A 60,948-nucleotide genomic window follows, 5' to 3' on the forward strand; every position below is an offset into this window, starting at 1 on the left:
ATGGTTGTGAATGCTCCAGCGTTGTCTTTTCCCCTACCGGATCTGTCCCCTATGCATGCAGAAGCTGAAATCCAATGTTGATCATTGCTTGTTGAACCTGGTGTGGTGAAACCCAAGTCTCAGTTCCTTCTTTCAGTGGCCTTCACAATCTACAACCAGTTATTTCCTGTTAACATAAAAACACAAAATAAATCTGTGTAGACAGAAGACAGCTGGAAATTATTCCACACAGGAATACGTTGGCTACAGCTCTTTCTTTATCACATCGATGAATAGAGACAGCCATAAGGTATCAGCATCTGAGGCAAATCTACAGTTAGAGAAAGGAATTGTTAACTTTGCAAAGAATCTTGTGCAGCAAAGATCTGGAAACAAACATGTACATTTTTCTGGAAACTGCTGCAAATAAGGACGAGGTCAGAACCATCCTTCATGTCTCAGTGCGAGGGATTAGGATGATCTCATGCACTTTAAAAACATGTTCTGGGGCAACTCACGCTCTGTTTCAAAATGTCAACACGAATTCAAGAAGTACTTTGCAAAGTCGGAATTGTTTAGGATAAAGGATCACTGAGGTATGACATAAAAAGAGGCACTGCCCTTCTGAGAAAGGATATACTGGTAGATGGTTCATCTGTTAGGTTGGGTACATTGTTTTTAAAAGGTACTGGATAATTATATGTAAGAAAGAGGAACTGGCTTCAGTACAACTTGTCCATAACTCAATATCAGCTCCTGTGTATGTAGGTAAAAGGGAACAAATGGTTGTCTGTCGCACTTGAGTCCATTGACCACGTCAGGTAGCAGGAAGGAACTGCCTGTCCCTAACGCTGCTGGCCAGAACCGAGCCAGTGTGAAATCGGGAGAGGTGAAGTCCTGTCGCCAGAGGCCAGATCATTTATATTAGATCCTGGGCGAACATTCCATAAACCTCCCTGCATCGCCAAGACTCTCAGGCAAACTCACCACTTTGACAAAGCTTCTGACCGTGCCTCCTAACAATCTCCTTAAGTCACCAAATAAATGCAGGCTGTTCAACAAATAAAAACAGAAAATGTTGGAAATACTCAGCAGGTCTGGCAGCTTCCGTGGATAGAGAAACAAAGGTAAGGGGCAAATGTAATGCCTTCCCCTGAGGTGAGTTTGAAGGCTGGGGTATTTAATTGGGCGAGAGGATGGCGGGTGTGGACCCCACCACAACCCTGCCCCTGCGCTGATTAAGTCGGGGGGAGGGAAGGTTTGTGAACAGCTTTCCTGCTCCACCACTAACTGATGTCCACAAGGTCCTCATCCTGTCACCACTAGTAGAGGACAGGGTGTGGGGGTGGGGGAGACTCGCCATGTGGGGGGCATGACAAGCAAACCCGTGCAGGGCTCCCTTGTTCAAAGGTACTCAGTGTCTGAGGGTTCAGGCATCAGGAGGGGGGAGAGGAGGGACTTGCTGAGAGTCACCCCCCTGCCCTGACTGTTGACTTCCCCCCCCACACCGTCTCCCACGAGCTCCACCCCACGACACCCCCTCCTGTCATCACTCACTTTTGGCCTAGGATCCGGTGATGATCCTAGGCCTCGGGTGGGTGTTGTGCCAGCAGTGTCCACCACCTCCCCAGTGGCGATGCTGCCGGCCTCTGGTTGACCAGTAGCTCTCAGTGGGCAGGACTTCTGCCCCCCAGGGTGGTTGATCCAGTGGGCAAGGCCCACTGCTAGTCTGCCAACTGCCTGACAAAAACAAGATGCAGCAGGTCTTCCCGAAAAGAGGCGACGCGGGGGTCTCCCCAGCTCTCCAGCCAGCGACTGAGACCCATGTCGCCTCCACAAGATTCCACCTTGGGACCTTAGCAAGGAAAAATTGGTCTTGGAAGGGGTACAGTACACATTCACCAGAACATTACCAGGGCCCCAAAGATTTGATTATGAGGAGAGAGCACATAAAGTAAGCTTGTATTCCCTGGAATATAGAAAGTTAAAGGGTGATTTGATTGAGGTTTTTGGATTTTGATTGAAAGGAATTGTTAGGTGGATAGAGAGAAGCTTTTTCTGTTGTCAGTAGAATCTAGGACAAGGGCACATAACCTTACAAGCAGATGCAGGCCACAGGAGTGAGGCTTGGAAACACATCATCATACAATGGGTATTGGAACTGTGGAAATCTCCCAGGAGAAGCAGTAGATACTAACTCAATTACTCATTTTAAATCTGAGATCAATCGATTTTTGCCAGACCGGGGTATAAAACGACATTGGTGCAGGTAGATGAGATACGATATAGATCAGCCATGATATCGCTGAATGATGGAACAGGCTGTGGGGGTTGAATAGCCTCATCCTGGTTTGAAGTTCCTATGATTGGTTGGAGACTTGAATTATGATGACAGGTTACAGAAACTTGCCTTGCATTCCCATAAATATAGAAGACTGAAAGGTGAAAGTGCAGAAGATTAAAAGGTGATCTGATTGAGGTAATTAAAATGTTAAAAGGATTCAACGGGGTAAATAGAGGGAATCTATTTCCTCTGTGGAGACACTTAAACAAATCTGGAGCTCTTTCCTTCAAACTGTGGATGCTGAGGGTCAACTGATATTTTCAAGACTGGGATGGATAGATTCTGTTGTATCACAGTATCGAGGAATTTATAGCTTAGCTGTAAATGGGGTTGAAATGCAATTCAACAATAATGTGACTGAATGGCAGAGCAGGCTAGTAGGGCTGAATGGCCTTCTCCTGTTCTTATGTTCCGATGTTCCTACGTTCATTATAAGTGAGTTCACGATTAAACTCTTGTGAAAATAGCATTGAATATCTTTGTGTTATGCTTACTCCCACAGATCCCTGTTATGACAGGTGCATTCATGGATTCAGCCATCGATGAATGCAACACAGATTTCTCACTCTTCAATTCGTCCACCAACGTGAATGATGCAGCCTCAGCTCCAAACCAGCCCGAGGAGCCAGCTCGGACCTCCAATGATGCCATCTGGTTATGGATTGCGATAATAGCAACCATCGGGAACATTGTGGTGGTTGGTGTTGTGTACGCCTTCACATTTTAGGATGGTGAGAGGCCAGACAACTTGAGGAGACTGCCCTTCCAACAGCCTGCCCACAAGATGGAGGAACATATATGGCAGCCAACTCAATCACTTATGAGCCTGCATGTTTTAATGGCACCCCAAAGCCCTGTGCCACATGTGTACTCAGTCTTGGGCACTGGACAACCAATGGCTCCAAACCTATTGGTTTCTTCAACTTTGCATCTGCATGGAGTGCCACTCTCTATCTGATGAGCTACGATCTGCTGTCTTTTAATGACAAGAACCTTGTATAAAGCAACAATATATTCATCTGATATTCAGCAGAGGGAATTCTCAATTTCTCCAAGTATTCAGCACATTCCAATAGGTCAGTGCAGTTGGTGGCAGTGTCAAACTTTGCTTTAACAATTAAATACAAACTGTGGCAGGGTTATTTTTGAAATATAACACTTTTTTAAAAACTTGACTTGGGGAAAAATAGTGGGATTGAAATTACTTCCTGTCAGGAAGTGCCGATTGGGTTTTTAATTGAGATCGTCTTGAGTTCTTGTCAGGTGATTCTTCCTAGCTGCCGATGGGAGACAAGACTCAACAGGGTCAGGTTGGATGTGCCAAAGAAAGGTGGGGATTTTAGGGTTCGGGTGCCTGGCTTTAGGGACTCACTGCCCTGAGTTGCGTTGAGTTACTTTGTAAATTACAGGGATATTTTGGTGTTGGATAATATTGGTGTTACATTCCTTTGCTGCATTCTTTCTGGGTGTTCTCCTATTGTATATTTGATGGCTATGGGTATGACTGAGCAGGTGATGGAGAGGGTGGGTTATTCTTGAGGAGGAGACGTGGACTGAGCTGGTAAAACACCAGAGGGTCAAGGTTCTACTGGGGTTCCCCCAGCCTCTAAAACTTTAGTGGAACATTTACAGAAAACTTCAGTGAAATGGCATTGCCAGCAGATATGAATAACCGATTAGGATAAGTATAAAGCTTCAAGTAAGATCAATTGTAGAATCTGTCTTTCACTGCTGTAAGTACAAATGCTTTAATGGTGATTTACTTAATTACTTGACTTACATTACAGCCCAGGGGACAGAATGGTTTAGAAATGCATCTTGAGCAGTAGCCTAATTCAGGCAATTAGGAATCAGCAGCCATTTTATACGCATCTGTTGAAATTAATGGAAAGCAATTAATGGTGTAAATATAATATTACAAAATATTTACTGTGCAGAAAAGGCCATTCAGTTCAAATACTCCACATTAGTCTCCTCCCACTCCCCTTCATCTAACCTTGTAAAGCATATCCCTTTATTCCTTTCTCCCGGTGTGTTTATCCAGCTTGACTTTAATGCAGCTATGCTTTTTGCTTTAACTACACCACGTGGTAGTGAGTCACACATTCTCACCACTCTTTGGGTAAAGAAGTTTCTCCTGAATTCCCTACTGGATTTATTAGTGACTATTTAATATTTAAGACATCTAGTTCTGGTCTCACCCTCAAGTGAGTACATCCACCCTATCAAAGCCTTTCCTAATCTTGAAGACTTCTTTGATGGAGAAAAGTACTCCAACTTGTTCAATTTTTCCTGTTAAGTGTAACCTCTCAGTTCTGGTATCATAGTAAATCTTTTTGCACCTCTCCAATGCCTCTATATCCTTTTATAATATGGAGACCAGAACCTTACACAGTTCTCCAAGCATGGTTAACCTATTTTCTGTACAAGTTTAACATCTACTTTTCAATCATATCCCTCTAGAAATGACTTTATTAACCTGTATTGCTACTTTTTAGTGAGTTCTGTATCTGTATTCTGAGATTCCTCTATTCCTCAGCCCCAATTAGACACTTACTTTCCAAGAATATGTGGTTTCCTTATTCTTCCTATCACAATGTATTGGGCCAAACCTTCCGAGGAGTTGGATCACCATCAGACTGCCACTCCGCTCCTTTTTACTTACCTCAGACTGGTGTTGCACATCTCTCGCCCGGACTTCCGACCTGGGCCAGGTTAGAAACGTGCAGTGTAGTGGCTCTTGAGTCCTTCCAGTGCACTAGCTGCCATAAAGCGGGGAGTTTAAAGGTCCTTGTGTTTAAATGCAACTTTGAGAAGCCAGGGAGAAGGTAAGTGTATAGGATGGGTCAAGGGGGGAGGGGATCAGGTGGGTCGGGGGGATAGGCTGGTCTCAATAGGTCGGGCGGGTCGGGGGGGGATCGGGTGGTCAGTCAGGGAGTGGGTGTGGTGGTAGTTGAGGGGTCTGGAGCGTAGTCAGGGAGTTGGGATGGTAGCCGGATGGGGGGTGGTCAGGGAAGTGGGGGGTGGTCAGGGGACGGAGGGTAGTCAGGGGTGGGAGGTAGTTGGAGGGGTTGGGGAGTAACAAGAGGGTGGGGAGTAGTCAGGGGGTTGGGATAGTAGTCGGGGATCCAGTGTGGTAGGGGTGAGAGAGGTGTAGACGGGTCAGGAGTGTCACTAGTATAGTTATCCAGGAGTTAAAAGTGGTCATAATCCTTCTAACATTTCCTGGGTAATTATTCTGCTAAGAGAGTTGGAACTCCCTTCCTAACAGCACAGTGGGTGTACCTACACCACATGGACTGCAGCGGTTTAAGAAGGCAGCTCATCACCACCCTCTCAAGGGCAACTAGGGACGGGCAATAAATGCTGGGCCAGCCAGCGAAGCCCACATCCCGTGAATGAATTTTTAAAAAACACCAAAGTCTCCAGTTTAAATTGGAATACTGAACGGTTTCCAGTGCAGGGTAATTGCCCATCGGAAGTTTAAACTTCCCGGGCAATTGCCATGCAGGTGTTGCATGGGGACTTCTGGGGCAGTCTCCCTAGTGCATCTTCTGAGGTACCTCCAGGGTATGACCCCCGGAGGTTGGAAGTTCTGGGCCTTTACCTCACACTTATCTATATTAGAACTCATTTGCCATTTAGACACTCATTCTACTACAAGTTCATTAATGTTTTCCTGTATTTTTTCACAGTTCATATTAACTATACTCCCCAATTTAGTGCCACAGTTGCATATTTTATATATCTCAGAGCAATGCAGAGATGACACCAGTTTTTAAGTGTGCAACAGGTTTATGAACAAGAGTTTTAAAATACCTCTGTAATCACAAAGTATCTGCACTCATGCTTACAGCTCAGCTTCTAGTAGCTTCTGTGGTGTTTGCTTACTTTGCTCTGAGTCCACATCCAGAGTTAACCAATCAAGCACAGTGAGCATAATCAGTTACCAGACTCGCAGAATCAAACATAGAACACTTGAACATTACAGTCACATACAAATTTTGAAATTGTAATCCTTGTTACCAGCTTTTGACAGTCTGAATAATTGCCTTTAATGTTAACTCTCTGCTTTCTGTTTTGTTACCAGCCTGCTATCCATTCTGCTATTTGTCCTCTGACTCCACATTTTCTAACATGGTTCTGAAGAAGTGTCATATTCAACTCAGAAGGTTAACTCTGTTCCTCTTTCCACAGATGCTGCCAGACCTGCTGAGTATTTCCAGCTTTTATTTCAGATTTCCAGCAAACACAGTAATTGGCTTTTAGCCACATTTTGTAATCTTAGTCAGACTCTGCCATCTCACCATCAGCCTGTTTGTGCCCATGTTATGAACACACCTTCCTTGGCCATCAAACCCTGGAGTGGGACTTGTACCCGGGGCTTCTGGCTCAGAGGCAGGAACACTACCCACTGAGCCACAAAACCTACTTTCCGTCACTACACCAGGCAAACCTCACCCCCACTAGGCCCTGAAATTTCACTGGGTAAAAATTAGGGTAATGTTACCTCTATAGGATCCTTTTCTGAGAATACTCTTCCCTGTTGGATCACCATCTTAAACAGTGTGGACAATGTCCCGCAAACTGCTATTTTAAAAGAAAGAAAGACTTACATTTATATAGCATCTTTCCCAACCTCAGGACATCCTTAAGTGTTTTACAGCCAATGAAGCTCCTGCAAACAGCAATGTGATAATCATCAGATCATCTGTTTGTAGTGATGTTAGCTGAGGGATAAATATTGGCCAGGACACCAGGGAGACCTCCCCTGCTCTTCTTTGAAATAGTGACATGGGATCTTTCACATCCATCTGAGGAGACTGAAGGATTCCCAGTTTAGCATTGAACCTGCAAAATGGCATCTCTGACAGTGTAGCACTCCCTCAGTACCACACTGGGAGCTTCAGCTGGTTTATGGGCTCAAGTGAGACTTGAATCTACAACCTGTTGAGTCAGAAGCCACGAGTGCTACCCGCTGAGCCAAGACTGATGCTATTCTTGAAGACTTCCTCTCTGGATTAGCATTTCTGTTGTTACTGAATGAAGAAATATTATATGCTGGGGTTTTCTATCAGTCCAACACTGCATCTGTCTTCCCTCCACCCTCTTCCCAATAACATCTCATGAGTGACCCTGAAAACCAATTGCCCTGGTGAGGGAGAGGCACACAGACAACAAAGCTCCTCTTTTGTGTGCAAACCCACCTTGACTTGAGGTGGTTTCCGCCTTTTCCCATCTCTGCCTAGTTACTTTTTAACTTTCCTCTCCAGGCTTAGTCCTCTTGGGGCCTATTTCCCTTTATGTACTCCCTCAGGTTGGGGCATTGGGAGCTCACACTTCGAATACCAACTACATCAAAATGTCCATTCATTGTGTGTGACTCCTCAACACTGAGTGCAGGTGGACTATTCAACCATACAAGACTTCACAAGCAACCAGGAACCCTCACTGCCTAAAGTCTATATGTGTGAAGGGTTTTTTTTCTAAATTGAAGATTCTGATAGAGTTCCACGCAATGGGAGCTTGTAATAGAGAGTTTGAAACCTCATAATTTCCTGTCAATTTGACCTCCAGAATCGCTTTTAATTCATGAATTTCTGCACTGCTATCTCAGAAACATATACCTGTAGTTCCCAATATTGGTCACCAGATGGCAATCCAAAGCAGGAACTCTGGTGTCTGCCTTTCCCTCTAATCGCCCGTCTCTATTGACTGACCAGGCCAGAGATCGTTCCTATTGCCTTTGCTAAGGGAGGGCCGCTGATTAACACAACACTACAAGAAACAACAACTTACATTTAGTTATCGCCTCTAAAATAGTAAAATATCCCAAAGCGCTTCAATGTTATCAGCCAAAACTTGACACATAAGGAGATATTAGAAGTGACCAAAGACTTGGTCAAAGAGGTAGTTTTTGAGAATCGTCTTTAAGGAGGAGAGCGCGGTGAAGATGTTAAGGGAAGGAGGCATGCTTTAGGACCAGGCAGCTGAAGGCACAGCCACCAATGGTGGAGCGATTAAAACCAGGGATTTGCAAGAGGTCAGAATTAGAGGGGTGCAGATATCTCGGAGGGTTGTGGGAGGTTACAGAGATAGGGAGGGGCGAGACCATTTGGAGGGATTTGAAAACAAGGATGAGAATTTTAAATGTCAGTCACTGAGTAGGTGAGTGAGCGCAGTAGGTGGAGGGGCTGAATGGGACTCGGTGTGAGTTATGACATGGGAAAAGACAAATCAGAGGGAAAAAGAGGGAAGGGCACAACAAATATGTGTGAAGGAATTGTGCATGCAGCTGCATTTGGTCACTGCAAGTCTCCGTGTCAGGACTTCCATTTTCAAATAAATTTGAGGGAATATTAAATCCTCATCTGGCTCAATTTTTGGAGATGAAGCACTTTGAAACATGTCCTGAGAAACAGATTATATGAGCCAGATGTTTTTAAATAGGAGTTGTTTTCCTTCTTGATGATTTTTATTTAGATGTCACATCCATGAGATGATTTTCAATTCATTAATGTCATGATCAATGCATCAGGCCAGCCAAACAGGTCTGAACCCTAGCCCGGGCTCCTTCAGTAAATCACACACACATCAGAGCTGATCGGCACTGGCAGTACCTGATGCTGCTGAGTACAGAGCCGAAAATCAGCCAGGAATTACCCAGAGGCAGTGCAGTTATTCAGTGATGGATCCCCCTCCTGCTCTACTGAAAGTTCTACGCAGAAGATTCCGGAAATAGTTGGCCACTGCTGGACTAATCCAATTTTCTGTTAATGAACAGTTGGCTGAATAGGTTACTGCAACCTCAGCTGTTAATTCATTTACTCTGTGTTGCTTCCCTCATTCTGTCTTACTCCTTCACTCTGCGTTACCTCCCTAACCCTGTGTAATATAAGAAATAGGAGCAGGAGTAGGCTATTCGGCTCCTCAAGCCTGCTCCACAATTCAATAATATCATGGCCGATATGACCTTGACCTCAACTCCACCTCCTGTTTTAACTCTTGACTCTTCTAGAGTTCAAGAATCCGTCTATCTCAGCCTTGAATATAGTCAATGACTCAGCCTCCACAGTGTAGATTAAGGCCTTCAAAAAAGAACTGGATAATTATTTGAAGAGATAAGGTTTGCAGGTCCACAGGGAAAAGGCGAGGGAGTGGGAGTAGGTGGGTTTCTCCTTGCAGAGAGCTGGCAAGTGCAAGATGGCCTGAATGGCCTTCTTTTGTGCTGTAATCATCCTATATTTCTATGATTCTAGAGAGTTCCAAAGATTCCCACCCTCTGAGAGAAGAGATTCCTCCTCACCTCCACCTTAAATGGGCAACCCTTTATTCTGAAACTGTGCCCCCTATTTCAGGATTCCCCCGCAAGGGGAAACGTTGTCTCACCATCCACCCTGTCAGGCCCTCTCAGAATCTTATATGCTTCAATAAGATCACCTCTCACTCTTATAAACTCCAATGATTAGAGGCCCAACCTACTCAACCTTTCCTCATAAGACAACCTATTCACCCCAGGAACCTTTTCTGAACTGCTTCCAATGTAAGTTTATCCCTCGTTAAGTAAAGAGACAAGACTGTAAACAGTACTCTAGATGTGGCCTCACTTATGCCCTGTAAAGCTGTAGCAATGCTTTCCAATTTTATAACTCTGTCCCCTTGCAATTAAGGCCAACATTCCATCTGCCTTCCTAATTATTTATTGTAGCTGAATTCTAACTTATTGTGTTTCATGTACTTCATTAATCTGTGTAACTCACCTCACTCCGTGTTATTGCTCTTACTGCTGTTTCTGCTGCTGGCATGTTATTGCTTTGAACAAGCACAGGAGATGTCATACAATGTCCTGGAGACAAAACGTATCCCTCAACAAATAGCACTACAAAATGTATGGTCTGTTCACTATCACATTGCTGTTTGAGGGAGCTTGCTGTGCACAAATTGACAGCTCAATTTCCTACATTACAACAGTGACTACACTTCAAAAAATACTTCATTGGCTGTAAAATATTCTGAGACATTATGAGGTTCATAGCGTCAAATGAGGCCATTTGGCCCATCAGACGAGAACATAGGGATTAGGAGCAGGACTAAGCCATTCGGCCCCTCGAACATGCTCTGCCATTCATGTCCACACAGGCTCCCCATGGAGCAATCCAGTTGGTCCCGCTCCACCACCCGAACCACAAGGCCCTATAAGTTTTTTTCATTTAAATACCTCCAATTTCCTTTTGAAATCAACGATTGTCTCTGTTTCCCCCACTCTTGTGGGCAGCGAGTTCCAGGTCATTATCAATCACTGTGAAAAAAAAAATCTTCCTCACATTCCACTCCTCCCCCCGCCTTGCCCAAAACTTTAAATGTGTCTCCCAGTCCTTGAACCATTAACTCATGGGAACAGTTTTTCTTTATTTACCTTATCCAAGCTTGTCATAATCTTGTACCCCTCTATCAAATCTCCCTCAATCTCCTTTGCTCCAAGGGGAACAAACGCAGCTTCTCCCACCTAAACTTGTAACTAAAATGCCCCCATCCCTGGAACCAATCTGGTAAATCTCCTCCGCACCATCTCAAGGACCCTCACATCCTTCCTAAAGTGTGGTGACCAGAACTGGACACAATACTCTAGTTGAGGCCTAACCAGAGCTTTATGAAGGTTTGGCAAAACTTCTCTGTTGTGAAGTTCCCTATATGGGCTACACTGTAGTGCTATAGTAAGTTCTTTCTGATATCTAGTTGGCTCTTTTGTTGCAGATAGCTTCTTGTTCATTACAGGCCCTCAATCTCTTTCTGTTTCCTGAGGTGGGTGTGTGGATTGAGCCTATATTCTCTGGCACTTGTTACACCAAACAGGAAACTGTGGATTTCTTCAATGTTTTTTGTATTTGCAGTATGTTGAATTGTAGTGGGAGGGGGTGGTAAGGAGGGAAGGGGAGAAACACATCAAAATTCACAGATAAATTAACAGGTGAAGGGGAGTTTGCAGAATGGGAAGTGGAGAAACAGCATTTTTCTGAGGGAAAAATATTGTTTTGAGAGTCTTAAGTCCTCTGTACTAATTGTATTAAGAATTTAGTGTCACCATCACCTTTGAATGACAAATGCTTGTACAGTCACTGTTATATACTGACGATATCCTCCTGGTTTTGGTGTATTTGTACTATGTGGCTATTTGATAAATCTCACTGTTGTAACTAAATATTTCCTTCCTGTACATGTTCAAATGCTGTCGTTTTTTTTTTACAATAAAGTTTTCAAAATTCAGTGAAAGTAAATATTTAAGTGGCCGTGCAATTGATTTGAAATCATGTGGCAAGTTTTGATAAGTTGCTCTCTTCTACAAAAGATGGTTGTTGAATTCGACTGAAAACCATGTTCTGTAAAAGATTCTAAAACTCCATCTCCGGTTCAGGACCGAATCTTAGAACCCTGACTCGTTGAGTATTGAATTCTAGAATTTCCCCTCCAGTTCAGGATCACGTTCCAGAATTTCCTCTCTAGTTCAGGTTTGAATTCTAGGATCCCCTCTTCGATTTGTGGTGGATTCTAGAATTCCCTCTTTGGTTCCGGGCTGAATGTTAGAATCCTTTCATAGGGTCAGATAGCATTCCACACAGTGAAAGATTTGAATTGGCGCTGAGTTTCATTTGCTAAGCCTGGAGATATATTTGTGCTAAGGGCCTCAAAATGAACCCTATAACCTTACCACTTCCCCCATTAACCCCTGACGATGCTGCCGCCACCATTTTGAAAGGGGTCAACCAGTCTGTTCCAGGTGATGGGCCCATTTTAAAGGTGTAAGTAGGTCTCCCAGGCTGCTGATAACCATTTTAGATTGTGAGTTTGTGCTGGAACTTTAAGGCCCAGGTCTCAAATTGTGTAATGCCATCTGGCTGGACCAGCAGCTGCAGGTTTGCCTGGGGGCAGTTGGGACGGAGGTAGGGGAGAGAGAGAGAGCACGATGGGGAGAGGGCAGTGTCAGCATGAGTCATTACTTCAGTTCCTCCGTAGCCTGCAATCATAAACACACACTAGTCCATCTGATCCTGTGAGGCCTGACTGCCCGGTGCTACTAGATGGAACATACAGGCCACACCCTCATACATCCTGGCATGAATGGTGAGATGATTTCCCCCATTTCCTCTCCCTGGCATAATTAGAAGGTGTACCCACCGCCCACCCCCAGCATACCAACATTGTATGTCTGTTGTCACTTTTCATAAAAAGAATGTCCATCCCTCAACTTTTGGGGTTACAGGCCTCTCTATCCCTGACCTGAACACCAATCCTCCCCCTGCTCTCCACAACTGGGCTCCATGTCTAGTTGTCAATGAGCAAGTCTGTTAAGACCAGATGTACTGTACTGACCCAGTGCCAGGGCTGAGGGGCATTCATCATTTTATCAGCTTCCAATGGTCCTCTCCTATTCAACCAATGCAGGAGCTCACATTCCCTGGATTATTAGTCCAGTAATGTAAATACCTCTACTGTCCTTATAGGAAGGTAGGGAAATGGCAGGAGATACTTGTTGAGGTGAAAAGCACATTGAAGGGGAAGCTGGAGAGAGAAAAGAATAGAAGGATATATTGATGGGGAGGGAGGAAGGTGGGTGGTAGGATATTCCCTTGGATCATAAACTCCAGTATAGACCAGATGGCCACATGTTTCTGTGCTATAGATTCTATGGGCTGGATTTTACACTGAGGGTGGGCTTCCCACTCCGCAGTGTCAATTTTGGGGGCGAGCCCTCCTCTGCTTGGCCAGTTCGCCCTACACTAAATTTTTGGGCCATGGCTCTTTAATTAGTCTGAGGCAGAACTTCTGTCCATCTCCAGGAGGTCGTCCTGCCTCATGGAACTGCCGGTAATGCATGTAGGGCAGATGGTCGCAGTTAGTAATGGATCCGGACGTTCAGGTAAGTCTGAAATCTGCTGGGGTAAGGGTGACAGACCCCAGCGAGGGGGTGGGTTGAGGCATGATGGACAGGGGATGGGGGAAGGGGGGACAAGGGGAGGAAACTAATGCGGGTGGGGGGCCTCTGATTGACGAAGAGGGGGGTCTGAGAAGAAGGCACCCTTTCACTGACCAGCAGTCCACAGGTTGAAAGCTGCCAGGCTACACATTGGGCACTTTCCTCTCCCCGTGCTTGCTATATCGGAGCAGTGGGCAGGATGAGGCTCCTAAGCGGGCAATTAATTACACCACCGATGGCACGCCACCCTAATATACAGGTCCACCCATTTATTTTCCCGCCCGCAGGTGACCTATAAAATTCAGCCCGATGTAATTCCATGAGATGAGGAGTTGCACAATCATGAGAGTATTGGTTAAGAATGAGTTAGAGTAGGTAATAAATAGAGGAAATAGTTTGTAGAGTGCAGAGGTGGTCTAAAGTTGCCCAAAACATTTCTCAACAGTTTACATGTGACGCCACTGAATAAATGACTTGATCCTATTGCTATTTTAAACAACTAAACTTTTTATTCACAGATTTATGTCCTTTGAAGTACGTGATTCAGGAAACAAGATTTTTCGTCAACATGAAAGGTTCAAATGCTCCATTCACTTTGACTGATGCCTTCCTCCTCCTCAGCTTATCCCTCAGTCCCAAGTCACCCCAAAAATGTGTCTAATTGTCCCTTCATAGAGAATCCACACATTAAATATGAACTCCTCTTGTTAACAGCCCCTTTTTACCTGTTGAGAGATTCTCATTCAGTTTCAAATTTTTAGTACTGACAGTGTTTTGTGTTATGGTCACATTATTTCATTGGCTATTTTTTCACTTCCAGAGCTGTCCGCTTTTTAAAATTCTTTCATGGGATGTGGGTGTCACTGGCTGGCCCAGCATTTATTGCCCATCCCTAATTAACCCTGAAAAGGTGGTGGTGAGCTGTATTCTTGAACCGCTGCAGTCCATGTGGTGTAGGTACACTCACAGTGCTGTTAGGGAAGGAGTTCCAGGATTTTGACCCAGCGACAGTGAAGGAACGGCGATATATTTCCAAGTCAGGATGGTGTGCGGCTTGGAGAGGAACTTGCAGGTAGTGGTGTTCCCGTACATCTGCTGCCTTTGTTCTTCTAGTTGGTAGAGATTGCAGGTTTGGGAGGTGCTGTCGAAGGGAGAATTTGAAAGGTTTGAAGCATTGCCTTGAATTTACAGCACAGAAACAGGCCATTCTGCCCAGCTAGTCTGTGCCAGGGTTTACACTGCACGTGAGCTTCCTCCCACCCTCCTTCACCTCTCAGCTAATCCATAAAACCTTCTATTCCTTTATCTCTCATGCTCATAGCTTCCCTTAAAATATATTTATGCTCCTCACCTCAAACTAGTCTCTGTGGTAGTGAGTTCCACATTCTCACCACTCCCTACGTAAAAAATAATGTTTCTCTCAAATTACCTACTGGGTTTATTAGCAGCGGGCAATGGTGGAATAGCAGTAATGTCATTGGACTAGTAATCCAGAGGCCCGGCCTAGTGGTCCAGGGATGTGGGTTCAAATCCCACCACGACAGCTGACGTGATTTGAATTCAGTTAATAAATCTGGAATATAAAGCTAGTCTCAGTAATGGTGACCATAAAACTATCATCAATTGTTGTAAAAACCCTGGTTCACTAATGTCATTTAGGGAAGGGAATCTGCCGTCCTTATTCTGTCTGGCCTACATTTGACTCCAGACCCACAACAAGGTGATTGACTCTGAAATGGCTGAGCAAGTCCCTCAATTCAAGCGTAATTAGGAATGGGTAACAAATGCTGGCCTAGCTAGCAATGCCCACATCCCATGAAAGAATCAAAAAAATATTTATGACCCCTAGGTGCCAACCCCTATTATGGCACAGCCGATGGTAAATGCTGAGCTGCTCAAATCCCAAGGAGAAACTTGAAAGAACTGCCACAATTGTTTTGCTATTTGTATAAATTTCGAGATGCCTTGAATTCAGTAGTGTTATGACACAGCAGTTTGGTAAAGCTGAGTTATTTTTTTTAAATCCCAGAGGGAAACTTTAAACAACTGTCGGAACCTATAATTTTAAGTGGTATGTTTGAGATGCAGCTCTAAATTCAGGAATCAGACCACCAGTTCTTGAGAGGTTTTATACTAAACTAAATGAAACATTTTATTAATTTACACAAGTTAAATATATACACATGGCTACAAATTACTACAATCAGAACTTTTAACAACCTCCCAAACTAATCTCCTTTAAGGCAACATCAACTCATAGACTTAACCAAAACACCAGGCAAAGCATTTTCACCTTACAAATTCAAAATGAGGTTCTTTTCACTTTGATTCCTGTGGAGACAGTTGGAGGCTTACAGCTGCTTTGACCTCACACTGCCTCTGCTCTACACAGACAAAACTGCTGAAGTTATACCTAGCACAGCTCATTGGATGTAATTTCTCACTGTATCACCAGCCCCTTTGAACTCCACCTTGTAACAATAAAACCCCTTTCATAGTACAAATTTTATTAGTAATATAAACATATTGCCTGGTCTCTGCTAGCTAGGTGCCAGATATCACCCCACTTCTTGAATGCTCTATTCAACAAAATGCAAAGATGCTCTATCTCTCTTACATATTAAAACTAGTACACATCAAAGCACCCAGACTAGCTGATTTTAATCCAGTTAAGACACACCCACAGGCTAAATCTCTATTACATGGATGGGCCAATTAAGGGTCACCCAGCGTAATGTGCAGCCGGTAGCCAGAGGAGGGAGAGTCGGGGCACGGAGCTGCCTCAGGGAGATTGAATGGTTATGAAAGTTAATAAAGAATGGATTAAAAAATTTATTCAAACATGTCCCCTCGTGTGACACTGACACATGAGTTGGGACATATTTGTAAAGGTGGGAAAATGTATTTATTTATTTTATAAAAGCTTCAGGAAACCTCACCCCGCCTGTGGATGAGGTTTCCTGAAAAACACGAAGGCCGCTTGGACTTTTCTCCTGCCCGTCAGCCTTAAGGTTGGATGGGCAGCGTTCTTAACTACTTTAATTACTTTCTTCGGTGGGCGTGCAGTCAACTCTGGCGCGCACCTGCCGAACAAAATATCGCGAAGCTGCATGATGACATCGGGACACATGCCTGACATCACTGCGTGTCATTTTACGCATCGGCATGTCGGGCCCGCCCCCGCACACCAATCAGAAGATTCTGCCCATAGATTTTAAAAGACCCAGGCAAAGAAACATGATACCCTGAACAATCCAATTCAAAATGAGTTTTCTTAACTTCAGCTCTTTATAGACAGCAGCTTGAGGCTTAGATGCTGGAGGCTTTTCACACTTGTTTTAGATCTTGGAATGCCTACCCTTACACACAGCCTTCTCTCTTTTATACTTATTTTCCCCTTTGAATGCAAATTCCCATTGTTTCACTATGTCTTTGGACTTTACCCCTCTAATAATAAAATCTGTCATGGTACCAATTTTACCAGTAATCTTTGGGAAAAATAAACACACTGGGCAGTATATTACGCTCATTGGGCGGGCGCGTGCCCGACCCGAACAAGTGTAAAATGACGCGCGATCATGTTGGGTGAGCATCCCAACATCATCGCGCACTCGTGCCATATTTCGGTCAACGGGCATGCGCGGGAATTGGCAGCGTGGCAGCCGACAATTAACAGGCCTATTAAGGCCAATAAAGATCTAATTAAATGAAATTTTTCGCTGCCCGAACAGCCGAAGTGAAACCTCACCCACAGGTGGGCTGAAGGTTCATCCAGCAACTAAAAAAATTTAAAAACTCTTTTTGCATTCATATTTTACATGTCCCTGCTCATGTGACAGGTTCACATGAAGGGACATACTTTCATTATTTTAAAATTCTCTATTTGTAAAGTTAAAAATCTTCAGCTCGGTAAGGCAGCTCTGTGCCTCAGGGAGCTTTTATTGCATGCACCTGTGCACATTGGCAAACATCAGCGCTCCCCACTCCGGCAGCAATGCAGCACGTGACTCATTGCTCAGCCGGTGTGAAATCTGTGTTGGGGCCTGATCACAGGCGGCGGTTGGCTTCCCAACCACACCTAGGCCCGCCCGCTGCCCCTGCCCCTGCCTGACGAGGGCAAAAATCTGCCCACCGTTTCTGAACTTCACCTGGCTAGGCGACACATTGCACCCTTCCTTTGAAATCAATCTAGTCTGGTTTATTAAAAATGTGAAAGTTCCCTTTACGCCTATCTCTACCTACTTAACATTTCAAACCTATTTTATCTTCTAATACATCGAAGCCTTCAGAGCAGCTGCCTTTAATTCAATTAAGTCACACACACACGCACACAGGCACAGACCCCACTATTAATCTACTTTACAATAAATTGCAATGAGAATTATGATGACTTCCTGACAATCCCAGAAAATATGCGTAATGATCATGATAAGCATGTAATTTACATCTGGGTGCTTATCTCATTCCTTTTTGAAAGACACAATTTTGCCTCTTCCTTGCTTGAGTCCATGATTTCTACTTGCAGCCAGAACCTCCACACTGTTCTTTGACAGCAAAAAGCAGCAGGGGACACAATACTGTTAGTAGCTAACACTGCTTAAAACTAGCCTGCATTTCTTAAAGGGGAAATTCACGTGGCTGCTGGTGATGCTGAGATTGTTCTAATTATTGTGTTGTGGGAGAATCACTAATGGCTGAGTGTGGGACAGTGAGTGCAACAGCGCTTTCAGATGCTGCACTGGAGGCGCTGAACTTAAAGCTGGTGGCAGCTCGGTATGCCGGGAGCAACCCACCACATGTGTTACCAGGAGCCCAGCAGGCAATTAACTGCGTGGCAGCGAGTCTCCCATCCCTTTAAGGATGCTGAGATTCTGCCTTCAAGAGCTGCGGGCCAATTGGAGGGTCGGCAGCTCTTCAGTCCCAGCAATGCCATTGGGTCCGGTGGTCACTGTTGGTACTGCAGACAGGCCAGGTCCAGTAATGATGGAGCAGACCCTGGAACCAAAGTAAAAGGTGTTTGGCTCGCCAGACCCAGTCAGACTGGTCACGATGAGTTGGGGGGTGCAAGACTGGATGGAGAGAGGGACAGTGGCGGTGGGAGTGAAAGTCGCTGAGGGTAGGGGGCAGTGTTTCAGCAGGGCAGCCCTGGCCGCCATAGAGCCCTCTGGTGCTGACACTCTGAAAGCAGCGGCAGGAAGAGACGCTTATGTGGGGCCATTTAAAGGTGGGTAGGCTGTCTTCAACATTCCCGGCCCATGGCTGAACTGTTGGGAGTTGGGAAGGTGACGGCTACTCCGCCTGTCTTACCTCAAAATTCTACGGCACTGTGCCCCCTGCTTCCCAGTCGCTGCAGTGCACAAATTAACATCTGTCCAGGTCTTAGTGGAAGAGGTGGAAAATAGGAGGGGGGTTCTATATTCTTAGATACAGAAGGACAGGGATTCTGGCAGAGGCTCTCCAGACACATGCTCAGCATCAATGGCAAAAGATAATGGCAAAGATCAAAGGCAGGAGTGTAGTCCCAAGGACCTAGGATACAGTGTAGGAAGAAGTTTAATTACCTCACAGGAATGGTCAAGATCAGTGAATGCATTTTCTGCTAACTGCACCACTAACTTCATCCACTACCGAATTCACAATACCCCCATTATTCACCTTTATCAATCAGAATTTATAGTCATAGACATTTACAGCACAGAAAGAGGCCATTCGGCCCATCATGTTTATGCCAGTCAGCCAAGATCTGACTACACTAATCCCATTTTCCAGCACTTGGCCCATAGCCCTGGAGGCTGTGACAACTCAAATGATGTTAAATATTTCTTAAATGTTATGAGAGTTTCTGACTCAACCACCCTTTCAGGCAGTGAGTGCCAGATTCCTATCATCCTCTGGGTGAAAAAATTTCTCCTCAACTCCCCTCTTAGCCTTCCACCTCTTATCTTAAATCTGTGCCCCCGGTTATTGACCCCTTTACGAATGGAAAAAGTGTTTTCCTATCCACCCTATCTATGCCCCTCATAGTCTTATATATCTCTATCAGGAACCCTCTCAACCTTCGCTGCTCCAAGGAAAACAACCCCAGCCTATCCAATCTTTCCTCATAGCTCAGACCCTCTAGCCTAGGCAGCATCCTGGTAAATCTCCTCTGCACCCTCTGCAATCACATCCTTCCTGTAATGTGGTGACCAGAACTGCACGCAGTTCTCCAGTTGTGGCCTAACCAGCGTTTTATACAGTTCCAGCATAACCTCCCAGCTCTTGCATTCTACACCTCAGCTAATAAAGGCAAATGTTCCATATGCCTTCTTAACCACTTTATCTACCTGCCCTGCTACCTTCAGGAATCTATGGATATGCACACCAAGGTCCATCTGATCTTCAGTACTTTTCAGAGTCCTACCATTCATAGTGTAATCCTTTGCCTTGTTAGCCCTCCCCAAGTGCATTACCTTACACTTTTCGGTGTTGAATTCCATTTGCCACTGCTCTGACCACCTGATAAATCCATTGATATCCTCCTGCAGTTTACGGCTATCCTCCTCACTATTTCCCACCCTACCAATTTCGTGTCATCCGCAAACTCCTCGATCTTACCCCCTACATTTAAGTCCAAATTGTTTATGTACATTACAAACGGCAAGAGCCCTTCACTGAGCCCTGTGGAACTCCTCTGGAAACAGACTTATAGTCACAGAAACATTCCTCTACCATCACCCTCTGCTTCCTGCCTCTCAGCCAATTTTGGATCCAACGTGCCATTTTGCCTTGGATTCCATGGGCTCTTACTTTCTTGACCAGTCTGCCATGAGGGACCTTATCAAAAGCCTTACTAAAGACCATGTAGACCACATCAAATGCATTACCCTCATCAACACTCCTGATTACCTCCTCAAAAATTTGATCAAATTTGTCAAACACGACCTTCCCTTAACACATCGATGCTGACTAATCTGTGTCTCTCCAAGTGAAGATATATTCTGTCCCTCAGAATTCTTTCAAGTAAATTCCCACCACCGAGGTTAGACTGACTGGCCTGTAATTTCTTGGTCTATCCCTTCCTCCCTTTTTTAATAATGGGACAATGTTACAGTCCTCCAGTCCTCTGGCGCCTCACCGGTAGCTAGAAAGGATTTGAAAATTACTGCCAGGGCCCCTGATATCTTTTCCTTTCCCTCCCTCAACAGCCTGGGATCCATCTCATTCAGGCCTGGGGATTTATCCACATTTAAGGCTAAACCTGCTAGTACCTCCTCTCTCTCTATGTTAATTTCCTCTAATATTTCACAATCCTCCACCCTGATGTCTGTACCTGTGTCGTTCTTTGCCATTGTGAAGACTGACACAAAGTATTCATTGAGGACTATACTCACGTCTTCTGGGTCCACACAGATTACCTCTATGGTCCCTAATTGGCCCTACTCTCTCCCTAGTTATTCTCTTGCTCTTTATATGTTTAAAAAAACTCCTTTGGGTTTTCCTTTATTCTACCCACCAATGCTTTCTCATGCACTCGCTTAGCTTTCCTAATTTCCTTTTTAAGATCCCCCTGCACTTTTTATACTCCTCTAGAGACTCTGCCGCATTGAGCCCCCGGCATCTGCCATAAGCTTCTCTTTATTTCTTAATCCTAACCTTTATGTCCCTTGACGTCCAAGGTTCTCCGGACTTGATCCCCCACTTTGTCTTCACGGGAACTTATTTGCCCTGTACTCTCGCTATTTCCTCCTTGAATGCCTCCCACTGCTCTGACACAGTTTTATCTGCAAGTTGTTGCTCCCAATCCACTTGGGCCAAATTATACCCAACATTCATAAGTTTTGCCTCACCCTCACACGCTTAGCACCGCTGCAAGTCTCAAACTCACATCTCAAAGATTGCATACACTTCCAGCTCATCAACCATGACAGCCACATTATCCCAACGTACTGTGCAACACTTACTGACAAACTTCCTTCTTTCTCACAAGTGAAAATGGTGCACAGCTGGTGGCAGCATGAATTAACAGGAATGGGAGAAGATGTTCCTGCAGATTCTATCCCCCCGAGGAGACAGTGCTGACCATTATTGGAATGGCTAATGCTGAGGGTGTGGCCACTGGCAGAGCCAAAACCATTGAAGATTAGAGTATTCACATACCTAATCCTTGTCATCTTCTCATGCCACTTCTCCCTCATCCTTCAATCTATTATGACCTACAAGCTGCAGGTGCTATAAGTATCACTTCTTACTTTCTCCTCTCCCCTGACCACAGTCCAACCCTTGTCCCATTTGCATTTCAGACACTCAAGAATTAGAAACTGACCAAGCAGGGGAAATAGAGGAAGAAGACAGTGAAGCTGAAAGGACGCCATCCCTCAATTTTGCAGTCACAGCCACCAACTCAAATGGTGGCACTGAGTCTATTTTAGAGGATGATATAGAGGCAGGACTGTACATAGTGAGACACTGAACACAAGTGCACTGAAGCCATGGTAGGGGGAGGATAGTTCAGGTGCCAGAGTGCAGAGAGAAATGCCTCCTCCTTCTTCTAGCAGCTTGTCCTGCTCTATGTTACCTCTGTTCATTCTCCCAGCCATGTTCAATGCCTTCATCTGTACACAAGCTTTTAAGTCAACAAAACGTTACTACAGCACCAGGCTATCAAAACTTTAAACATGAATGGAAAAGTCCCCAAAATGCACACAATTGCAACAACAAATAACCCAGCAATTAACCTGCAAATAGCTCAATGTCCTTTTAAACAGTACCATTGAGCAGAGTAGGGCGGGGGGGTGCGGGATGTTGAATTTGTGTTTAACTTTGCTGGGCTGAGAGAGGCTGGAGTATGAAACCCCAAAATGCAGTGCTGCTGTCAAATCAGTGGTACACACTGATCAATGGCATCATCTTTCAGCTCTGCAAGGTGCCCATGCACAAACCCCTTTACAAATATGGTCAGGGGTCATTTCCTGTTGGAAGTTTTTGTTCACATTCCTGGTACCATTTTGGTAGTTTAAAAGATCTCGCAGTGCCCAGAAAAATGGTTGCTACAGGGCCCAATTTCACCCCCCTTTACCATAGTAAACATTCTTGAGATTGTTTAAAATTGGCAATTTTGTGTTACAAGACCAAGAGCTTTGGCAATATGTCTCTCTTTTCAGCAATATTTCAACGTATAATGCTTTTTTTTCTGATGGAAAATATCCTAACTACAGTTTTTATATTCGCTGTAATGGGAAAATCTGATTTGTTAATGTTGTTCCGCTTAAAGTCCCACTTTTCAGCAAAGCAGCTGTAACATTAAGTGAGGAACCTCCAGGCCACCTCAATTTTTGTCCTCGTCTTGAAGTGGGACTTGAACCCATAATCTTCTGACATGGAGGTGCAAGTGCTACAAGCTGAGCCACAGTTGACAGCTTTAGCACATTGCCTCTCACCTTTTCCTCTTTCAAAGAAAAATGCCCCTGCCTGTGCTGTCTCACAAAATCTCCTTGCACCAGCTCCATTTTTCTGATCCAGAAAATTTGATTGTATCCACTCGAGACCTGCACAATCGCACACGATTTTCAGAAAGACATCTGAACCACCCATTGCATCCCATGGCATAATCCTGAGCAACTGGAATGATACAGGTTTGTTCCGGCACCCAAGTATCATCAGACTGTTAGTGCTAGGAACTGCATACTTCCATTTAGTTAAACAATGTGGCAAACTTGCTCTGTGACATGAACAGACTGATGTGCCCAAAGGCCAGGCCTGTCTGACTAAGGTGTTTGGACCCCCCCCAAGCCAGTTTTTCAGACAGCCAGGAAATCAATTTTCTTCAACTGCTCCCAGCTGCAAGCAGAATTAAATGAAGCACACATGAAAATGTATCACAAAAGCAAAATCCTGTGGATGCTGGAAGTCTGATATACAGCCAGAGAAAATTCTGGAAATTGCTCAGCATGTCCAGCAACATCTGTGGAGGGAGAAACATGGTTAACGTTCTGAGTTAACCTTTCGTCAGAACCAGACCCATCTTTTGGTTCTTTACCTGACCCATCAGCATCCCCTTTTGCCTCACAACATCATCCCTTTTGCCATTTAATCACTCCTATCACTCATAACGGGATCTGTTGTTGAAGATGTGTCACGCTGTCCCACCAATGGGCATGGCAAGTTTACATTGGCAGTTCCCATTATAGGTTTTGACATAGGATTTGATAAAGGCAGAAATTGACAGGACATGAGTGAAAATGTTGAATATTTAACGATATGCAGATAGCTTTGCTTTAGTCAATACTAAAAAAGCTACCATGCTTGATCTGTCATTGTTACAGTCTCCTTAGGAGTCAGCACATTATTTTAGTATTGAATACACAATCTGCCCTGCACCCCACTCCCTTTCCCCATTCCCAATTTCCAGATGAATCACATCATGCTGTCTGTTTTGAGGCCTTTGTGGTAAAATCACTACAGCAACATTAAAAAAACAAAAATATTTATTAGAATTCAAGTTGGTGTTTCTATTCTGTTACAGTAAACAGTAGTATCTTCTAAACATATAATTGTGCCAATATTAATGCTCAAAATTCCAACCCCTGAACGTGCTATATTTGAGTTTAAGCTTTCCATAATGATTTGTTTAGTGCTTATAAGCACTAACAACTGTAATCTTTGTACTCTTCTGAGGAGAAATATTAAAGTCTGGGAACCAAACTACCTCCATTACAGACATTAAGGACAGTTACAGGATGCATTACTTACAAAGATCACCTGACACTGCCCTTCAAACACTCCCAGAACAGGTAGTGCACACCTTAGCTACAGAGTAGGGATACATCTACACTGTCTCACCTACACTGTCCCTTAAACTCTTTCAGGTTGGATACTGAGTAAAGCTCCCTCTCCACTGTCTTATCAGAAACTCCCAAGGCAGGTACAGCACAGGTTAAAACTCAGTAAAACTCCTGCAAACTGTCCCTTCAAATACATGCAGGGCAGCATGGGTGAGGTACGAGATACAGGGGAGTGACTCTACACCATGTGGTTATGGTGCTGCAGCAAGCCATTCAGTTGTAAAGCAATCATTGAAGGGGATGCCGATCACCATAGTCTCAGGGCACCTGGTCTTGCTAGCCCCGGGGTTTATTAAAAAAATCCCACTCCTGAACTCCCAACATTCTCTTTCCCACTCTCCCACTCTCTACTCCATTCACCATCTTCTCCGCTACTTATCATCTCCCAATCCCACTCTTCTCTTAACTCCCAATACCCTCTCCCACACTGGCTACGCTATTCACCATCCTCTCCCCACTCGCCACCTCTCAATCCCACTCTTCCCCTAACTCCCAATCCCGCTCTCACCTTAACTCCCAACATCCTCTCTCACTCTCTACTCCATTCACCACACTCTCCACTACTCATCACCTTCCAATCCCACTCTTCCCTTATCCCCCAATATCCTCTCCCATACAGTCTACTTCATTCACCACTGTCTCCCCACACGCCACATCTTAATCCCAATCTTCCCCTAATTTCCCAACCTTCTTCCTTCTCCCACCACGCACTCCCACCTTCTTCCCCCACACTCCCCCACCAGCATCCTATCCTTTCATAAAATCCCCATCCCTGCTCTGCCCCACTTTTCCCTTTCCCTGGTTGTTATGGCATGGCAGATATGTGCCAGGTGAATCAAATCCACGAGGGAAACTTGATTACATGGTCACAACTGTTCTATAATTTGTATTTTATTTCGAGACACGTGCCCTGAATTCAGAAGTAATAAGATTACCACGACTTCAGAGGTTTTTTAGAAAACTAAATTAAACATTTATTAACAAAAGAAAAGAATTCAAGCACATACGTAGGTCTACGAATTATAACTTTTAAAACCCCTAATTAATCTGGCTCCCAGTTACACCTCTGTCAAGGCATTGGTAAAAACAAATAGATTTAAACAGATCCAGGCAAAACCACACGATACCCTGGACAGTGAGTTTCAAAGTCAGTTTTCTTAGCTTCGGTTTCTGCAGAGAGCAACTTGATGCACAGAGGCTGGAGGCTTTAAACGCTTGTGTTAGATCTTAGAATTCCTTCTCGTCTGACACAGCCTCATCTCCTTTATATATGTTTCTCCATTTTTAATGCAAATTCCATTGTTCCAATATGTCTTTGGAACTTTACTTTTCTCATAATATAAATCTTTTCATAGCGCTAATTTTATCAGTAACCTTTGGGAAAAATAAACCCGCTGTTTGGCTTAGCTTCTTTTGGCCAAGTGTAACATCTTACCACCTCTTTGAAATTCAAATTAACCTAACCCTCTAAAAAGGCAAATGTTCCTTACGCCTTACATTCTAAAACTTCAGCTGTGTTTACGTATTTAGCACTTCAAACCTCGTTTCTTGTTGATAACTCAAAACCTCTAGACCAGCTGTCTTCAATTCAATTAAATCCCACACACATACACATACACACAGAGAAACTAATTCAAATCCCACTATTAACCCACTTTTACAATAAATCACAATAATATTATGAAAATTATTATATTTTCATGACACCCATTGACACCCTCTTCACTTCCTCTCTCCTCACCCTCCCTCCATTGTCTTCCCTCTCTAGCAACTGCCCTAACCTCTCCTGCATCCCCACCTCCTCCCCCTACCCCACCTTGTCATCCACACTCCACCCTAACTCTTTCCCACCATCTTCCCTCTTCCCACCCACCTCCTCCCTACTGCCCACCTTCTATTCCACCTTCTCCCCCACTTTTCTCACAGCCACCTTTGTCCTTTGTGCTGGTTCAAATAAAGCTCCCCGTAAAAGCAGCTAGGGTCTGCATGAAGCCATCAATGAGGCCAGTACAATCGTTTCCATGGAAATGGTTGTCTAGTCCCTGCTCTTGTTCTCTTATCTCTGTTTGAACTTTCAAGATAGTAGAGATGAGAGATTGTTGTCAATCCATTGGGTCAGTAAATCCTCTCTGAGCCCTGGTGCCTGCTAATTCTTGCGTAGTCTAGCTGGTTTAGGGAGGAGTCTGGTTGCCAACCCTCCAAGGCTGCCCTCCAGGAGGGAAAAGATTCACCTCCAGAACATTGCTACGAGCACAATCCATGGAAACAACCACAGCGGGCCTTTAAAAAATATTGGGATTGGGTTAGAGTGATGAAGGGTTGCTTGACCAATGATCAAGAATCATCCAAATAGGATTGAAGAGTGTATTGGCTTTCCAACTGGTGTGGGAAGGTAGTGAGGCATGAGGATGGATGTATTGGATGACCAATGGCATGAGTTTGACAGCAGGACATTAAATGTCAGTGGCAAAACCTCCTGCAATATGTTCAGCCAGATTTGGTTACTGCAAATGAAGACCCCATACCAGGGAGAGGCATAAAACTCATCAGCCCCTCCAACCGCCCCCATCAACCCTCGCCTTACTCAGCGCCTGTAAATCTCCCTTTATGAGATAATCCACTCTCGTAAACATCAGTGAGGTGAAATGGATCAGTTGGACAACTATATTTTCCTGAAAATAGTTCATCAAATATTTTGTTTAATTGGACTGGATCCTAGGAATAGATTTGAGTGGGCCACCCAAGATGGGTAGAAGGAGAATAAACTTTGTGAACAAATCAGGAATAGCATGGCATATTTGTGGAGTCTATGGCATGACTGTGGTATGTGATTGTGGTATGAATATTTACACTTTGAAACATTCTCTTAAAAGTGACCTTTGGAAAGGAAACAAAACACTCAATGCATTGTGGGAACAGCATCATAAAACTTGGATGATATTGCACAGAGATGATAGTTTATGATGTAGTGGCAAATAAGAGTGATTTTTGTGTAATTAACCTTCTGCTGCCGTAAAGCAGCAATTTCCTCACAACTACAAATAATTATGACAATAATGATAACAGCCAAGTACAGATGGCAGGTTGTCACGGATTATGGAACCAGCGATATGGAGGTTCAACCAGTCCAATCCATTATAGAGGGGCAAACTAACCGACACTCCAACATGTGCCTTAGTGGGTAGTGTCCTTGTCTCTGAATCAGTAAGTTCTGGGTTCAAATCCCACTTCTAAGTGTTGAGTATGTTATCCAGGTTGACAGTCCATTGTAATACTGAGGGAATGCCGCACTGTCAGAGGGCCTGTCTTTTTGAGAGATGTTAAACTAAGGCCCTGTCACCCTCAAAATATTTGAAGACCAGCAGGAGTGTTATCCCTAGTGTCCTGGTCAATATTAATCCCTCAACCAACATCATACAAAGCAGATTATCTGATCATTATCACATTGCTGTTTTTGGGAGCTTGCTGTGCACTAATTGGCTGTTGTGTTTTCCTAAATTAAAACAGTGACTACACTTCAGAACAGCTTCAATGATTGTAAAGTGCTTTGGGACATCATGAAGTTGGGAACTAAACAATAGGAATTCAAATTTTTCCTCTAATCTCTTATCCTTTATCTACCTATCCTATCCCAACTAGAAACTTGACATAGTTTCTGACTCCAACACTAACCTTGACATACACTCAGGATCAATCAGGACACTTACATCATATAGATAAATAAGTATATAGAATCTTAGACCACAGAGTGAGGCCATTTGGCCCATTGTGTCTGTGCCAGCTCTTTGAAAGAATTCAATCCCACTCCCCCTGCTCATTCTGTATACCCCTGTAATTTTTTTCCCCTTTTCAGGTATTTATCAAATTCCTTTTTTGAAGATACCATTGAATCTGCTTCCTGTGTCCCTTTACACTGTGCATTCCAAAACTTGTATCCTTTAAGAATTTGTACTTGACAGATCAGAGACTGCAAAGTGCACTGACAGATAGCAGACGCAACCTAAATTGAAGATGGGATTACAAGATTGCAGCCTCAAATTTTTACGCCTGTGCTATTGCCACTTTGATCTCTAAGTAATGCATGTTCCAGTAATACCACGTAAAAGCCAGTAAATTGAGCCCTTAATGGTTCTGCGTCGTAAGTACAAGGCACGGCCAGAAATAACAAGAAGCCAGTTCGAAAGTTACTCCACCAGGATGACCGTGAATGGACAATTAAACAACTCACAGGAGGGGAGAAGGGTCCACAAATATCCCTATCTTCAATGATGGGGGAGTCCAGTACATCAGTGCAAAAGATAAGGCTGAAGCATTTGCAACAGTCTTCAGCCAGAAGTGCCGAGTGGATGATCCATTTTAGCCTGCTCTGTAGGTCCCCAGCATCATAGATGCCAGTATTCAGACAATTCAATTCACTCCACATGATATCAAGAAATGGCTGAAGGCACTGGATATATGGGCTCTGACAATCTTCCAGCAATAGTACTGAAAACTTGTGCTCCAGAACTTATACCCCTAGTCAAGCTGTCCCAGTACAGCTACAACACTGGCATTTACCCAGTTCCCAGGTGCTTCCTGTACACAAAAAGCAGGACAAATCCAACCCGGCCAATTACCGCCCCATCAGTCTACTCTCAATCATCAGTAAAGTGATGGAAGGGGTCATCAACAGTGCTATCAAGCGGCACTTGCTTAGCAATAACCTGCTCACTAATGCCCAGTTTGGGTTCTGCCAGGGCCACTCAGATCCTGACCTCATTACAGCCTTGGTTCAAACATGAACAAAAGAGTTGAACTCTACAGGAGAGGTGAGAGTGGCTGCCCTTGATATCAAGGCAGCATTTGACTGGCATCAAGGAGCCCTAGCAAAACTGGAGTCAATGGGAATCAGGGGGAAAACTCTCCGCTGGTTGGAGTCATACCTAGCACAAAGGAAGATGGTTGTGGTTGTTGGATGTCAGTCATCTCTATCCCAGGACATCACTGCAGGAGTTCCTCAAGGTGGTATCCTAGGCCCAACCATCTTCAGCTGCTTCATCAATGACCTTCCTTCCATCATAAGGTCAGAAGTGGGGATGTTCGCTGATGATTGCACAATGTTCAGCACCATTTGCGACTCCTAAGTTACTCCCAAGCAGTCCATGTCCAAATGCAGCAAGACCTGGACAATATCCAGGATTGGGCTGACAAGTGGCAAGTAACTTCGCACCACAAAAGTGCCAGGCAATGACCGTCTCCAACAAGAGAGAATTTAACCATCGGCCCTTGACATTCAATGGCATTACCATTGCAGAATCCCCCATTATCAACGTCCTGAGGGTTACCATTGACCAGAAACAGAACTGCAAAAGACATATAAATACTGTGGCTTAAAGAGCAGGTCAGAGGCCAGGAATCCTGCGGCGAGTAACTCACCTACTGACTCTCCAAAGCCTGTCCGCCATTTACAAGGCACAAGTCAGGAGTGTGATGGAATACTCTCCACTTGCCTGGATAAGTGCAGCTCTAACAACACTCAAGAAGCTTGACACCATCCTGAACAAAGCAGCCTGCTTGATTGGCACCACGTCCACAAATATTCACTCCCTCCACCACCAACGCACGGTAGCAGCAGTGTGTACCATCGACAAGATGCCCTGCAGGAACTCACCAAGGTTCCATAGACAGCACCTTCCAAATCCCTGACTGCTACCACCCAGAAGGACAAGGGTAGCAGACACATGGGAACACCACCACCTGGAAGTTCCCCTCCAAGCCACTCACTAGCCTGTTTTGGAAATATGTCGCCGCTCCTTCGCTGTTGCTGGATCAAAATCACAATATCTTTACAGTGCAGAAGGAGGCCATTCAGCACATCAAGTCTGCACTGGCTCTATGAAAGAGCACTCCACCTAGTTCCACTCTCCTGCCTTATCCCCGTAACCTTTCACATCCTTTCTTTCAAGATAACAATCCAATTCCTTTTTGAATGCCTTGATGGAACCTGCCTCCACCACCTTTTGGGAAGGTCATTCCAGACTCCAACCATCTCGAGGTGAAAATATTTTTCTCTCACGTTACATTTACTCCTTTTGTCAATTATTTTGAATCTGTGCCCTCTGGTTTTTGATGTTCTCTTGAGTGGGAACAGTTTCTCACTATTTACCCTGTCCAAATCCTTCAGGATCTTTAATACCTCTATGAAGTCTCCTCTCAGCCTTCTTTTCTCCAAGGAAAACAGTCCCAACCTCTCAATCTATCCTCATAGCTACAGTTCCTTTATCCCGGGAATCATTCTTGTGAATCTCCCCTGTACTCTCTCCAATGCCGTCACATCCTTCCTCAAGTATAGCACCCAGAACTGGATGCAGTACCATGACCGCCTTACTCTTGTACTCAATGCCCTATTAACAAAGCCCAAGATACTATGTGCTTTATTAACTGCTCTCTCAACATGCCCTACCATCTACAATGACCTATGTACAGCTACACCAAGGTCCCTCTATTCCTGCACCTGCTTTAGAGGGTCTCCCTTTATTTTCTACTGTCTCACCATATCTTTCCTGCCAAAACAAATCGCCTCACACTTCTCTGCATTGATCTTCATTTTTCACTAGTCCACCCAATCCTGGAACTCCCTTCCTAACAGCACTGTGGGGACTGCAGCGGTTCAAGAAGGCAGCTCACCACCAGCTTCTCAAGGGCAATTAGAGATGGATAATAAATGCTGGCCTTGCCAGCAACACCCACATCCCATGAAGTAATAAAAAAAAAGCTTTATTATGAAGTGCGCATCTCTCTGAACAGTGCAAGGTCAGGCATGAAGTATGGGAGAACAGAAAGCATAGCTTCTCCATGTGCTTCATCAGCCTTCCAGCCTTAGACCCCAGATAAAGAAATATCAGAGCAAAGGCTCTTCTGAGTTAGATCAAAACATTATGGATTCAAGCAAAACAGAGATTTATGCACCACTGTCTGGCTGAAGCAAGAAGGAGCCAGTATAATTTTGGAATGCTTCAGTAGTTAAGAGGGAGTTCAATGTGTGATGTTAACAAATTGTTTCACAATAGAGGAGATTTTTCCATTTGTTTGTGTTATAAGAGCCAATTGGACTTTTCTCTCCTTCATGGGAAAGTAGCCAGGAACAGAAATCCTGCAATGCTCTTTTTCCCATCTCTGCACAAACCCAGGCATTGATCCACAACTTCCTGGCCTGTTTCATTCAACTTTAAATCAACTGTGTAGGAGAGGTACATTGGTGCCTTTCAGTTCAATCACAAAATTTGAGATTCAATGTGTAACACATCACAACTGCATTGCCAGGACATTACACAGATCACCACGTGCCAGGTCCAGTGACAGACAGTGGGAAAGAGGGGAATAAGTGGTGCCCAGTCAGGGATTGGGCAAGGGTTCAGACAATGAGATAGGGGTGTGGCAGTGATGGAGAACATATTGGTAATGGTATAGGGGCAGAACAGGGCAATGGAAACCGGTGGGATTAGAACAGGAGACAATTGATGGGGATGGGAATGGGTCAAGGTGTTGGACAAGGGTATGGAGAGTAAGTACAATTATGAATGGGATAAAGGATGGGATTGGTGTGGAGGTCAACCTATGGGTTGGCCTGGCACAGGGATAGAAGACAAGCAGTGGGATAATGGTGGAGAGAGATGGGATATGGGTCAGGAAGTGAGGGTCAGGTGGTGGGATATGAATAGGCCAAGAAGTCCGACAGAGTGGGATATGTGTGAAACAGATAATAGGATACAGATGAAACAGACAGTAGGCTACGGCCGAAACAGATGGTAGGATACAGGTGAAACAGATGGTAGGATATCGGTGAAACAGACAGGTAAGGGTGAAACAGACGGTAGGATATGGATGAAACAGACGGTAGGATATGGATGAAACAGACGGTAGGATATGGATGAAACAGACAGTAGGATATGGGTGGAACAAAGGTTAGGATACCAGTGAAACAGAAAGTAGGGTACGGGTGAAACAGAGTAGGATATGGGTGATAAAAACAAAAAGATAAAAACAAAAAACTGCGGATGCTGGAAATCCAAAATAAAAACAGAAACAGAAATACCTGGAAAAACTCAGCAGGTCTGGCAGCATTGGCGGAGAAGAGTACAGTTGACGTTTCAAGTCCTCATGTTGAAGGGTCATGAGGACTCGAAATGTCAACTGTGCTCTTCTCCGCTGATGCTGCCAGACCTGCTGAGTTTTTCCAGGTATTTCTGTTTCTGTTTTTGTTTAGGATATGGGTGAAACAGGCAGTAAGACACTGGTGGAATAGGGACTGGGATATGAGTGGGACGGACAGTAGGATAGGGGTGATACAGGCATTAGGATACAAATTGAACAGACGGTAGGATACAAGTGGAACTGAAATTAAGATATGGCTGGAAGAGGCGGTAGGATATGGGTGGAACAGGAATTGGGATATGGGTGGAATGGACAGTAGGATAGTGGTGAAACAGAAATCAGGATACAAATGAAACAGACGGTAGGATACAGGTGAAACAGACAGTAGGATAGAGGTGGAACAGAGGTTAGGATATAGGTGGAACAGAGGTGGTAAGATACAGGTAAAACAGATGGTAGAATACGGGTGAAACAAACAATAGAATACGAGTGAAATAGACGGTAGGATATGACAGAAACAGATGGTAGGATATGAGTGAAACAGAAAGTGGGAGATGGGTAAAACAGACAGGATACTGGTAAAACAGATCATAGGATCCAGGTGAAACAGATGGGAGGATACAGGTGAAACAGATGGTAGAATATGGGGGAAACAAAGAGTAGAATAGAGGTGAAACAAACTGTTGGATAAAGGTGAAACAGACAGCAACATACAGGTGAAACAGACAGCAGCTTAGGAGTGAAACAACTGTAGGATACAGGTGAAACAGATGGTAGGATACAGGTAAATTCAACCATATGATACAGGTAAATCAGATGGTAGGATTCAGGTAAAACAGACAGTAGGGAACAGGTGAAGCAGACTGCAGGATACAGGTAAAATGGACAGTAGAATACGGGTAAAATAGACACAGGATACAGGTAAAATAGACAACAGGATACAGGTAAAACAGAACTTAGGATCCAGGTGAAACAGGCTGTACGGTACAGGTGAAACAGGCAAAGGGATACTTGTGGGCCAGGCAGTGGGACATGGGTGAGACAGATGGGGAGGCTGAATGGTGGTTTAATGGATGGAGTTCAGACTGCTCCAGCTTCACAGGCCGAGGAGGGTGCCACTGCCACACAGCAGGACCCTGAAAGCAAGCTGGGGCCCTCCAAGTCTCGGTCCTCCAGAGGACGCCTGCCAAGGTCATCACACAAAACAGGGCTGCCCCCACCTCCGTTGTGAATGTAGTGGCAGGCTTAGGAATGTTAAGGAGAAGTAGTTGCACAGCCTGGGCATGGGTGTGAATCACATGTACATAATGTTTACATTTGTAGATAAACTCCCAAGAATGTCTCCTTGCCCATGGCTCCTTGTTATGACGAGCAGTATTTGTGTCACTCAGATGTGAAACCTTTGTTCCTGTACAAGATAAAGGCAGGTGTCTCAGTCCAGGACCTCTTCTCTGTGATGTGCAGCCTTCAGACCAATGTGGTTATACAGCTTAACACTCCCTGGACACATTAGTGATGCCTGCACCTTGAGCGTGCCTGTCATTGCTGCCAGAATGTTGTGGGCAGGTATCACAGAGTTCCGTCATTCTCTCTGTGTGCCCTCAGCACCTTTGAGATGGGGCTGGCTCCACATCTCTTCAGCATCTGTGGCTGGTGACGCTGCCCCTTCACGCGTGCTGGAGACTGCTGGCCACCACTTGGATGGCCAGTGTGTAGTGCACTTCATGGCTCTCTGAAACCCCACCCACCTCCGTCCCACTCCACTTGACCAAATGGCAGCAGCTTTGCCCACTGGACTGCAATGCTGTGCTCTCAGTTCAGGCTCAGGCATTCTCCTGACCCTCACTGCAAGGCTGCACTGTTAACCTGAACCATGATGGATACTGGTCCAAACCTTAATAAAGACATTGCAAGGGGCTGTGAGCACCTCCACCAGTGACTGCACCTTGGCCACCTTTCGCAAGGGGATTGTACAACTTGCCCAGTCGGCCAACTGCTCTACTGCCCCCTAAAATGAACATTAATTTGCATTCTGCACCCAAGGGGTGAAAAGTTCTGGAACATTTGATTGCACTTTCATGCTTTTCCAGGAATTGAAGAGTAACCTCCAAGGTTCTGCTCTGAGCAAAGCCCTGGGGGCCCAAAAGCAAAAGAGTCGTTTAAATAATTGCGTGTTTCCATCACTTTCTTTGAACACTTTGTTTTTTTAACTTATAAAAATATATTAGTTGGGCAGGAAGTAAAGGGTCTTTGATCATGAGTCAAGAATCATCCAACTGGGAACCAAAAGTCTGTTGGTTTTCTGATTGGCCACGGGAAGGCGGGATGCCATTAGGCTAGATGCTTCGGGTGACCTGGGGGTGGGAGGTCATCTCCAGGAATACGGCCAATCAGAATTGGCAAACACTAGGCTAGCGGAAAGTCCGAATGCAGCCAGTGTAGCAAAATGTAAATGAACGTGAAATCGAGCATGCATAGTCCTCAAGATCTTCCCCAGTTTGTATGGAATGGAAGGGTACAAGCGAAAAGAAAAACAAGTGTCAAAACCACAATAAATCAGCAGGATTCGTATTGGCCAAAAATGAAGTAGTAGGATTGGCTTGCAGTGTAAAGCATATGTCAATCCAACAATAAAATAAACTCCCTCAAGGTAGCTTAATCAAAAGCTGTTTTGTAGAGAATTTTGTAGTTTGCAAGTGACAGAAATGTTCTGCTGAGTTGCTCGGTCCAGCTGTAACTAATTTGGTTAGAGGCAGCTCCATCTGCTTCACTGGGCATCAGCTTGTCTAGGTTGTTGGCCTGCACTTTCATGTCAGAAAGCAATGCCTTCAAACTCTCCCCCGCCCCCAACCCCTGCACCACCACCAGGTGCCACCTCCCCCACCCCCTCCACTATATTCCAGGACTTGAACACAGACTGGCAGAGTGCTGCAATGTTGGAAGTGTTTTTGAACGTTATTTTAAGCTGAGGCTCAGTCTGCTCTCTCAGTTGAATGTAAAAGATTCCACAGCAGTATTTTGCAGAAGGGCAGGGGTGTTCTCCCTGGAGTCCTGGCCAAAATTTATCCCTCAATCAACATTACTAAAAGAAGATAATCTGGTCATTATCACATTACTATTGGTGGGAACCTGCTGTGTGAAAAATGTCTGCTGCATTGCTTACAACAGAAAAGTATTTTATTGGCTGTAAAGTCATGAAAAGTGCTATAGAAATGTCAGTTCTCTCATAAGATGAAAAGAAACAGAAGTTGGATTGGCCATTGCGCCCCCTGCTCGGCTGTTCAGTAAGATCATAACTTCTCTGATTGTGGCCATAACTCCACTTTCCTGTCTGCTCCCCATGATCCCTGACTCCCTCGAAGGTCAAAACTCTATCTAACTCAGCCTTGAATATATTCAGTAACTCAGACTCCACTGCTCTCTGGGGAAGAGAATTCCAAGGTCTAATGATCCTTTCAGAGTAAAAAATTCCTTCTCATCTGTGTCTTAAATGGGAGACCCCTTATTTCTAAATGGTGCCCCCTAGTTCTAGACTCCTCCAGAAGGGGAAACATCCTCCTAGCATCTACCCTGTCTAGTCCCCTCAGAATGTTAGGTTTCAATAAGATCACCTTTTAATCTTTTAAGCTCCAATGAGCACCAGCCAACTTGCTCAGCCTTTCCTCATAAGACAACACCTTCATCCCAGGAATCAGCTGAGTGAACCTCCTCTGAACTTGTATGTTGCTGGAAAGAGAAACATTTTGCTGAAGCTTTTCATCTTGCACTCATCAGGACAAATGCAAGAACGCCAAATTTCAAACAATCACAACAATTTATACTGCAGGGGAAAAGGGTATTGATTAGTTGGCAAGTCAACTCTGATTGGTTGAGGCATTGCCATTGAAAAAGTAATGGGGAACTATAGGGTCCCCAAGCTCCCGGGTGATTCAAAAAGGTTGCAAGGCTTGAACATATTTCTTCTGTTTGCAGGAAATGGGTGCCGGTGTATGAATGTATGTCGCTTCTAGTAAGCATAAATGAGCCACATTACAAGCTTGATTGATCATCTTAAGTTGGCTAGAGAATGGGATGGAGTCCTTACAGGAAGCGGGGTGTGAGGAGCTGTAGTCGAGGTAGCTGTGGGAGTCGGTAGGCTTGTAATGGATGTTGGTGGACAGTCTATCATCAGAAATTGAGTCAGAGAGGTCAAGGAAGGGAAGAGAAGTGTCAGAGATGGACCATGTGAAAATGTTGGAGGGGTGGAGATTGGAAGCAAAATTAATAAATTTTTCCAGGTCCCGACGAGAGCATGAAGCAGCACCGAAGTAATCATCGATGTACCGGAGAAAGAGTTGTGGGAGGGGGCCTTGTTCCAGTCCTACTCCGGCCCCCTCCCACAACTCTTTCTCCGGTACATCGATGATTACTTCGGTGCTGCTTCATGCTCTCGTCGGGACCTGGAAAAATTTATTAATTTTGCTTCCAATCTCCACCCCTCCAACATTTTCACATGGTCCATCTCTGACACTTCCCTTGCCTTCCTTGACCTCTCTGACTCAATTTCTGATGATAGATGCTGAGTTTTACAGGTAATTCTGTTTTTGTTTTGGATTTTCAGCATCCGCAGTAGCTTTTAGCTTTTTGTTTTTATCTCTGATCAGATAATCATTGTCCTGCAGGGCAGCTTTGATGTGCTCTATTTCTGTGTCAAGCTTCCAGGGTGTGATCAAATGGCTCGGGCCCTATTTACAAGATTAATCTTGACTCTGACCTTATCTGCTGATGCACTCTCAATTATGTATGCTCTGTTCCTTCCTGTCTCACGCTGGTTACTATTACCAAATCAGAAGTTTTTTCACATTTTTACCACATCTCTCAGGACATGACGAAAAATGTTGCCCCACTAGTTACTTATTAAAGTGCAATGTTCATTACAATTACTGACAAAGTGGCAGCCATTTTGCATAGAATAAGAAAGTAAGTAAATGACTAGTAATCTGCTTCTGGTAATGTTGGTTTAGAGAGGAAAATGACCACGGCACTGGAGAGAATTACTTTGCCCTTTTTCCAGTAGTGCCACGGGATCTTTTGCAGCAACTTCAGTAGGAAGAATGGGACCTGGTTTAAGATTTCATCTGAAATGCAGCATCTCTGACAATGTGAAATTAAAGAAGATAAAGGTTGTTAAAATTATAAATGGGTTGGACAGGGTTAACATGGAGAAACTGTTTGCACCTGTGGAAGAATCTAAAACAAGGGGCATAAATACTAGATAGTTACTAACAACTCCAATTGGGAAGTAAGGAGAAACTTCTTTACTTAGAGAGTGGTTAGAATGTGGAACTCACAGGAAGTGATTGATGCAAATAGCCTAGATGCTTTCAAAGGGAACCTAGACTAATACATGAGAGAAAAGGGAATAGAAAGCTATACTGAAAAGCTGAGATGCAAATGGGAGGGGATTAATATGTAGTATAAATACCAGCATAGACAAGTAGGGCTGAACAGCCTGTTTCTGTGCTGTATTTCCTATGCAACATTACAGCACGGAAGGTGGCCATTTGGTCCTCCATTCCTATGCTGGCTTTTGGAAAGGTTAATCCAAATTGTCCCACTCTTCTGCTCTTTCCTCACAACACTGCAAGTGTTTCCATTTCACTAGATGTCCAATTCCTTGTTGAACTTTACAACAACAACTTGAACATACGTAATGCTGTTGGTGTAAGAAACATTGAGAGTATTGCTCAAAAAGACACATGCTATCAAAGATTTTTGCCTTGCACTCATCAGAATAGCTCACAAGAAATTACCAAACTGTAGTGGGGGAACAACAATTTATACTGCATGAGAAGAGAGTGCTAACTGGTTGGCAAGTGGGCTCTGATAGGTGGAGGCATTGCCATGGAGAATGTAGCATGGAGCAGTTAGCTTTCCGGGTTTGTTCAAAGTTAAAACAGGCAGGTCCATTTGCCAACCAATCAGCACTCTCTTCTCATGCAGTATAAATTTGCCAAAAATATATGTTTTGAGAAAATGCTTCAATGTACAGTTTAAGGAAGGACTCATAAGGAAATTCATTGCAGCTTAAGCTGTATTAAGCAATGTTGATTCTACCTCTGCAGAATTAAAAGACAATGGCCGGGGTTTTCCGTGCCCACTGGTATCGGGTGTGCTCGGTGGCGTGACTGGACAATATGGTGCGATCAGTTTCACAACGGCGTGAAACCAGTTCGCAATCATCCGCTCGGTCCGCCAACGACATGCCACGTTCTCCTCCAGCGGACGTCGGGAACCTCATTGTAATACATCAGTATATCATTATTAGGCCTGCCCGCCGGAATCGCTCCCCCCCACCCAACCTGGATCGTCTGCCATGTCAGTGGGAAAATATGTCAACGTGTTTCACAACAGCACATAAGCATGCACCTGGGAGGCTGCACTTCACTCTGGAATTCAAGGTTTGTTTGCTTACCTTGCTTCGGTCAGCATTCGCAGTCATCAGCGCCAGGCTTCACAGACAGCACTTCATCACTTTTAGGGGAGCTCACAGGCAGATCTCTACCTGCCAGATCAACCATATGTGGGTGACTTTTCAATGGCTGCAGGGCTAGGGCTTGCTTGGGGAAGGGGGAAGAAGTGGCCTCAGGCAAGGTAAGAGGCTGCAGGATGAGGGCTGTACTGGGGAAGGGGGGTATCCCAGGGTGTGTGTGGGGGCACATGTTGATCTGTGCAAATGGCCTCAAGATGGTGAGGGCTGAGGAGGTGAGGACAGATGGACATGAGAGGGTATGTACGTGAGAATGGGTGGTGATATCCCTTGAGCTGGCAGTGAGTGAGATGCCAGTGAATGTGTGATGGGCTTGAGTGTGTGAGTTTAGGGTGATGAGATGGTTTCCATACCCTGGCTGCATGGATGAGATCATTCATCCTTTATCTGCATTGGATGGCCAACCTATTCTGTGCAGCATTGGCACTGATCACCACTGCCACCGCTTCCCAAGCCTGGTTGGTCACACCGCTGCCCATCCTGCGGCCAGACCGGCGGTAGAGGACGTCACAGTGGGCCTCCATGGCGTCTAAAAGGCATTCCAGTGATGCGTCACTAAACCGGGGGGCTGCAGTCTTTTTGCCTTTCGTGGACATCTTCCCCGCAGTAGTCCTGGCCTGGAAACACAGTGCGCGTGGCACCTGGCGTGATGAAGTGGCGAGGTGATGGTGGGCAGGCAAATGAGAACCCGCCCACCAGCAAAAAAGCATGTTTCCCAGGAATGCATAAATAATGTGGCAGGATTGGGACTTTCAAATGGCATTTGACACAGTGCCATGCAACCGATTTGTGAGAAAAGTTATTGCTCATGGAATAAAAGGGGCAGTAGCAATGTGGATACAAAATTGGTTGAAAAATAGGTAGCAAAGAGTAATGGTCAATGGATATTTTTCGGGCTGGAGGAAGGTTTGCGGTGGTGTTCCCCAGGGGTCGGTTTTGGGCTTTTCCTGATATATATTAATGATCTAGATCTTGGTGCGCAGGGGGAATTTCAAGTTTACAGATGATATGAAGCTTGGGAGTGTTGTGAACTGTGAGGAGGATGGTGTGGAATTTCAAGAGGACATAGACAAGTTGGTGGAGTGGGCAGATAGGTGGCAGATGAAGTTCAATGTGGAGAAGTGTGAGGTGATGCATTTTGGTAAGAAGAACATGGACAGACAATATAAAATAAGGGGTGAAATTTTGAAGGGGGTGCAGGAGCAGAAAGACCTGGGTGTATATGTGCATAGATCATTGAAGGTGGCAGGACAGGTGGAGAGAACAGTTAATAAAACATTTAGTATCCTGGGCTTTATTAATAGGGGAATAGAGTACAAGAGCAGGGAGGTTATGCTGAATTTATATAAGACACTTGTTAGACCTCAGCTGGAATATTGTTACAGTTCTGGGCACCACATTATAGGAAGGATGTGAACACATTGAAGAGAGTGCAGAAGAGGTTTACAAGAATGGTTCCAGGGATGAGAAACTTCAGCTATGAGGATAGATTGGAGAGGTTGGGACTGTTCTCCTTGGAGAGAAGAAGGCTAAGAAGAGATTTGATAGAGATGTTCGAAATCATGAGGGGACTGGACGTAGAGAGGGAGAAGCTGTTCCTGCTCGTAAAAGGATCAAGGAAGAGAGGACACAGATTTAAAGTGATTTGCAAAATAAGCAAATGTGACGTGAGAAAAAACTTTTTCACACAGCGAGTGGCTCAAGCCTGGAATGCACTGCCTGGAAGTGTGGTGGAGGCAGGTTCAATCGAGGCATTCAAGAGGACATTAGATGATTATTTGAAAAGAAGCAATGTGCAGGGGTACAGGGAAAAGGCAGGGCAATTCCACTAGGTCCTAATGCTCATTTGGAGCGCTGGTGCAGATATGATGGGCCGAATGGCCTCCTCCTGTACTGTTATAATTCTGTGATTCTGTGATACAGCGTGAAAACCTGCCATCATGGCCGGTGGGTAAGCCGTCATTTTCCGCCCACTACCACAAGATTCCATCCAATGTGTGGAATTGTATAAGCCCCCCCACACCATCCCCTGGTGTTGGGGAGAGGTGGGATGGCCCCCTCACACAGTGTCATTGCTGGAGAAGTTTCACAGCGGTGGAAATGGCAGCGGCTCAGCTACCTGCCAACCGGAAGCAGGTGATCAATTAGACATTTAAAGGCCCAATTAAGGGCCATTCTCCAGGGATGCTGGTATTTTGCTGGGGGTGTAGCAGCCCCACGCCATGTGGGGAGGCTGTCGATTGCAAGTAGGTGCCTCCTTGCAGAGCTGCCAACCCTCTGATTGGGCCTGGAAGAACACCCACCTTCTTTACTTCGCCAACTTCCCCACCTGTTGGCCCTTGATTGCCTCCTTCTGGCAATATCATGGCAGAAGCCCCACTGCATCCCTGAGTATGCCGGCCACCTGAAACAACTCACCAATGTCAGGTCTTCCCACACCCCCGCCTTCTGTGGTGATCCCATCCCATAAATAGCTCAGTAAATGATGAAAGGATTGATATACAACATAATTCTTAATATGCACATGAATGTACGCAAATACAAAGTAGGACTAGAGGGTTTAGGAACAGAATGAGTTCACGGATACAAGTATTTGAGTTTTTTTATTAGTCCATGGAATGTGGACTTTGCTGGCTAGGCCGGCATTTATTGTCCATCCCTTGTTGCCCTTAGGGAGGTGGTGGTGAGCTGCCTTCTTGAACTGCTGCAGGCCATCTGGTGTAGATACACCCACAGTGCTGTTAGGGAGGGAGTTTCAGGATTTTGACCCAGGGACAGTGAAGGAACGACGATATATTTCCAAGTCAAGATGGTAAGTGGGTTGGAGGGGAACTTCCAGGTGGCAGTGTTCCCATCTATCTGCTGCCTTTGTCCTTCTAGATGGTAGTGGCCGTGGGTTTGGAAGATGCTGTTTAAGGAGGCTTTGTGGGTTCCTGCAGTGCATGTAGATGGTACACACTGCTGACACTGTGTGTAGGTGGTGGTGGGAGTGAACGTTTGTGGAAGGGGTGCCAATCAAGCGGGCTGCTTTGTGCTGGATGGTGTTGAGCTTCTTCAGTGTTGTTGGAGCTGCACTCATCCAGGCAAGTGGGGAGTATTCTATTACACTCCTAACTTGTGCCTTGTCAATGGTGAACAGGCTTTGGGAAGTCAGGAGATGGGTTACTCCCCACAGGATTCCAAGCCTCTGACCTGCTTTTGTAGCCACAGTGTTTATTTGGCTAGTCCAGTTCAGTTTCTGGTCAATGGTAACCCCCAGAATGTTGACAGTGGAAGGACAAGTTGAGAAGGCTGTTAAAGAAAAAAACATATGGGCCAGAGTTTTTCCTATGGCATGCGGGCTGGGGCAGGCGTGGTGCCAATCAACACCTGTGATTGGCTCCGCGCCGCCATTTTACACGGGTGGGCCAATTAAGGCCCGCCCAATGTAATACGCGGCTGGTAGTGCTCCGCACTACTTGTGTGGACCGGGGAAGGAGGGAGAGTCAGGGCCGGCGCTCTCTCGTGCATATGCATGAAAGAGCGCTTCACTCTCGCTGAGGCATAGTGCTGCCTCAGGGAGATTGAATGTTTATTAAAATAATGAAAGAAGTGATTTAGAAATTTATTTAAACATGTCCCCTCATGTGATTGTGTCCCGTGAGTGGGGACATGTTTTTATATTTGTGTAAATGTATTTATTTATCTAATAAAAGCTTCAGGAAACCTCATTCTGCTTGTGGATGAGGCTTCCTGAAAAACACGAAGGCCGCTTGGGCTTTTTGCCTGCCCGCCAACCTTAAGGTTGGACAGGCAGCACTCACAAGTGGCTCAATTAATTTCTTAATGGCCTTAATAGGCAATTTACATTTTGGCGGGTGCGCAGCTGACTCTGGCGCGCACCCGCTGAACGAAATATTGCAATGGCGCATGATGACGTTGGGACGCACGCCCGATGTCATCGCGCTTCACTTTATGCGTCAGTGTGCTGGGCTCGTTCCTGCATGCCGACTGGAAAATTCTGCCCACAGGATTCTTAACTTTATTAATTGAGGAACGCAGAACAGAATCAAGGAAATACTCCTCATAAAACACTAAGCAGATGGAGTACTGTACTGTGTTCAATTCTGGGCACTGCACTTTAGGAGGGATGTCAATACCTTGGGAAGGGTGCAGTAGTGGTTTACCAGGATGGTACCATGAATGTGGGAGTTCAGATGTGTGGAGAGATTAGAGAAATTGGGATTATTATCCTTAGAGCATAGAAGGTTAAAGGCAAACTAAATAAAGGTGTTTAAAATTACCAGCAGCTTCGCTAGAGGAAATGAGGAGAAATTCTTTCCACTGGCAGGAGGGGCAATAACCAGAGGGAAGATGAGGAACAATATTTTCCACAGTGAACTGTTATAATCTGAAATGCCAGGCCTGTAAAAGTGGTGGAAGCAATAATAACTCTCAAAAGAGAATTGGATAAAAATTCGAAGGGCAATAGGGAAGGAGCAGTGGAGTGAGACTAATTGGGTAACTCTCCCAAAGAGCCGGCACAGACTCGATGGGCTGAATGGTCTCCTGCGCTGTATGGTTTGATGAATCCATGAGTGGTCCCTGATACAGTAACTGCTCAAGTTTTGCGTACTGCATTCGCCCCACCAGCTGTTTGGCCCTTTGCCTTACTTTTCTACTAAAAATATATTTACACTTTGAGCCTTCATTTCCCCATATTTGGAAGGATATGATGTTAGAATGTTTGAAGCTTGAAACTAATGGTTGAGATGAAGTCAGTTGTGTTTGAAAAGAAAATGCCAAACAATTGTACAGTAAAAAAAAAATCAGCTGTAAAAAATCTTTGAATGTGTTAGGCAAGAGAATGAGAGACAATTAAAGTTCAGAGTGAAGGATGAGGATTTTCAGGTCCTATTTTAACTTGGGGCAGTGAGGATGGATTCAGGTCTATGGCGGGGGTAGATCTCTGCAGCCTATCCAGAACCTGAGGCATTTTTAACATCCAGGCCTTGTTTATAGGCTTCCTTTAGACTTTCACCTGATGCTTGTCGAGAAATATTCATGGGGATGTGAGTCCAAGGTGAGGGGGAGGGGGCTCAGAGCACTACAGAAAGAGTTCCTCTAAGGTAATGAAAAATTGAGGAGAGAAATAGATTGGAAAGTCTGTAATCAGGATGGGGTCAGGAAAAGTAAGAGTGTTCCTCTTGCCTGTAGGCTAGATGTGTCATCCAAATAGAACACTTTGTTTTGGCTTAACATCTCAATCCAGAAGACAGCACGTCTAACCATGCAGCATTCCCAGAGTCCTGTCCTGGGAGTGTTAGCCTGGATTTTGTGCTCTAGTCTCTGAAATGGGACATGAACCTGCAATCTTTAGGCTCAGAGGTGAGAATGCTACCCACTAAACCACAGCAGAGAGGCTGGAGGAGTTGGTTTAGAGGACCAATGATTGGTGTCCTTTCAATAAACTAGTAAGAGGGTAATAAGTTCAAATAATATATCCATCAGGAAACATTGGGTACAAAGGTAATTTCACTTAGTCTCCAGGATATCCTTCTTGAATAAACAGTTTGGGATCTTTGTTCACAGTTCTAGACATTCAAATTAAAAATAGTTGTGGAATTTGCTGTACGGCCTGTTTTATTTCAAACTCTACATTCCATATTTGTCACAATGTGACTGAACTGGAGAACTTACTTCACTGACATTAGAATGTCTCATGTTCAGTCGGAAGCAATCTGTCTGGTTTCTAACAAATCCCTCTGAAATCCAACAAAGTCACACATTGCTTGAAGGAGATATAACCCCAAAATTTCCTGGAATCTGAGAGGCCTAACTATGAAGCTGAAATGATGTAACACCGTTCGATCCTGATTGCTTGCACCATTTCTGGAACATCTGTTTATTCTTTCACAGGATGTGGGTGTTGCTGACTGGCCACCCCTAATTGCACATGGGAAAGTGGTAGTGAGCTACCTTCTTGAACCGCTGCAGTCCAAGCCCTATTTTAACTTGGACCAACGAGGTGGGATTCAGATCTGTGGGAGAATAGATCTATCCACCCATCCAGAGCCAGAGGCATTTTTAACACTCAGGCCATGTTTACAGGCTCCCATTAGACTCTCACCTGATGTGTGTCGAGAAATATTCATGGGGATGTGAGTCCAAGGTGGGGCGAGGGGGTCAGAAATAGTTCCTCTAAGGTAAGTGAAAAATCAAGAGAGGAGATAAATAGATTGGAAAGTCCGTGTGGTGTAGGAACACCCACAGTGCTGTTAGGAAGGGAGTTCCTGGATTTTGATCCAGTGACAGTGAAGAAACAGTGATATAGTTCAAAGTCAGGAGGGGAACTTGCAGGTGGTGGTGCTCCCATGACTTGCTGCCTTTGTCCTTCTAGGTGGTAGAGGTTGTGGGTTTGGAAGGTGCTGTCGAGAAGCCTTGGTGAGTTGCTGCAGTGCATCTTGTAGATGGTACACACTGCTGCCAATGTGCATTGGTGGTGGAGGAAGTGAAGGTTTGTGGATGGGGTGCCAATCAAACAGGCTGTTTTGTCCTGGATGGTGTCAAGCTTCTTGAGTGTTGTTGGAGCTGCATTCATCCAGGCAAGTGGACAGTATTCAATCACACTCCTGACCTGTGTCTTGTAGATGGTGGACAGGCTTTGGGGAGTCAGGAGGTGAGTTACTCACTGCTGACTTCCCAGCCTCTGACCTGTTTTTGTAGCCACAGTATTTATATGGCTAGTCCAGTCCAGTTCCTGGTCAATGGTAACCCCTACAATGTTGATAGTGGGGGATTCGGCACTGGTAATGCACTAAATGCCAAGGGGTGATGGTTAGATTCTCTCTTGTTGGAGATGGTCATTGCCTGGCACTTGCATGGGGCAAATGTTACTTGCCACTTATCAGCTCAAGCCTGAATGTTGTCCAGGTCTTCCTTCATATGGACAGGAGCTGCTTCAGTATCTGAGTCACAAATATAAATATATGAACGTAAGAATTAGGAGCAGGAGTAGGCCATTCAGCCCTTCGAGCCTGCTCTTCCATTCAATAAAATCATGGTTGATCTGATTGTGACATTGACTCCACATTCCACCTACCCCTGATAACCTTTGACTCTCTTGTTAGTCAAGAATCTATCTACCTCTGCCTTAAAAATATTTATTGATCCAGCCTCCACTGCTCTCTGGGGAAGAGAGTTCCAAACATTCACAACCCAATTTCTTCTCATCTGCATCTTAAATGGGAGACCCCTTTTTTTAAACTGTGTCCTCTAGTTCTAGTCTCTCCCACAAGGGAAACATCCTTTCAGCACCCACCCTGTCAAATACCCTCAGGATCTTATATAGCTCAATAAGATCACCTCTCAATCTTCTAAATGGATCCAGGCCCAGCCTGTCCAACCTTTCCTCATAAGATAAGTTCCCCCCAATCCCAGGCATCAGTTGAGTGAACCTTCTCTGAACTTCTCCAATGCATTTAAATCCTTTCTTAAATAAGGAGACTAAAACTGTGCATAGTATGCTAGATGTGGTCTCACCAACTCCCTGTACAACTGTAGAAAAACATCTCTGCTTTTGTATTCCATTCCCCTTACAATAAATGACAACATTCTCTTTGCCTTCCTAATCATTTGCTGCACCTGCATTCTAACTTTTCCTGGTACTGAATGGTGCTGAACATTGTGCAATCATCAGCGAACATCCCCATTTCTGACCCAGTGATGAAGGGAAGGTCATTGGTGAAGCAGCTGAAGATGGTTGGGCCTAGGACACTACTCTGAGGAACTCCTGCTGTGATGTCTTGGGACTGAGATGATTGACTGCCAGTATCCACAACCATCTTCCTTTGTGCTAGATATATGTCTGATGAAACCCTCTGACAATCATTTGCATTGCTTCAGCTTCACAACAAAAACCTCTCACAGGTTTCCAGCATTCATGTCACTCATGAACTGTTGAAGATCTATGCCCAAATGATGGAGGCACATCACTGTACAAAGTTACCTGATCTTGTGCCACCAGAACATTCCTTAAACTCCACCACTTTGACCAACCTCATGTTCCTCTCTAAATCATGGATTGCAGTGGTTCAAGAAGGTGACTTACCACCACCTGCTCAAAGGCAACCAAGATGGGTAATAAATTCCAGTCTTACCAGATGTGTCCACATACCAAGAATGGATTTTTTTTTAAAATAGTGAGCTTTTACTTCAATGACACTCCATTAACTGTCTTCAGTGTATTCTGCCAAACTAATTGGTTAACAAATGTAAGTAGCTAAAGTGTTAACACATGGCTCATCCTATGGAAGGAAGTTAAGAAGCCTTGTAAAAACAATTATGATAGTTCACCATTAAACGTATTTCCACTTTTCAATCAGCTCACATCCTGTTAACTTCATCCTTTGTGCCTGAACAAGTCCTTGTGCATTATATAACAAATACTAGGGAAAAAACAAGGCATCAAACTTCCTGAAATTGAGTCTGGATATTGGGAATAGCCAATGGAAACTCAATTAATGATGGTTAGAGGATAAAATCGGGATGGTGCCAGGTTTGAAGAGGAAAAGATGGTGAAAACATAAGAAAATGGAGTAGCAGTAAGCTATTTGGTCCTCAAGCCTTTTCCACCATTCAATAAGATCATGGATGATCCAATTGTGGCCTTAACCCCACTTTCCTGCCTGTCCCCACATAACCCTCAACTCCCTTGTAGATCAAAAATCTAACACAGCCTTGAATATATTCAATGACCCAGCCTCCGCTGCTCTCTAGGGTGAGAATTCCAAAGAAATTCCTCCTCATCTCTGTCTTCAATGGAAGACCCCTTATTTTTAAACTGTGCCCCATGGTTCTAGATTCCTCGCGACAGTAAACATCCTCTCAGCATCTACCAACTGTCAAGTCCCCTCAGAATCTTATATGTTTGAATAAGATCACTTCTCATCCTTCTAAACGTCAGTGGGTACAGGCTCAACCTATTCAACCTTTCCTCATAAGATAAGCCCAAATCCCAGGAATGAGTCGAGTGAACCAAATCTGAACTTGCTCCTATGCAAATATATCCCTCTTTAAGTAAGGAGACCAAAACTATACACAGTACTGTAGGGGCAGTCTCACCAATGGTCTGTACAGTTCTAGCAAGACTTCTTACTTTTATACTCGCATAACATGCCGATTTCGAAACACATAATGCCATTTCAGCATTGTTGCTGAGCCGAAGTCCAGCAACTCTCTACCTAATAGCACTGTGGGTGCATCTTCACCACAGAGACTGCAGGGGTTCAAGAAAGTGGCTCATTACTACCTTCTCAAGGGCTACTATGGATGGGTAATAAATGCTGGCCTTGTCAGAGACGCTTATTTTCTATGAATGAATAAATAAAATTACATGCGTCTATGCTATTTGCCAGAGCTACCCCATGTGGTAACCAATTCCACATTGTCACTACTCTCTGGGTAAAGAAAGCCACTGATTAATCTGGAGACTTTACAAGTATCCAACTTGCCCCACTTGCATAACAACCCTACATAAGGCTGCAAACACCAGATGGGCAGGTTCCAACAGATATATGGAAAAAGAACATATTTGCTATTGGCATCAAACATTTGTTTTAGATTCCATTAACGCTACCAGGGTGTTTGCTGATATACTTTAACCTGATGGCAGCTCAAGAAAACAAGAAATGAGCAATTTACCATACAGTCTAACAGCCGAAATCCCAGGAAGGACAGCAAAACGCAAGCTTGGATTTTTCTGAATGCATTATCAGTCGTAACAGATATGTCAACTGTCAATTTACTGAACAAACAGTCTAACTGCTGTTTATATAACCAATTCTACTAAAGGCCAAATAGGATGAATTGATCTACGTCAGGCGTAGTAAATCCGCGGTATTAAATGAACTGAATGTTTCTAGTTTGAGGAGGGGGAAGTGGGTGTGTGGGTGAGCCACTTCCTCTGTTAAATATTTACAACATGAAGCAGCACTTTGCTTGTGTAAGTACTTACACCGAGGCTGATAAAGACACAGAACTTGACCAGCTCCTCTACTCGCCTAGCTCTTTTCAGGAATAGAAACCGAAGCAAAGTTGACTTGTGGAGTTCTGCACACGGTAAGTGTTTTGGTGATCTATTTTCATATTTACACATTGCACGATGCCTTGTGGTAGAGTTTGGTAGGATCAATAATCGTCACCGGCAGCACAGGGTAAATGTTACCAAGTTGAAGCCGAGGCTCCTGGATTGAAGCATCCATCGGAAGTCCAGGTAACCCGATTGATCAGACTGTCTCCCCTCAGCACCCCCTGGTAACACCTACCCTTCTGCAAGACAGAGAGATAACCTGGAGGTACAGAAAGTTCAAGCGGGTGTCAGAATTCTCCCCGCCAAGGTTTGGACAACAGGAGTTACAGAGAGATAGAAGTGGGAAAGTGCTGAGAAAAACCTGCAGAGTGCAGGTCAACAACTTGAGCTGTTGCAGAGGAATCTTACCTGAAGCATGAAGCAGCCTTCTCTCTTTGAGGGGTCGACAAGACCCCACTGTATGAGGGTAATCTACACTCTGTGCCAAAGTGTACGCTAAGTGATAATGAATTGGCAGCTCAGTTTTAATTCCCATTGACTTCAAGTTCACTATCGACACTTTGATAGTGTCATCTGATTTTCTTTCAGCCCTTCCACCCCGAACCTGTGCCTTTATTTCAAAATCTTATAAAGCTTGAAGTCTAATGTTTTGTTAGATGGTTTCTTAATTGAGTTTTTGATGCTTGACTTAAAGTAACCATTACAGCTGCAGGATTTATCCAGGAGCAGAAATAGTTGCATTTCTATAGCACCTTTCACAGCCTCATAGTGCCCTGAAGCACTTTTTAGCCAATGAAGTATTTTTGTGGGGGAAACGCAGCAGCCAATTCGCGCACAGAATCTCCAACAAACAACAATGTGATAATCTGTTTTAGTGATGTTGTTTGAGGGATAAATATTGGCTGGGGCATTGGTGAGAGGGTCCCTGCTCTTAGAGTCATAGAATGGTTACAGCACAGAAGGAAGGCATTTGGTCCGTTGTATCCATGGCAGCTCTCTGCAAGAACAATTTAGCGACTCCCACTCCGCAGCCTTTTTCCCGGAGCCGTGCATTTATTTTTCCTTCAGGAAACCAATGCCCTTTTGAAAGCCATGATTAAATCTGTCTCCACCACATTCTCAGGCAATGCATTCCAAATCCTAATCACTCATTGCGAACAAAATGTTTTTCCTCACGTTACCATTGCTTCCTTTGCTAATCACCGAAATTGGTGTTCTCTGGTTCTCGAACCTTCTGTCAAGAAAAGAAAGACTTGTATTTATGTATTGTTTTTCATGACCACCGGATGTCTCAAAGCACTTTACAGCTAATGAAGTACTTTTGAAATGCAGTCCTTGTTGTAATGTAGGAAACACAGCAGCCAATTTGCACACAGCAAACTGGGAATAATTTCTCCCCTATCAACTTTGCCCAGACCCCTAATGACTTTAAACAGCTCTATCAAATACCCTCTCAATGTTCTCAAGGAGAACAACCCGAGCTTCTCCAATCTATCCCTCATCTCAGGAACCATTCTCGTAAATCTTTTCTGCATCCTCTCCAAAGCCTTCACAACCTTAAAGTACGCTGGCCAGAACTAGTTGCAACACTCCATTTGAGGCCAAACCAGAGTTTTATAAAGAGTCACAAGAGTCCTTGCTTTTGTGCTCTAGCCTCTATTGATAAAGCACAGGATCCCATTTACCTTTTTAATCACTTTCTCAACCTGCCCTGCCACCTTCAATGATTTGTGCACATATACCCCCAGGCAGCTCTGTTCCTGCACCACCCGCGCCCCCCGCCCCCCCCTTAAAATTATACTCTTTATTTTATATTACACTCCCCAATCTTCCTTCCAAGATGTATAATTTCACACTCCTCTATATTAAATTTAATGTGTTATGTGACCATCCGTTCCACCAGCCTTTCTATGTTCTCTTGATGTCTATCACTATCCATCTTAAAATTAACAATACTTCCAAGTTTTGTGTCATCTGCAAATTTTGAAATTCTGCTTTTAAAGCAATACCATTACATTTAAATAGCTCACTTTCCTGGGCTTAGAAACATGTGTTGGGAGGTTCATCCTGCCTATTCAGTATCACAAGAACACAAAGTGTTACACCATCCAAGATAGAACAGACAAGGAAAGATGCATATTCCCTTCCTGGTTTTCTATCAGGACATCGAAAGTGAGAGACAGAAAGTCATTGAGCAACTCAGAGAGAGGCAGGCACTGAGTAATATGAGTGGAGACATTGAAAGACTGAAACTGAGGTGAAGACAGGCTGGTGGAGAGAGAGCGGTTGAGAGAGTCAGACAGAAAGATGGATATTAAGAGCAAGTGAGAGACTTTTTTGTATAAAGTTGTTCCTGTTGTGCAGAGGTGTTCTCTGTTGTGTAAGTAAGTACTCTGCTGGGGTATAAAACTGTTCCCTGTTGTAGAAAGATGTAGTTTGTTGTTCTATATGCATGGTCTCAATTGTGTAAAGGTCTGTAAATTATTGAAAAATGTTCTCGGATCTGCAGCTATGTTCAATGTTGTTGTGTAAAGTTATTCCCTGTTTTGGTCTAAAGAAGTTCTGTATTTTCATTCCTCACTGTGCCCATTTGTCAGTTTTATTGTGGTCAACAGTGCAATCATTATACTTCAAATAATGACATGGGATCTTTTACCTGAGACGGCAGGGTGGACCTCAATTTAACATCAAAAAGATGACACTTCTGACAGTGCAATATTGTCTCAGTACTACATTGAAGATTATCAGCCTGGATTATGGTACTTGGGTCTCTAGAATGGGATTTGCACTCATAACTTTCTAAACAGAGGTGAGAGAGCTAGCTACTGAGCCATGGTAGGCACTTAAATATGGAAGTTCTGTTTAAGAAAGAAACCACATTCCACCGAATTGAAGGAATTAGAAAAAAGTCACTTAAACCAAACTGAATTCAAGACTGTCAGTAACATATCAAAGTAATTCTTTTTGAGGATTAAGCAAAATGAATTTGGCCTGTTTGTATTAATCACCGGTGGGTGGGGTGAGTGCGGAGAGCCGGGAGTTTTTTTTTAGTAGGCTAAATCATAAACCATGGCACCAGACTAAGAGTCTTGATCACTGACAGTTTATGTCAGAGATTGGGGCTCAGATACACCCCTCCTCTCCAACTCCTCAACTCCCCCTGCTGCAAACCTCAACTTTATGCTGCCAGCAGGCATAGGACTCTGCCTCCGAGAGACTGTAGTTGGATATTTTCTTGAAGGTTTCATCAGGCAACCTAACACCTCCCAATGGCCCCACCATGTCAAACAGCCCTTGTGTTCCCACTAGCCAGTTTGATAAACAAAAGCATTGAAAATGATACACCTTTTTAATGCCCACCATAATGTTTTCATGTGGGTGTTTTTTTTTAACATTCATTCATGGGTGTCACTGGCAAGCCACAGGTACATATGTCCATTGCTTGCAGCAGTGTCCTAGTGCTATCTTTTCAATTTTTGGAGACTTCAGGGTAATCCTAGAGGATTGACAAACCTACCCTTCCAGCAGCATGAACTTGCAAATTTATACTCCTGGAATAAACAAAGGAAACTCTGTGAAGAGGAATGGTTTGTAAAAAGGAAAAGATTAGTAAAGACAAATGTGGGCCCACTACTGGCAGAAACAGGAGAGTTTGTAATGCGTAATACAGAAATGGCAGAGAAACTTTGTGTCTGTATTCATGGAGAAAGATGCAAAAAACCTCCCTGAAATATTGAGGAGTCAAGTGACTAGTGAGATAGAGAGCCTAAAAGAAATTAGTATTAGTAAAATAAAAGTAGTGCTGGAGAAATTAATGGGACTGAAATTTGATAAATCCCCTGGGCCTGATGATTTTCACCCCACAGTGTTGAAAGAGGTGGCTGCAAAGATAATAGATGCATTGGTGATCATCTTTCAAACTTCCTTAGATTCTGGAACGGTGCCTGCAAATTGGAAGGTAGTAAATGTCGCCCCACTATTTAAGAAAGGAGGGAGAGAGAAAACAGGGAACCACAGGCCTGTTAGCCTTACATCAGTAATAGGGAAAATGCTGGAATCTATTTTAAAGGATGTGATAACTGGGAACTTAGAAAATAATGGTAGGATTGGGCAGAGTCAATATGGATTTATGAAAGAGAAATCATGTTTAACAAACCTGTTGGAGTTTTTGGGATGTTACTAGCAGAATAGATAAGAGAGAACCAATGGATGTGGTGTATTTGCATTTTCGGAAGGCTTTCGATAAGGACGCACACAAGAGGTTAGTAAGCTAAATTAGAGCACATGGGATTGGGGGTAATATCTTAGCATGGATTGAGGATTGGATAATGGAGCGAAAACAGAGAGTAGGGATAAATGGATCATTCCCAGGCTGGCAGGCTCTGACTAGTGGGACACCACAAGGACTAGTGCTTGGGTCCCAGCTATTCACAATCCAAATGAATGATTTGGATGTGGGAACTAAATGTAATGTTTCCAAGTTTGCTGATGACACAAAATTGGTGGGAATGTGAGTTGAGGGGGATGCAAAGAGGCTTCAAGGGGATTTAGATAGGCTAAATGAGTGGGCAAGAACATGGCAGATGGAATGTAATATGGAAAAATGTGAAGTTATCCATTTTGATAGGAAAAACAGAAATGCAGAGTATTTCTTAAATGGTGGGAGATTGGGAAGTGTTGATGTCCCAAGGGACCTGGGTGTCCTTGTTCATAAATCACTGAAAGCTAACATGCAAATGCAACAAGCAATTAGGAAGGCAAATGGTATGTTAGCCTTTATTGTAAGGGGTTTTGAGTACAGGAGTAAGAAAGTGTTGCTGCAGTTGTTTAGAGCCTTGGTTAGAGCATATCTGGAGCATTTTGTGCAGTTTTGATCTCTTTGCCTAAGGAAGGATATACTGGCCAGAGAGGAATTGCAATGAGTGTTCACTAGACTAACCGCACGGATGGCGGGATTATCCTAAGAGGAAAGATTTTGAGTTTGAAGAGCAAGAAGTGATCTCATTGAAGTGTACAAAATTCTCACAGGGCTTGACAGGGTAGAAGCAGGAAGGATATTTCTCCTGCCTGCCTGGGGTTCTAGAGCCAGGGGATACAGTCTCAGAATAAGAGGTAGGCTTTTTAGAACCGAGATCTGGAGGAATTTCTTCAGTCAGAGGGTGGTGAATGTTTGGAATTCTCTACCCCAGAGGGCAGTGGAGGCTGAGTCATTGAGTATGTTCAAAGCAGAAGTCAATAGATTTCTAGACACCAATGACATCAAGGGATATGGGGATAGTGCGGGAAGATGGCGTTGAGGTAAATTAGTCATGATCTAGTTGAATAGTGGAGCAGGCTCGAGGGACTGAATGGCCTACTCCTGCTTGTATGTTTCTGTGTTGCTATATTCCTATGAATGTTGGATGACTGAAATAAAACATCATAAGTGCTGCATAGCACTTTTTAGATTTAGATTTAGATTTCAAGTACATGGTATTCTGGTAGGGTTAGGGTGTTGCCAAAAAGTCTGATGCTCACTCATTTGAAATTTTTTCCTATTAATATCGGAAAGGGAAAAGATAAAATTATTTGCATTTCTCTAGCACCTTTCACAATCTTGGGACATCCCAAAGCACTTTATAGCAATCAAAGTACTTTTTAAATTGTAGTCACTGTTGTTACGGAGGTCAATATGGTCCCACACAACAAGAAGATAAATAATTTGTTTTAGCCTTGTACATTCGCAAAAAGGGGCAGATGGGTCTCCACTTTAACATCTCATTTGAAAAGCAGCACCCACCAACAGTGCAGCATTCAGGTTTGGGGTGGTATGTGGCAAGTAATATTTGTACCACATAAGTGCCAGGCATTGGTCAAATCCAATACCCTTGATGTTCAACTAAGCTACCATTGATCAGAAACTTAACTGGACCTGCCATTTAAATAGTGTGGCTGCAAGAGCAGGTTAGAGGCTGGGAATTTTGTGCTGAGTAATTCTTCTGATTTTCCCGAAGCCTCTCCATGAGGCACAAGTCAGGAGTGTGACAGGGTACTCATCACTTGCCTGGATAAGTGCAGCTCCAACAACACTCAAGAAGCTCAACACCATCTAGAACAAAGCATCCCATTTGATTCATACCCCATCTACCAGGTTAAACATTCACTCCCTGCACCACTGTAACTGAAAATATACCATATACAAGTTGTACTGCAGAAACTCACAAAGGCTCCTTTAACAGCACATTCCAAACCAGTGACCTCTGCCACCTAGAAGGACAAGGGCATAGATGCATGGGAACACCACCACCTACAAATTCCCCTCCAAGTCACACACCATCCTAACTTGGAAATATATCACCGTTCCTTCACTGTCACTGTATCAAAAACGTAGAACTCCCTCCCTAACAACATTTCAGATGTACGTGCACCACATGAACTGCAACAGTTCAAGAAGGTGGCCTTCCATTACATTCTTAAGGGCAATTTGGAATGCACAATAAAGGCTGGCCATGCCAGCAACACCCACATCCCATGAATGAATGTTAAAAAAAAGTGTAGTATTCTCTCATTACTACACAGGATCATCAGCCTAGAATTTGTGCTCAAATTTCTGTAATGGTACTTGAACATGTGACCTACCTAGGTTAGAGACAAGATTGCTGGTACCAGGTCATAGCTGGTAACTACTTTCCAAAGCAGTTTATGTTTTCTTCCTATGTATCAACACTCCTATATAGCTGTGTACTTATGCATATGTGTCCTTATGTATCTGCGCTTCTATGAACCAATGCTTCCATGTTGCGGTCACAATTATGGATCCTTGGTAGAAAATCTAACTGATATGCTGTCTCTTTTCTCACTGACAGTGTCTCAATGATTGTTAACACAACAGCAAACCAGTTCCTGATAACAACTTCAAATCTCAGCACCGTTGACAGCTCCAATGGTTCAAACTATTGCCCTGAAGGTAACTTCTGGGAATGGCTCTACACCTTTCAACCGATTTACATAATGATGGTGTGCATCACTGGTCTAGTAGGAAATAGCTTTGTCTTGATTGTCATGTGTTTACACAAAAGCTCTTGCACAGTGGCAGAGATCTACCTGGGAAATCTAGCTGGTGCCGACCTACTCCTCTTGGCTTGCCTCCCTTTCTGGGCCACCAACATTGCCCGACGCTACAGTTGGCCCTTCGGAGAGTTCCTCTGCCGTTACGTCAACTCTGTTCTTTACATGAACCTTTGCAGTAGTGTCTACCTCCTCGCGATGATCAGCATCGACCGCTACCTAGCTCTGGTGAAAGTCCTGAGTCACAGCAGAATACGGACGGTCTCATGTGCTAAGATTAACTGTTTCTTCATCTGGATGTTTAGCTTGTTGATGAGCAGCCCCGTCATCATATTCCGAAAAGTGATCGATATTCAACACTTGAATATCTCTGCATGCCTACTCGAGTATCCTCATGAAGCCTGGACGCTGCAGATGGACATTGTGCTGATAGTCATCGTCTTCCTGGTGCCTGCTACCATCATCAGTTACTGCACCTTCCAAATCCTAAAAGTTCTAAGAAACAACCAAATGCAACGCTTCAAGCAAATACGCAAGGAAAGCAAGGCCACATATTTGGTCCTCATTGTCCTCTTGGTCTTCGTCATTTGCTGGATGCCCTTTCAACTCCTCAGGTTCCTCAAGATCTTCAACGAAACAAATTTACTGTCCGGCTGCATCTGGAAGAATGTGATTGGTAACGGCAATCAGATCGCGACCTTTCTTGCGTTCACCAACAGCTGCATCAACCCCATACTCTATGTCCTTGTGGGAAAGCAATTCAGAAAGAAAGCAAAGGAGCTCTATATCCAAACCATAGCCAGTAGGAGGTCATCGTGGAATTTCAGTGATTCCATCACAGTCGAGACCACATCGGGAAAGAGTAAACAGTTAATTAGGGAGCAGGCATGAAGAGAACCATCTCCTACTGTAATTTACATGGCCTGTTCTATTACATCTGATGTGGTGACATTGACTCTGCTGTGACATTTATTATTTCTGTAAATGACAGGAGCGCTGTAGCAAAATACATGTAAATTTTGTAAATTTTTAAAAATGGAATAAAATGTAGCTGACACATCAGTGTGGTTCCCAGGCCTGTCCCTGATCTTTGTCAAGATAGTTGGTCTCATCAGGAGACATGTTATATCCTTCAGTGCCCTTGGGCTAGGAAGAAAACTGATTGCAAAAGAGCTGCCTGTCACCATCCCATGACTCGTGGTGCAATGTGCCCTCTGCTGGATGAGGACAACATACAAACATGTGAATTAGGAACAGAAGTAGGCCATTCAGCCCCTATAGCCTGCTCTACCATTCAACAAGACCTGACTGTAGCCTCAGCTGCATATTCTGCCTACCCTCAATGACTTTTGACTCCCTTGTTAGTCAAGAATCTACCTACCTCTGCCTTAAAAATATTCAATAGCCCTGCCTCCAATGCTCTCAGGAAGAGATTTCCAAAGATTCACAACCTTCTGAGAGAAAATTGTTCTCACCTCCGTCTTAAATGGGAGGCCCCTTATTTTTAAACTGTGCCCCTAGTTCTAGTCTCTCCCACATAGGAAAATATCCTTTCAGCATCCACCCTGTCAAGTCCCCTCAGGATCTTATATGTTTCAATAAGATCAGCTCTTACAGGCCCACTCTGTCCAATCTTTCCTCATAAGGTAACTCCCCCATCCCAGGTATCAGTCAATTGAATCTTCTCTGAATTGCTTCTAATGCATTTACATCCTTTCTTAAATAAGGAGACCAAAACTGTACACCGTACTCTAGATGTGGTCTCAACAAAGCCCTATGCAACTGTAGCAAAACATATGTGCTTTTATATTCTATTAACCTTGCAATAAATGACAATGTTCCATTTTCCTTCCTAATCACTTGCTGTACCTGCATATTAACTTTTCCTGATTCATGTACCAGGGCTCCCAGATTGCTCTGTACCTTAGAGTTCTGCAATCTCTCTTCATTTAAATAATATGTTGCTTTTCTATTCTTTCTGCCAAAGTGGACAAGTTTATATTTTCCCACATTATACTCTATCTGCAAAATTTTTGCCCACTCACTCAACTTCACTATGTCCCTTTGCAGACTCCTTATGTCCTCATCACAACTTACTTTTGTCGTCAACAAATTTAGCTAGCATACATTCCATCCCTTCACCCAACTCATTGATATAAATGGTAAATAGTTGAGACCCCAGCACCGATCTGTCTGACACTCCACTCGTCACATCTTGCCAACCTGAAAAAGACCATTTATCTCTGCTCTCTGCTTTCAGTAGCTAACTAATCCTCTATTCATGCTAATATGTTATCCCCTTTACCATGAGATCTTATTTTGCATAGTAACCTTTGATGTGGCACCTTGTCACATGCCTTCTGGAAATTTAAGTACAGCACATCCACAGATTCCCTTTTAACAACTTTGCTTGTTAATTCCTCAAAGAACTCCAATAAATTATTCAAGCATGATTTACATTTCACAAAAATATATTGACATTGCCTGATTGCATTGAGATTTCTAAGTGCCCCGCTAAAACTTCCTTTAATAATAGATTCCAGGAATTTCCCTTTAACAGGCCTGGCCTGTGGTTTCCTGCTTTCTGTCTTGTTCCTTTCTTGAATAGAGGAGTCACATTCACTATTCTCTAATCTGATGGGACCTTTCCTGAATCTAGGGAATTTTGGAAAATTAAATCCAATGCATCTACTATCTCAGCAGCCACTTTTTTAAAGACCCCAGGATGCAGTCGATCAGAACCTGGGCACTTGTCAGCTTTTAGTCTAATAATTTTCTCATCACCATTTCCCGGTGATTGTAATTGTTTTAAGTTCCTCCTTCCATTTCATCTCCAGATTCACAATTATTTCTGGGATGTTATTTGTATCCTGTACAATGAAGACAGACACAAAATATCTGTTCACTTCATCCACCATTTCCTTATTTTCCATTATTAATTTCCCATTTTCACTCTCTAGAGGACCAATGCTCACTTTACTTATTCCTTTCCTTTTTAAATATCTGTAGAAACTCTTACTATCTGTTTTTATATTTCTAGCTAACTTTTTCTTGTACTCTAATTTATCCCTCCTTATTAATCTTTTAGCCATTCTTTGCTGTTCTTTATATTCTATCCAGCCTTCTGACTTTCCACTCATCTTTGCAAAGTTTTATGTTTTCTTTCAATTTGATATTATCTTTAACTTCTTTTGTTAGCCACAGATGGTGTGTCCTTCCCTTAGAGTCTTTCTTTCTCACTGGAATGTATCTTTTCTGAGTATTCTGAAATATCTTCTTAAATGTCTGCCACTGCATCACTACTGACTTATCCCTTAGTCTAATTTCCCAGTTCACTTTAGCCAGCTCTGTCTTCATGCCCCTCATAATTATTTTAAATTTAAAATACTATTCTAAGATCCACTCCTCTCTCCCTCAAGCTGAATGTGAAATTCAATCATATTATGATCACTGCTACCTAGGGGCGCCTTCACTGTGAGGTCATTAATTAATCCTGTCTCATTGAACAATATCAAATCTAGTATAGCCTGCTCTCTAGTTGGTGCTAAAATATGCTGCTCTAAGAAATTGTATGAAAACACTCTATGAATTCATCATCAGGCTACCTTTGCCAATCTGATTTGTCCAATCTATATATAAATTAAAATCAGTTATGATTATTTCTGTACCTTTCTCACAAACCCCATTATTTCATCCTGCATACCCCGACCTACAGTGTGGTTATTGTTAGGGGCCTATACATGACTTCCACAAGTGACTTCTTACCGTTACTATTTCTCATCCCTACCCAAACAGATTCTACAGGATTGAGGCTAGCTGCCATGTCACCACAATGTTTAACTGGCCTGTTGACATTTGCTGTCTTGGCTCACACAAGAATGATGGCAATATACTGGAGAGCCATTGCTGCCAAAGAAACGAAACACCAACTTCCAGAAGTGGAGGAAAAGAAAAATGGGGTCATGTTGGAGGAGAGGATTTTTCCTTCAGAATATATAATGGAAATAGATAGGACCGAAATGTAAATTATTTAACATAATCTATGAGCGAGAGGGACAGGGAGGAAGAAGAATAGGAGGACATCTTGGTTAGAGTTAGTTCATTGAATCACAGAATGATACAGCAATGAGGGAGACTGTCTAGCCCATTGTACCTTGTATATGCTATTTGGCAGAGCTATCCAATTAGTCCCATTCCCCTTCACTTTCACCATAGCTCAGCAAAATATAACTATTTGCCGCACAATCGGATGACAAAATTCAAGTCAAAGACTTTGATCCCAGGAAAAGGTGGGAATTCTTCCAGATCATGAACTAACATAGAATCATAATAATTGGCAATTGGCAGTTGAGTGATTTGAATGGACTATCCCTATCCATTTAATCCCCTTTCACAACAAATACTCTACCCTATCATAGGCTCCACCTACCCATTTAATTCCCATCCACAACCCATTTACACTCCGTCCTATCATAGACTGGACATATCTATTTAAATTCCAAGTTCCCCCACTTTGTGAAAGCTCCAACATGCCCTAAAACTCCATCCTCCCACTATATCCCCTCTTCTTCGTTAACTTCATCTGTCTTTCCAAACCTCCACTGGAAGACAATTAATGTCTAGTAGGAAGATTACAGAGGATGAGCTCCACTAAACCAAGACTATGCTCATAATGTAAACTGCTAAGGGAGCTTAGGTAAAAGTTTCAAATACATTGCTCTATCACATGACATGTCTCAGGCCATGAATCTCGTGGACAGATTGGGGAAACAGGAGTTGTTCTTAGACTAGAGAAGATTAGGGGAAGAACTAATAGAGGTATTCAAAATTATAGGGGTTTTTGATGGAGCGAATAGGGAGAAGCTGTTTTCTCTGGCAGATGGTCCAGTAGCTCGAGGTCATAGATTTTATATTAGATAAGGAAGTAGAGGGGAAATGGTGGAATTTTTTTCATATAGTGACTTGTTAGGATCTGGAACACACTTTCTACAGATGTGGTGGAATCAGATTCTATAGCAACTGACAAAAAAATTGATTATGTACTTGTAAAAT

General features: G+C 43.9%; 2 protein-coding genes across 2 annotated transcripts; both read left to right on the forward strand.

Moving 5' to 3' along the window:
• Nucleotides 1-1,122: 1,122 nt before the first annotated feature.
• LOC144693528 (uncharacterized protein C14orf132) lies at nt 1,123-3,050 on the forward strand. Its single transcript, XM_078563372.1, has 2 exons — nt 1,123-1,137; nt 2,826-3,050. The coding sequence occupies exons 1-2, from the start codon at nt 1,123-1,125 to the stop codon at nt 3,048-3,050; spliced, it is 240 nt and encodes a 79-aa protein (XP_078419498.1).
• A 45,659-nt stretch (nt 3,051-48,709) lies between these two features.
• LOC144692892 (B2 bradykinin receptor-like) lies at nt 48,710-59,949 on the forward strand. The gene is made up of 3 exons (XM_078561991.1): nt 48,710-48,878; nt 55,695-56,805; nt 59,692-59,949. The coding sequence occupies exon 2, from the start codon at nt 55,702-55,704 to the stop codon at nt 56,785-56,787; it is 1,086 nt and encodes a 361-aa protein (XP_078418117.1). The 5' UTR covers nt 48,710-48,878; nt 55,695-55,701; the 3' UTR covers nt 56,788-56,805; nt 59,692-59,949.
• Nucleotides 59,950-60,948: the final 999 nt, after the last annotated feature.

The sequence above is a fragment of the Cetorhinus maximus genome, chromosome 18, assembly GCF_964194155.1.
Source record: "Cetorhinus maximus chromosome 18, sCetMax3.hap1.1, whole genome shotgun sequence".
Taxonomy (NCBI): Eukaryota; Metazoa; Chordata; class Chondrichthyes; order Lamniformes; family Cetorhinidae; genus Cetorhinus; species Cetorhinus maximus.

Excerpts from the sequence above, each read along its gene's own strand:
- LOC144692892 (XM_078561991.1), top strand. The coding sequence starts at position 55,702 with ATGATTGTTAACACAACAGCAAACCAGTTCCTGATAACAACTTCAAAT.